We start from the raw sequence: 60,948 nt of genomic DNA, 5'->3' as shown, positions 1-60,948 counted from the left end.
TTCTTAAAGGCAACAATGAAAATTAACATTTCTTTCCAAAACTTTTCCGCCTTTTGTTTTTATTCTGCGGAAACATCAAATATTTTGAAAAATTTCTTTTTTTTTTTTTTTGTCCCCCAACTGAATTTTATTTAAGGGGCAAAAACAGTTAAAGTATTCTTAAAAATATATTATTTTGTGTTCCACAAAACAAAGAAAGTCATGCAGGTTTGGAACAACATGGGGGTGGGTAAATGAATCAGTGTTATTTTATGTATATATATATATAGTTATAGAATTTATTAATATTTTGAATTAGCATTTTATTGTTTCAGTTTTCAATCTAATTTTAGTTTAAGATTTAGTCCATTTTTACTATTTGTATTTAGCTTTTTTATTATATTTTAGTTTTAGTGCTTCAGTGTTTTTTTTAATGCTTAAACTTATTTTAATTCAGTTAATTATCAGGACAATATACATAATACTATATATGTAGAATCTATATATGTTTGTTTTTCATCTAATAATATGTATGTATATATATATATACAGTATATATATAGTGAAAAAATAGGCCTTTATATTGTTTTATTTTTTCATCTAATATTTAGATTTATTAGCTTTATTAGATTTATTTATCAGCTATTTCGATTTTGAATAGTTTTATTTGTAGTTTTAGTGAACAAAAACACTGGGCAGAATTATCTATTTAACCTTGTAAGTAAACAGCATCCTATTAACATTGAACCAACAAATGGGTTGTTTAATATAGCTTTACTATATATAAATATTAATTTGAAAAGCAATGCATATGAAAAACTGCATTTATAAATGTGTCAGAAAATCTGTTTTAGAGACGTAAAATGTGAGAGAAAAGCCAAACGGTTTGAGAGGAAGGAGCCACTCGTATGAAAGCGTGCTCTGGGTATTAGCGTGTTTATCAGTGTGTGTATTAATGTGCGGGAGTGAGATTAGGGGGGTGGGTAGCGAGCGTGCCAACGGGAGGCCACAGGTGTGTGTTTGCGCTTCACCCCGCTGAATTCTGGGTAATAACAGGCATTGGTGCACCTGCGTCCTGTGCCGCCCCCTCTCTCTCACCTCTAATGGCCCCTAATCACGGTGCCATCAGGCCCTAATACCCCAGCAGCAGTGCCCTGGCAGCTGCCCCCTCTCCCCTGGCAGAGAGCTGTCAATCTCAGTTCATCTGTTCTCTGTCCATCACCCTCCATTCTGTGTCTAACCGCTCAGTTCCCATCTAAGACACACAACATCAAAAGTCCATAAATCTCCAGAGCCGAACCGAGGCTAGATGTGTATTTGATGTCATGCAATCCCATAGTGTTGCAAACCATTGTTTTCCAGGATGTTTTTGTCACTTAATCAGGAAATACGAGTCCCTGACACAATTTAAAAAGCATTAACGAGGGCTGATACAACAAACAGAATCAAAGTATTTGTCAAAAAGGCCACACACAGACCTGCTCGCAGACACATTGATGTAAACACAAAGCAACACAGAGAAACCGCATACAGCCACGACCTCACAGCTCTCCGTCACATGGAGTGCGACATCTAAACCTTTCCCACAGAAACAATGATGCCTTTTATTGTGTCCGCTTAAAGCCCTTGGCCACATGGGCCCCTTGAGTTTCCTCACACGCACTTCTTCTGTGGTTTGATAATTACAAACAGACAGCACAGTGTTAGAAATTTTAGATGGTGCTTCGGCGGGCCAGTATTTATTCAGGGGTGCGTGCTTCACTCATGCCCAAGTGATGCCCACTTACCCAGAGACCCTGACCTGATTATCATATTCACCTGTCAAACCGAAGAACTTGCTGTGATTCCTCCAAACAGTGTTCATATGAGTGTTCTGTAGATGAGGTTTCATCTCAGTATTTTTCATTTGTTAAAGACATTTCATTGCTTGTCTATGTGGCTTCATCAGTTGCAGGATGTCATAGACCCTCGGGTATTAAACCTCATCGCTACTCTCAGCTTATTCTATCCAATAACCGTCTTCTTTGACAGGAAGAGACTGTTGGACAGACATGCAAAGTGACCACTCAAAGTGAGTTTTTTACGTTTTTGAAGATTATACCTTCCCTTATGAAAATTAACCATGGTTTTACTACAAATAAAACCAAAAAATCACGGTTACTATGGTTAAACCATGGTAACCACAAATTAACCATTGTTTTGCTACACTAACCATAGTTTAACCATGGTATTTGTAGTAAAACTGTGGTTATACAAATTGTAATCAGTACATCAAAAAAAATCATTGTTACTACACTTTTACTGTAATAAAACTATGGTTAATTTTCCTAAGGGTCAATGCAGTGAAAAAACAAAACAAAAAAAACAATTAATTCAGATTATGACACAGCAGTCTACAATTGTACAAAAATACCAAAATATAATGTATATTCTGCAGACATTATTTAGAGAACAAAGTGAAATACAATATACAGGTCTATAGAAAGTTTTTTTTTTTTTTTAATTTTTAAAAGACTACATAAATAACTAAAACATGTACATGTACAAAAATTGTATAATATATTTATCATAATAATAATACATTACAACGATACATACATCAAAGAATTTTTACATACCAATCACAAAAATATTACAATCAGAAAAACAAATAAGGGGGTGCATGCTGTATATCTTACTATTCAATGTGCCCAAATTTTATATCATTTTTCAAATAATAATAATAATAATAATAAATTTATTAAATTGTTAAGAGAGTCTGTAAATGTGAGGATGCACATGATGTGATATATTTAGGGCTTGATTCCCATAATGCCCCCCCCCCAAGTCTCTAATATGTGTAGCATTCTTTTGACTGAGGGATGTGGTATTTGAGGACTCCAATGTTCAAGCAAACATTCTCAAAGAGCAGGTGCTTGGGTTCATTTTTGCACATTTTCTTATATGACTTATCTGACACCTCCAAAGCTGCACTTTACATTCTTATCATTTGGCATTGGATGATATCCACACAGTTATAGAACCCTGTCCTATTGATATGTGATAAAGAGCGAACACAGACAGCCATTAAAATGTTTCGTACAGATTTTAGTTGACGTCAGAGAGGAAGATACAGAGAATGAATGAGCAGAGAAAGAGAGAGAGAGAGATCCAGGTCGTCAAAGCTATCAGCTGGGACTTAAACTCATCAGCCAGAAAACAAACTGGGCCACACATCCCTCTCTGGGTGGTCTGGCTCCACTGCACTCATAGAATGAGCGCTGACTCTCTTCCAGCGGATGCAACTGCAAATCCTGCCAGGGACCACGGGTTTATAGCTACACCCCTCCAGCTCCTGACGCTCTCGCTGCGACCGAAAAATCCTCTGGCTAATGACATACAGGCCCGGACCTGGAGGGGGAGAAAGGGTTAAAGCAAGCCAATTGAGCGAATAATAAGTTCAATTTAGGAGATTGGAGGGCTGGTGTGGAATGAAAACCAGAGGACACCACTGCAAGCTGTTCTAGAGAGAAGGGGAACCATGGAAAGGAGGGAAGCCTGGCAGGTGGCCAGAGAGAGGACTCTGAGTTCGGCGGTGGCTTTAGTACTGAGGGCTACGTGTGGTCAAGGGACTGATGGGGTTTCACATAATTAAAGCAATTCTTATCTTTGCACAGAATAATAAATGATAACAAAAATTGTCATATATGCTGAGGCAATTCAGCAGAGTTAACGCCAGTGGAAGTTTATCACTTGTATGCAAATGTGCATTTCATAACCCACAATAAGCCCAAGAGAGCACACAATGGAATGAATGCAAAGAAGCCTGCAGCAATCAGGTTGTAAAATGCAATAAGGCGTGGAATTATTGATGCAGGAAACTTTTCCTCAGTGTAGTTCTTGTTTATTGTGTTGAAATGAAAGTCAGGTCTGTTTTCAGTTGGGACAAAATGGATATTTTGAATAATGTCCGATTCTAAGGAATTTACTTATGCAAGTCTGATTTATAGAGACACTTCAGATAGACATTGAAGCAATATGCTCGAATATTTTTCATTACTCACCAGATTGCAGTATCAAGTGATTTATTTATTCAAATTCTCCTAAATGGATAAGCACGAAATGCTACATTGTCATTTCCAGTAACATTTTTTCCTATTATGGTTTGTTTGATTACTTTAATGTACAAGTGAAACTGTATTTTGTTTCTTTCCACTCATTTGTCTCCACTTCTAATCCCTCTGCTCAATACAACATAGCATTGTGCATTAGTCACCACTTTCTTTTAACTTCTGTGACCGTAATGTGGACTAAGGATAAAGCGATTTGACTTGCGGACCACCCAGTTTAGTCAACAGTCTGCAGGTAGAACAAACCCACACGCAATAGTTCCATTTCCTTGAATGCACTTTATTTAAACAACAGCATTTGAAAAACAAAATCAAAAAAACAAAACATTGTCATACAAACAAAGAAGCCAAATGATGCACATAAGTTAATTATCACTTAGTGATAATGACAATGCATTCGATTGACAAGGAAAGTACCAATTCAGGAGTGGCAATCCTGATTCACATTGTAGGCGTTTATGAGTACAAAAACGATGAAAACTGATGAAAATTATGAGATCGTCTAATTTTGTCATCTCCAAAGCAAAGAACTGGAGCATTGTGCTTAGTTCAGAGGCACTGTATGAAAAACAAAAGCATCAGCAAGACGAGCAAGAACATCTTTCCTCAGAAATTTATGGGCTATTGAAAATGATTATGATCCTTTTTTTGTTTCGTTTGGGACATTCTTGTGTACCTGAAAATTTCATATCAAAGCGATAAATTATAAACACTTGACGAGTCAAAGTTCAGATCGTCCCAATCGAATTGTCTAAACAGTGTGTGTAAATACAAGAAAGTGGCCTTGGAGGCCTTCAGTTTTTCCATTCAAATCTCTGAAATCAGCCTAATGTGATAGTGGCTTTGTAGACGACCAGATACCAAACAAATGAGTCAAACCAAGCCTTTGTCTTAACCGCAACACTTCTCAGACATGCCTCTCCAGGAGTCTGCTGCCTCTCAAGGAACTAGCCTCTCCACAAGGAGACATGATCACCTCCACTTAACCTCGACACCACAGCATGGGAGACAACGATTACTTTCCTGCCTGGTGAACGAGAAAATGAGGGAACAGAGAGGATGGTAGAGAGAACTGAAAAGACAGAATGAAAATGAAAGACATGGGTAATTGGGCAGTGACCTTGACCTAGTGCTCATCAGGGACTCTTGGAATCTTCTTTGTTTCTCCTCAGCGTCACTCGCCACTAACTCTGACAAAGACGGAGAGGAGGAGGTGATGGAGGAGAAGAAGTGCGTGGTTGTTCGCTCCCACTGAGTAGTAAGCCACCCCCATGGTAGCTTAAACACCAGTCTAGGACACACAGACACATGCGTGCACATGCTTTCATCATTTATGAGGGTAATTTGGGAGGTGTATAGGGATGGACTCATCAGAAGTGCTTGTCTCCAGCTGATCTAGACTCTGCGGGGTGGCGAGATTTGGAGGGGATGCTCAGAGTGTAACGAAAGGGGCGGTGCAGGCCTCCAAAAGTGGCAGATGATTGACAGGCTTAAGTAAGGTGTAGATCAAGCAGGCAATCACTACCATGTTATTAAAGACATTTTGCAAAACCTGCAGGTATTCAAGAATTCATAGTGGAGATGGCGAATCTTATCATTCAGTAGCTCTTTCCATTATCAAATGCAACATATGTTAAGCAACTTCTAACATTTAAAGATGATACGTAAATGTAACTAACCTTAAAGGTTTTAAATGAGTAGTAAGAGGGTGAAATAACCTAAAAGACTGTAGATTGTTCTCAGTGATCATGAAGAAAAATCACATAAATCACAGATTTTTAGGTTGTTTACAGTAATTTAAGATTTTTAGGGGAGCAACGATGAAAGACAGGGAGATACATCAAGTCATCAAATCGCCTATGATTGATCATAAAGTTCAGATTTGGGTAAATGCAGACCAGGGAGCAATCAAGCAAACAGCAAGAGTGAAATTGAAATGAGGCAATGATGCAGATGGGTGAATTGGACAGAAAATGGTTAGAAGAATTCAATCTCTCTAGAGAGGCGAACGGCAGAGAAGCACATCATAGTCTAAGGCTGTCTAAGTGTAAACAGTTACTACGTATGAAGCACACCAGGCTCTTTTGCCACCTGCACATCTTATTAGAGAGCCAGAGTCTGGTCTTAATTTGAATATTTGTGAGAAATGCAGCATGGCCACAGTGAAATCATAACCAGGTACAAATGATCAATGTACTAGAGAACAACTTCTCAAGGTTGTATACCTTGTGATTGGAATGCCATCTTCTATACCTTCTGAGAAAAATATGTGTATCCCCATTTTTAACTACTGTTCTGCTGGAATGCATTAGTCATAGGCATGTGCAGGTGTGGACACTGTGCCAATGTGAAAGAGTCAGGATGCTAAAAGGAATTGCAAAAACCACATCAGCATTTTGCACATTAAAGATTCTAAATAAAACATTTCCATTTGTAGTGGACAAAACATGGACATAGACCACAATTATCACTCGTTTGAAACAAAAATAGTTTAAGGGTTAGCATAAGGTTAACAACAATATTTTGTCTATTATCTGTGAAAGAGCAAGTAGCAGCTGATTCTCAAAAACAAATCAGAACCCTGGATCCAAGTGTTGCCACGGTGTCATGGATGATTTGCAACAGGTGGCCATGTTGCCTCAAGTTACGCTGATCAAAGTTTCAATCAGAATGCAGAGTTCATGCTTGCTGAGTTCTGATTGGCTCAAAAGAAGGATTGTCATCGTATGCACAAAAAGATCATATAAATTCCAATGATTCCTCTTATTTCTATTGTTTTAATATTCAACACCTCATCTGCCAAGTGCTGTTCTCTTTGGAAAAGTACATAATGCTGATAGAACTGGCAGTACATATCACATGATTCACTCAATAACTTCAGTAACTGCTTCCAATTCGTTCCTCTCTGTTTTGGCAGTGTTTTTTTCTTTCACAACGTCTCTCATTACCAAAACATCTGCTGCAAGCCAAAAGCTGATATTAGACCATGAAATAGAACTAAAAATAACAGCAAGAACAACCATAATAACAATAATAACAATAACAACAATAATAATTGAGGGTGAAGATAGCAATAAATAGTGCTGTGGAGTAGGGTGTGGGTAAGTGTGGTCAAATCAGGACATTGTGGGCATCAGTCAGTAAAAGAGAAAGCTGTGGGAGGTGACAGAAGAGAGAAGAACTACCGCACTTCCACGCAAGCGCAGCTGCTGGAAATGCTTCGCTTTTCTCCACTAGGCCAGAGGCAGATGCAGTTAGACTGCACCCTCACCAGTGTCCTTCTGTCCATAGCAGTCAGTCCTCCCGCCAATTATGTTTTATTCTCACTGTCTTTTAAGTGTAGAGAGAGCAAAACTGGAATGAAACCTACGGTCTAAACATATCTGTATAAAGCAAACCTTCAACCACTGGACAGGAGCGACGGATTGGGATTTTGTGCACAGTCTGTATTGGGTGTGCATGGGTGGTGGGGGTAAAGGAGTGATTTCTTGAACCGTGTGGGACTGCTTGGAATGACGCTTGTGGCTGGTTGTGGGAAGGATGGCGTGGTCTTCAAAAGCGCCACTGGGCTAACTGTGGACCTTTCAGCACACCACATGTGTTTATAGTAGGGTTCCTGGGCTGGGCTGATGTGTACACCCAAGATCTCATCTGTACCTCCAACCCAACCGACCGCTTTAGCAGTCAAGCACGGCCCTCAGTTGGCGACCGCCAGAATGCCCCATCATGGAGGGGAAGATGAGGACAGCCACAGCCGCCCACTAGGCTCCCTGATCGGACAGGAGTGAAGTTGTTGGTGTCCTATAGGAGATCATTGGCTCATCTAAAGCACTGTCCCTGCCATTTTAACCCTGTAGAGATAAAGAGGGGGCATGGATAGTGGTATTTTGCAAGAGACCCCCTGCTCTCAGATTAGAAATGAAACACTCGGTGAAAGACTGGCCTTCTTGACATTCTTAGCATGCAAGTTTGAATGCTTGTGACATGTTGGGGTTGAGGCAGCTATCTTGCCTTAATTGATGATTTACATCTAGAAAACGAATACTTCCCAGCCAACCAAATTCTTTCCTTGTAGCACACCATAGGGATTGCTTCTGTACCATGCCATCCCTGTAAGTAACTTGTGAGGTATGAGGCCAGGAGTAGATCACAACTCATCTTTCTACACCAGAACTTTACATTTCACCTTAATCAAAATGCAGATCTTGTCTGGTTTGGTTTGCCTTTTACAGGTCCTCAGAGGACACTGTGTCTTTGTCAGTAAGTTTCTAAGCTGTCTCTCCTCCACTACAGAATAGTTGTAAGTGCTCACTCCTTGCCTTTCCCCACCTACAGTATAGTCTTTGTTGAGACTGTTTTATCTCTGATATTCTGCTTGATCTCGGGGACTTGGGGATGAACCACATGGGGGCAGGGAGCTGGGTCTGGCTGATCCCAGAGGCAGGCCTTTGTCTTTATTCTCATCCAGGCCTGAAGAAACAGCTGGAGTTGAGACTGAGTTGGCTGCTCCAGCTGGTGTGCTTTCATGCCCACTGTAGATCTCCTCGTGGCCATCTTCACTGGATTCTGCATCCTCCGAACTGGACAGCAGCTCCTCATCGCGATATTCGGATACGTCTACCCCGCCGCCCTCAGATCCGAGCTCTTTCAGTCGACCATGATGCTTCACGTGATAACGTTGGTTCTGGAAGAACTTGACAATGGTGTGTTTGGGCAGATCTAATTGGGCTGAAAGGGTGTGGATTGCTTCCTGGTCAGGGTAAAGGCCCACATCTTGGATGAAGCTCTGTAAGATACCTAGAGCCTCCAGAGAGATCTTGGTGCGGGAGCGAGGTTTTTTTGTGACATTGCTAACCCCTCCGCTGTTGCCTGAACCTGCGTTAGCCTGGTGGTTCTCTTCAGCTCCAGAACTGGGAACAGGTTCTTCTCGGATGGGAGAGTGGTCCTTCAGTGGCTGCATGGGCTGTCTGTGAAGTGCCTGGTGGGAAAGTTGAAGAGTTATTAATTGGGCCAGAGTGATCTCTTACCTAAACTTATAAACAAGCGTCAGCAGTATGGAATAATTGAAAAACTGCTAAAAAGTTCAAAGTGTCCTTTCAATGAATGTCTCTTGGAGTTAATGTCCTCTGTGCACTTGAGTATGTCATCAACTCTGGTAAAAATCCAACCAGACTGCTCTGGGCTATGATTGTTTAACTATGTATATTGCACACATAATTCCACAAGATTAAATATCTTGTCATTGCATCATGTTTTGAGACCATCAAGGCAACTAACAGCATCTGAGCTGACATATCGACCGCATGAAATTCAACAGAGGAAGAAGCTGAACAAATACACACTAAAACCAAAATAAATTACATCAAAAGAATCTGTTATGAAGAGATGTGTTTTGAAACAACCATTTGAAGTATAGTGGCAAGTTGGTTTCATCTGTCATTTTGACAGGGATAAATTCCATCCCAGTTAGCACAGACTAGTGACTGCTAAATTTAACAGTAAAAGTAAAGCAAAAGCACAGACAGCAAGAAATGACACTTTTTACTTTGAGATGTGAGATTGTTTGCATATGCTATTGTCTTGTACAAACACAGTGTAATCATTAGTGTTTTCCAACAAGTTAGAAGACTAAAAGAGCTACATTATTGTTTTTACAGAGGTTCCCAGACCCTCCATATGTTTCTCAATAAATCTGCCATTTTTCTTCTAGTGTGCGCGCCAAAACAGGGAAGGGGGACTGGGGGGACAGAGTATAAAACAGTGGTAAAATAGGATTAGGAGTAAATAACAGATATTTAGTGAGGGGGAAAAAGAGGTATCTGGCGAGCTCTGATACAAGAGAAGGTGCAGTGTGTCACAGCTGAGCTATCGAAGTCTGTGGCGCTGTCCTGCTGAGTTTATGACCAGGGTGGGGTGCCCAGTGCCTCCACACTGGAATGCTAAGCTATAAATCTGCGGTGCATTAAAATTAAAGGACCTACATAAAGATAATAGTCATGCGCCTCTCTCTCTGTCTCTCTCCTGCTCTCTCTCTATTCCCTAAATAATAACAGGGTATTTTTTAAATAATACTGAGGGCAGGCCAGACCATGAAATTGCTCCGATTTCACTTGTGGGGGCTGTTTTGGGCTGGCGCTTTACAGGAAGTGTGTAGGTTTGTTCTTTTTCTTCTCTGTTTCTCTATAATGTATTACTTTCCATGTCTCAGAGAAACAAACAGAGGCCACAAAAAAGGACGAGAAAAAGAAATGTCAAAGAAGTTTGAAGATGGTGAATAATTAGATTGACCACAAGGCATAACAGCGCAAAATACCCGTTAGCTTAGCTAAAGAGACCACACACACATTCACAAACTCATTCATCCTGTATATGTTTGCTTGTTGTGTATATTATTTTATGAAATTCTGGGAACAATTTAGGTATGTTCCAAAGACATATATACAGTACACTCCAAAATGCACAACACAAACATTAAATAACGACATTGCGCATTTACATACCATTGCTTTGGCATCCTATCAGATATTTTCAAATTCAGAGACGAAGTGAGTCCTCCAGCAGCCCATTCAGAGTAAAGAGTCTAAGATGCCTGTTCCCGCGCTCTAATGGTGGACGTTAATGAAGAGCTTTTCTGCCAAGCCAGAGGAGTGACTCCATTTCAAAACCCTGCTTTAGCTATAAAGCCAACCTCCGATTTCCTCCACCATCCAATTCATTCACCTACTCAGTTCTTAAACAACGTCTTCTCAACCACAGGAGTCACATTTGGACACAGGGCCATTTTTCCCTGCACGCCTTTCTTTTTTCAATATTCATCTCTATCGCTTCCTTCTTTCCTAATTCCAAGCTGGGACGAGTCTGTGAGTTCATTGCATTAAGAAAAAGTATATTTTTTCCCCTTTAAACACAAATCAAGGCAAATTATGGTGAAGAAGTATGAAAGAATTATAGAATATAAAATATTTAGTTGATTCTTAATGAGGGCCAGCCCTCGCGGGGACAGAGGCAGGATTAAGGGGGGGCTGTGTTGCCACTGGAGACGCCATTAACAGGCAGATAAATATGTAATGATGAGAAAGACACTTTCCTGTTGGTTTGCTTGTGCATGACTTCACCTTCTCCAATTATCATGTGCATCATAATTTTTCTTCACCACACTGCAATACCTCAGGAATGGGTGAGTCATGTACATGTGTGTGTGTGTGTGTGTGTCTTCATATTTGTTTCAGAATGTGTAGTTTAGGCAATCCACAAAATTAAAAGAAATTTACTCACGCATTACTCACTATTCTTAGTATGGAAACATGTTAATGCCTCAGAAAAAAAAGTTCATTTAATTTGATCTCAAAATTGACATTTTTAGTAAATGTGACATCTCACAGTGTAACTTTAAATTGCACAGTTGTGACTTTATCTTTATCTTAAACTTTATCTTACAATTATTGTACTCCTTTTACCCCAGCACTCAATCGGGGTCCCAATCCACATGGCAGGGTCTAGAGGGCACTCCAGTGCACACTGCAGTATCCAATTTAGCAAAAACAAAGGAGAAATTATTCATAAGAAATGTCTTGCCAAATGAGCAAAGGGAGGCACTTAAGACCATACACATGCACTGCAGAAACAGCGTGAAGACGTCGTGGGACCGGGTCAGCCATCTAGAGTGCGTTAGTGTGAGTGTATCCCTAAGGTGGGGCGAGCTGCACCCAGGGACTCACATGGACATGTCACGGAGCGTTTAAAACCATTAGGATTAAAAAAAATAAATTCAAAAATTACTAAAAATTACACACGGCGGTGGCATGATTCATGATTTTAAAATAGGATCCGGAAATGTGTGTGGGGCGGAACTGCTATAAAACTGCTTTAGAACAATATTTATACTCATGATTTATGCTCTATATAAATAAACAAATTTTTCTTCAGATCTAAATCTGTTCTAAACGTGTAATAACAAGACTTAATACAAGATTTTGCTTTATTTTTTGACATGTCAAAGTTACAGGACTTGTGCTGGTTTTTTGAGTCAAGTTTGATGATCTTATAAGGGTCAAGTAAAACATCAGTGAATTCTGTTGGTCACACTGAGGTGGTATCGGCTTAAAAAAAAACTGTATACATGTATGTGCTGCATGTGTTCATTAATTAACATGCTCATGTCTGCATAAGCAGCTGGGATGCATGTGCTGTGGTGGCAGGCAGGCTGGAGCCGAAGGGGCTTCTGGGTATTTTGATTTGAGGAGGGTCCCTCATTAAATACTACTCAAAAAAAAAAAAAAAAAAGAACCCAAAAAACCCCAGCAAGGACACAAATGCACAAACAACCACATACATGCTCATGTATGGCATTTTCATGTTGACACAGCACAATATCTTGTAATTTATGCATTTTGTTGTATTTTTTATTATTTTTTAATTATGTTAGACATGTTATAGTATATAATATTTAATATAATATTTATGCAATGTATTTGTATTTATATAATATTTGATATATTTAATATGATATTTATATTATTTTAATATTATAACTAATGAATACAACAATGCTATATATGTGCTCAGTATGATATGTACAGAATCAAGGTGTATAAATAGAATAATTTTTTACATTTTTTATGTAATTGAGAATGAATATTCTCAATAAAAGTCTCAAAAAAAACACCAAAATTATACATCACATAAAAAACCCATACAATTAAAAAGAAAATATGTTATATTTATATTATAATGTAATATTTTAATATTACATAATTTTGTTTCAATTAAATATAACAATATGAATATGAATATGACATTGCTATATTTGTGCCATTTATGATATATACATAATAAAATTAAACAAACAACAGAAAATGTTCCTTGTACATAATTATATTAATTATATTATCATTTTTAGCAACATGTTGCTTTAGTAAATGCACTGACTATCCTCAACGTGTGGTTTTATGATCAATGTTGTGCAAGAGTTCATGGTCAAAGCCAGTGTAGAGTTACTAAAGAGACTTACTGTAGTGAAGTCTCTTGAGTCATTATGCGTGTGTGTGTATGTGCATATATGTGTGTCTGTGTGTGTGTTCCTTCTCTTCCCGTAATTATTAATATCAGGGCTGTGGTGGCACTGTCTGTCAGGGTGTGTCCTAATGGGGCATTTCCTTCTGCGCCCAAAACACATAAATGAGTATATTTACACACACACACACACACACACACACACACACACGCTGCCAACAGACTGTTTATTCCACTGACTTAAAAGAGAAAGCGAGCGAGAGAGAGAGAAAGAGACATAATGGGCTAAGACAGTAACAGAGAGCCACTCTGTCTCCATTTGTTAGTACTTAATCTTAATACGGCTTCTCAACTTAAGTTAATAAATGTTAATAAACAGCAATCATTGTGAGTGAATTAAACTGCAATGCTTTACTGGCAGGGTGAGAAAGAAGAGTAGGTTAAAAGAAGGTGGAAAGCATTGATCCAAGTGTTTGTAGATTTATGTGTATGCCGTTTGTGTGTGAATGTATTTACATATCAGTATTAGTGTTTAGGTGTGTGTGTGTGTACTGTGTATGAATGTATGGCTATGGTAAAAGTGTGTGTCCACAGACTTTACTATAATGACCCTGGCTGGCATAGGGGAAAGTCCATTTAATCAGTAGCGTGTTATTTGGAATTCTGTGTGTGTATGTGTGTGTCATTAAAGAGGTTGGGGTGTGCTGGGTTATTAGATGTTGGCAGGAATGCTGCATAAATGATGCTGATATTAAAACTGAAGCCTCAAAGAAGTGTACACAATGAACACATTTATATGATCTAAAGAGAATTATGCTGAAAACATTTACGCAGAACCCAAAATTGTTTTGTTTTTTTCCCCTTTCCTTTATGTCTTATTCACTTAGCAGTCAAATTATACATTTTGACTTTTAATGTTAATCAAGGTTTCTTGTCCAAATCACTTTACCTCTTAGAATTAAACAGATCTTTTTTAATTGACAAAAACAGAAATAGAAATGATTAAAATAAAATAAAATAAAATAGGTAAATGACATTTTACTGGACCATTCTTGATCAGGGTCAACCTTCTTTGTATTTTCAAGGGCCTTTTTTTGACGCTGTGCCTTTAAAGGGATTGTTCACCCCCCAAAAAATGAAAATTCTGTCATCATTTACTCACCCTCCACTTGTTCCAAACCCGTATGAATTTCTTTCTTCTGTTAAATACAAAAGAAGGTATTTTGAAGAATGTTGGTGACCAAACAGTTGATGGTAGCCATTGACTTCCATAATTTTTTTTTTTCTTTTCCATATTATGGATGTCAATGGCTTCCGTCAACTGTTTGGGCACCAACATTCTTCAAAATATCTTCTTTTGTATTCAACAGAAGAAACTCATACAGGTTGTTTCAACAAACTCTATGCAAATCCTGCTTTACACTTTGTTAGAATCAAAAAATATTCTGAAATATCAGGTTGTGATTGTTATAAATGAATTTTCTGAACACTGCTTTTGACATATAAATGTGGACTGTTGTGTTCATTTATGCATCTGCCTTCTAATTTATAGAAGGTAAAAATTAATATTTAATAATTGGTCTTTCTGGACTGGGAGGAATCAAGGAAAATTTAATTTCTCTTAATATGACAATCCTGCACTGCAAACATCACATTAAATTGCTTTCTTTCGCCACAAATATTTGTATGCAATATGAAGTATCCAATTGTTTCATAAACTCACCTGAGGGTCAGTGGGCAAGTGAAGTACAGTGTGCAGCCGTTCACTGTGGTGATGGCGGGACTCTTCCTCATACACCAGATCCCTGTCCGCCTGCGGAAGACTCAGAAACCTCCGGATAGTACACAGGTTCTCCCAGAGAGTCCTGTTCTCCGGGCTGGGACTCTCTTTCCAGCGAAGCAGCTCACACAGCCATCCCTTGTAGAATGGATAAGGGTTCATTACACATTTCGATTTGGTGAAGGAATTTTTCCAACAATATCAGTAAATAATAACAACATACGTCTTGCCTTCTTCGTGGATTACCCACTAAAGCACCACTATAGAGTCTTTTTCTCTTTTTGGGGCATTTATGCCAATTTAACAGGGGGACATTAGAAATAGGTAAGGAAATGATCGGCAGAATGGGATGTTAAACAACTCACTCCTTGAATATGTTTATTTTATGACTGTAAGGTTTACTTTACAGTAAACAAATAGCACCACAAAGCATCACAAGTGCACTGAGAGAGCGGAAAGTGTGTGAAAGAGAGAGTGAAATGCTGGGAGATTAGGAAGATTTGATTATCTCTGCTAGACTGGGCCAGTCTTTGACACCAGCTGTTGTGTGCAGCCAACCACTTCCAGCACACATTGTTAATGACCTGAGCATCTCTCTCTCTCTTTCCTTCTCCCTCGGCTCCTCCTGGCCAGCTGCAGCAGATGGGCGCGTTCAGCCGTGACCCCCCACCCGACCCCAGACCTGTGAGACCTAACCGCATCTGTCACACACACATTCATATATACACTCACCAGCAGAGCAGCACTTTGCTGACACATCTTATACGCGCAAACATGTGAAGACGCCCCTAACACATGCCTCTAGATGAGGTGGCCACACCTGCAAAGCCATGCCGCAATAACGCAGAGCTCCTCAGTAAAGCAAGCAGCAGAGACTGAAGCTCTCTCAGGCTATTACATGGTAAGAATTGGGCGCAGCTGGGAGTGGGATCATATTTGACTAAATCAATTAGCCCTCTTTCATCTAAATGAGACAGAGACAAACAAATGGTCCAAAGCTTTAAAAAAAAAAAAAAAAATCTTTATCAACAATCTGAAATTAATGCCATGCTTTTCTAGTTTGTGTTAAAGAATGGGATTGTTGTTGTCCTTCCCACCAACCAAATGTGGCCTGGGTCCAAAATGAACTTTTTTTCTATACCTGTGAATAGCAAGTGAATTGGGAAATTTTACCATCCATATACACATATATGGAAAAGAAAAGGGTTTCTCTTATTGAAAAGAAAAGGGTGCAAAAATGTATTATTTTTGTTATTATTATTTTTTGATTATTGTTATATCACACATATATAAAAATAATATCTATATCTATATCTATATCTATCTATCTATCTATCTATCTATCTATCTATCTATCTATCTATCTATCTATCTATCTATATATATATTTATATCTATCTATCTATCTTTCTATCTATCTAGATTAGATATATAGATATATATTCTGAAATATCATTACAATAAAAAATTCTATTATAATATATTTAAAGTAGTAATTTATTTCTGTGATGGCAAAGCTGAGTATTCTGCAGCCATTACTCCAGTCTATCATAAAATTATGAATTTGCTGATTAAGAAATTAATAATTTGGTGAATTGCAGTATATATATATATATAAAACAGAAACTGAAATTGCTTCAAACAATGCTACAACTGCAAAGCAAGTCCTTTTTATTTGCCTATTTAGCGTTTGCCAAGTGTTAATTTTAGACTCTGGATAACTTTATGAATATGCTTAAAGCTTATAAAATATTTCAAAAACCAAAAGTAGATTACTGTGATGTGCTTTTTATAACTGCTACTATGGCTGTTTACTTCAGTTAGAAAATGTTTGAGTTTTTCAAAGCCTCAAAAACATTGACTATTACACTTTTGTGACGTATACTTTTAGTCACAATATTATGCATTCTTTATATAGTTGCCTGGGAACAAGTGTCAATGTAAAAGGTATGAGGAAAGAAATCAGATCAATCTATGGATCACTGGAAGCAAGTCTGTATCACAACATAAGCCATGACTCGTGGGACGGGAGAGATTGACAAAGGCATTGAAAGAGAGTGAGATCCTTTGGCAGGATCTGGAATGGTAAGTCAGAGATGAATAAATAGAAGGCATTTATCAGGCTATCTGTTGATGTTGATGTTTTTGTTTATCAACTACAGAGACGCGCCAGAATCAGATATAACAGTCTGCACATATGGACACCGTTACTTCCCCTACACCGACTGAGGAAAGAATATGTAAGCTAAGTATAATCTTAACATCTTTTCAGAATAAAATAAATCACGATATATTTAAATATCCTATCCCTTAATATTTCCAGCACCTAAAAATATTTTTTAAATAATTTATAATAATTTATTTGTTTTTTATAATAAAAGGGTCTCTAAAGAAGCCATAAGAGCCATTTAAGCTGAAAAACCTGAAAGCAACACACATGAACAACCTTATTTTTAAATAAGAAATAAATAATTGAAATAAAATACAAACCCTGTATGCAATATGTACTTGAAAAGTAGAAGACACAATTATTAGGTTTTTCTGTGTATTTTCAGTGTAAAATAGTTTACATACTGTAGATTAGGCTAGTTTAGAATTTTTATTTTTGTAGTTTAGTTTTGGCTTTATGTTACGTGAAAGGATGGAAACATCCGGATTATTAACTTTAATGAAAAAATCAATTCTTACTTGGCTCTTGTTGGCTGCCACCTTGGCGAAAAGTGCCTGAGAAACTTTTGCCCGTTTCATCTCCTGCTGGATTTCGTCATAAATGGCTGAGGTGATGTTAACCAGCGGCTCCAGTTTCAGAGGAAGATCAGGGTTAGGACCAGAAGTTTTGGACTGAGTGGGTCCAGTGGTCAAAGGTAAAAGCAACAAATACATATTGGTTAGATAAATATTCATAATTGCTAGAGAGAGTACAATATGATATAACATTCATGGATGACATTTTAGACCCTTGTTTGTACCTGCAATGTGCTGAGATTTTAGCAGATAAATCATTAAAGCATCCCGTTAGTAAACTCTTTGTAGTACATGTTTGAAGTATGGTGTATTGATTTTAGAGTGGCGTGTTTTCTTATTCAATGTTTGAAGTTGCCCTGCAGGCACAGGCAAGTAATCTCACATTCCCCAGTAAAAACGATTGTGAGATAAACATATACAGACATAATAGTAATGATAATACACAACCACATTCCCTAAGGCCAAAGAATGAGAACTTTGTTCTCATATCAGAAAGATTTTTATTATCTGCATGGGTTCATTCACTATGGTCTTGAGGTTGAAAGCAGTCGTATTCATATGATTCCTACAAGCATTCTAGAAAGTCCACGCACCAGGTTCCAGGTCATTTAATATAAACATGCCATGACAAGAGCAAAACCATGCTTTTCTGCTTTTGTCATTTTAGAGAATCAGGAGCAAGAACTTGTGGACTCGATATTTTAATGGGTGTGCACCATTTAATGTCAAACATGTACAAACATGCATATGGTTGTAAATCTTCAATATAAACATTATAAATTTGACCTTCTGTCATAGCTTGGCTTTTATTTGTAAAATGAGAAAAGTTTTGTGCGCACAGTTGATCACTACAGATCTTGGAGGTCTCGGATGAGGTACACTCTATGAGGAAATGAAGTGAGTGTTGATGTAATCCTCACCGAGTTTGTGATTTTGGTCTTATTCTTCCAAATAGATGCCCACGCGTCAGGGGTTAACTGTTCATCGATGCTGCGCTCCCACACTTTCTGCATTGGGAGGTATGGCGTGAAGTTAGCAGTAAGAAGGTACCAATCAGATTTTAGCTTTGACCCTTAGAGGGAACTGTATTGAAAGGCAGTGTGATTGTTTTAGTGAGTTTTCTGTATCGTTGTTGTCAGTGCCAATATGTATTAATATTCAAAGAGATATCATCAAACAAGAATAATAGCATAACACTTTGTGTTTTAGCTAAAGATGACCTTTGTTGTCTGGCTTTAGGTTGGAAGACACTACATGACTTCTACCCAGATATTTTCCCCCAGTTTTACAATCTCGAAGAGTCAATGCTAATGCCAATTTTAGAATGCATTGTTTTCATTTGTCATGCATCTACTATCAGAGGCGCATGTCTCTGCGTGAGTTTGCTGGGTCCAGAATGACTTGAAAGTCTGGCAGTGTTTGATCCTCAGTTCTTTAGTGTATGTACCTATTTACAAAGTTGGCAAATTTGTGATGCCTAATGTTTTAAAATACGTTCAGATTTTAAAAGTCATGTAGCATATTCCAGCCTTTACTAAGCTTCAGTGTTTTTTTTAACTAAAGTTCTTTTAAGCTTTATAACAGCCTGATACAAAGAAAACAACAAAGTGTAAGCCAAACAAAACAAGTAAACAGATCACATAAATCCAGACAGAAACAAAAGCAATCTCATAGGCCTACAGATAAACAATTCAGAATCAGACACAACACAAGCTTTCAGGTATTTCTACACCCAGTCAAACATACAAACACAGACGCAACAGGGGAAAAGAGATGTGTAGGGGGCTGAACCTATTCAAGGGTGGGAAAGTGGGGTACCTGAGAAAGGCGGACGCCACCAGGGCTGGAGTTTGTGCTCGGGGGCAGACTCACAGGGGGGTTCATGCTGCGCTCTCGCTCTTCCTGGTAAATTCGGTCCCTCTCACTCTCAGGTAAGTTCAGGAAGTTCTGCATTGCTTTGAGGTTCACTAGCAGGGACTGAGAGGCTGAGCGTGGGTCCTCCTCTTTTCGCAAGATCTCCGATAACAGGCCCTGGTGTACATACATAAACACACACGTAAACACAGAGGAAGCAATTTGTGGAAGGCTCATTTTCTTGCAACACATCTATACTGTTACTTCACCTGCACCATGTAAGTCTCCACCCACTCTTTAACTGACTGTGCACTATGTTGGATGTAATTGGACATAATTTAGACCTGTGGTGACTGTGAATTCACCAGGTGTGTTTGCTGCTGAGAGGGTGTATGAGAGGATCCAACTTCTGGACACCAGAGTGATCACGCTGACATGCTTAAAGCGACTCGCAGACCTGAAACCTCTGACAGAACGGCATTGAAACCTTCATTATTCCCTTTTGTTTAGTTCAGTGCCAAGTTAAACTTGTTTAGTTCTGATTTGTATATTTGGTCTGTGTTTGTGATAGTTACTAAGGCTCGGCGATAAACCTTATAGATATTATGTTGTGATATTTTTCAGCATTTTGCTGACATTCGATATACTTCTCAACATATATGTACTTTGTATTTGGGCTTTAAAAAATCTTAAGTTTGGTTTTAAAAATTATGCATTATAATTGTATGACAAATTGAACTGAGTAATCTTTAAATTCAGTATGAATTGTAAATTCACCCTGTCTATTTCTCAATGCATGGTATTGATTTTATTGAACAATTATTAAACAATTCATCCATGTATGTTTTATTAAAAAAAAAAAAAAAAAAACTTTCAATTGATATTGGATGGAGCTTAATGCAAGCTTGCATCAAGCTCCATCCAATCAACAAGAAACGGAGAGAACCAACATTTTTCTTTTCTTTTTTTGATAAAACATTTCACTTGGATGTAAGTCACAATAAAGTAGAAAAGATCTGTCACTATTTCCGTTATATGACCATTTTAAATGGTATTACAAATTCAGAATAAATTAATAAAAAAAATACTATAAAATTGAAAACTATGTTTTAAAATTCATTAAAAAAAAATATGTATATAATAATAATAATATTTTTTGGTATTGGTATAATATTGTTTGGTAAATGGTAACGCCAATACATTCACACTTACCAAAGTTACCTTACCTTATATATTATTGTTGGCAGCATTTTTTTAGGTGTAACTTACAGAAACTTAATGGCCAAATAAAAAGTGCATTAAAATCACTGCAATATTCCCAGTATTACATAATTTATAAATATCATTACAAATACATCATGAATACTCAATACATCACCACGCCCTAGTGACTGGTATTTTCTGAAGAGGCTCTTTGCTACTATACATGGTGTATAGTGTCTCACTCCTTTCTCAAAATTTTACCTTGAACCTTTAAACCATTGAGTGAATAACATATTTTCCACCATGCAGTCTGTACTGTACCTGTGTACGGTTGAAGGCAACTCGAGCGAACACTGCCTGTGAGACACTGGCTCTTTTTAGCTCATCTCGCACCAGCTGGTAGATATCAGAGGAGACTTCTGCAGCCGAGGGGTTGGACCCGGGCTCTCCAGGACCACCGGACTTGCTAGGCCGTGGAATGGGTGGGTGATTGAGAAACTGCTGGTTAAGAGCCTGCGGGTGCTGATGCAGGAGGCGGCTGACGGCCAGCTGCTGGTTGATAAGATGAGCCATGGCTAACTGCTGCCTCACCAGCTGTGGACTGAGCTGTGGTGAGAGGAGTCCTCCGGGTGCCAAAAGAGGTTGCAGGGCGGCTGGCGGAGGTGGAGGAGGCACCTGAGCCCGTAGTGGAGGACTGTGATGGAGCTGTCCGTGAGATGATGGAGCTTGCGGCTGCCCTTGAGATGGAGTCTGAGACTGGGCTGAATTCTGAGGTTCTCCAGAGCCGCCTTTCACCAGAGAGCCACCACTGTTCAATGGACCGAGCTGCGCCAGACTGAGGTGAGGGGGCGGACGCTGGGCTAATACACAGAAGTCAGTGAGACTGTCCCTTTCAACTGCGGAGGGATGGAGATGTGTATGAGGCACTAGAACAAACTCTTTAGTGTTCTAGTTGACAAATCAAAGACAGTCCTTTACCCAAATAAACATCACAAAGTAGATGCCTACCCTTGATTTCCGAGCTCTCCCGCCCTTGCCACAAATAATCCCCTGAAACAGACACAAGGAACTGGTAAATGACAAAACAACAATGTTCTTTCATGAATAGAAAGTTTTACAACTTTAGTTTACAACTGTGTGACTGACACGTGAGTCATCCAATGGGGTCTCTCTGCACTGGCACACACATCTGGCAATGCGGGCTGTGTGTTTAGCTCTGGGAGGCAAGGAGCAGAACTAATGGAGGAGGCTTGGTGTAACTCAACACCACTTACTCTGTCAGCGTGCCGAGGATCGCTTTATTCTTTGTTGGCGCTCGCTCTCTCACTGCACTTGGGGTTTAGCCCCCACTTTGATCTGTCCTGCTGTGTAATTATTTCACTTTTTGAAGGGGCAACGAGAGGAGGAAAATTGTCACAGGCATTTGGATGCTAAGAGGCTTAAACAGCGGAGCTGTGGGATGACTCCTTGCAGAACCTGCCACTGGGAGACCCCCTGCAGCATTTTTGGGGAAGGAACAGTGGTTTCTATTAGGCCGCAAGGAGGCTTAAGTTACCTCATCCCATGTAAGAGGAGTCATTAAGAGATAATGTATAAAATGTAGCACAAAGCTCAAGACTTGCTCATGACCCTGAATACCTCACCACATGCTAGAAAAAACACATTCCCTGCATCCGAATATGCTTAGTTACCTGGTATATAGTAGATGAAAAAAGTATATCTGACTTCACAGTATTCATAAAACGGCTGATGACCTACTTCTGAAGTGTGCATTCAGTGGACACTTTACTATCCCTCAAGGCCACAGGAAAAGAGTTGGCAGTCACAGTGAAGCGACGCAATTTATGCCAAAAGTCACATGATAATGATAACATGGCAGATGTTATATGTCCGGATTTCATTGACATTACACACATTCATGCTGTACAGAACAAGTTCTTCATCAATTGTAATACCTACTCAGGACAGTATGCAAGTTTGATCACAGCTATGCTTTCCTGACCAGACTACTGTGATAATTTCAGGTTAGTATTTTAGTCTTTTTTCCACTTGATTTAATATGGCACCAAATAACTGATGAAGAATTTATTTGAGCTGGATTTTGGTTGAACAGAGTAAAAATATAACCAAAAAGACATCAGTACAAGCCTTACCTTTAATTTTTTTGTACTTCTTGTACCAACGACCAAACTCTTGGCACTTGGCAGTTGAGACGTTAGCATAGTAGGAGCTATTAACTATTGAGGAGATCATACTCTGGAAAAAGTCGAAGAAACGAGAGAGGTCAATAAAAAGGAAAAAAATGGGAATAATGACAGAGGATAACGGAAATAAACACACATGGTCAAGATCTTAAAATTGCAATGATAAATGGTCTATAAAACACATTACTGTGGAAAGCCACCCAGGAAAGGCGGATAGCGAACGCCACGACAAGCTTCGAGCCGCAGTGACACAAGTAGAGACGAAGAGCCACACACATATGCAAACAATTGATATGAGGATCAACACCCACACAGAGTTCCACTTAAACACAGCATGCACAGATACATAAATCTCCAAGATTGCTCGCTTACTTGGAAATGAGCACAGCAAGGATCGCGGATGCACACCCACATAGATACACACACACGCATACTCTCTCTCATGGTGAAGTAATTTCTGGGTTTTAGAAATGGCCCATGAATGTGGGGAATTTTTGAGTGAATTTCAAATTGATGAATGAAACATGCTAAGACAATTTAGGCTACATTAACCATGCACTGACACCATTGATTGGAACATCTGCAAGCATAATGCAATACTGAGCCCAACATTTTCATTTATGTTATACTGCTAAGTATTATGTTGTTAGTTTTGGAAGAGTTGCACCAGCAGTACATGTTTTACTTATCATCTTAAATGTCAAATGTATGCGTGTTGGATTTGAAAAAATCTGAGTGGGTAGCAGCTGTACCTGGGAGAGTGGACATTCTTTGGCCAGTGTGCTCTGGTTCATCTCTTTGAGCAGTTCTTTGAGGGCGTTGCGTACTGTAGCGTGATTCCACTGCTCTGATGGAAGGTCCTCCAGTTTAGCAAAGCTGTAAATCCCAAATCCCTCCATTACTCTGCAGTAACTATCTTCATTTCCTAATCAATAAACTCTGCAGCAGGCCAGGTCAACAATTATATCACCATGGAAACACAGGGAAACAAACCAGAATGGTACACGACTACACAAAGACTGCAATCTTCTCATTTGGACCCTATGTTTATCTCCTCAGCATTCAAGAGTAAACTGCAATCATTGGCATGAAAGAGCTCATTGAGAAGTGCAGATAAAAAGTTTACCCTGGCTCTTATGTATGCACAGGGCTTTAGAGGCTTGCTCAACTCTCTATCATTGACATAAGCAAAATAATCCCTTAATTATCTCGTCACTTGTCATGGAGCAAAATAAAAGGGAAACTTTTGTATGTATTTCCTCAATGCAAATAATAAATATTATTACTAGTTTTTATAATTATTTAATATTATATTTTGATGTATTTCAAAATATAAAAATCAATAGTTATTTATTAATAAATTACATTTTTATATAATTAACCAATATGTTATTTTCCCATAGTTTGTAGACAGAGGATAAAATATTTATCAATTACATTTTTAAAAATTTAAATGATTTCACTTAATGTCACAAACACTGTACCTGTCAGCAGAGAATAAAAAAAAAATCTATTAAATAAAATAAATGAAAATAAAAACATAATATGTATATGTAAATAAACTTAAATAATGTACTTTACACTTCACTCTTAAATAAATTACATTTTTCAATCATAAGGGTTTTACAATATGATACCACAAGATAACCTGTTCAAAATCTAACATTTATTTATTGATTATGTATTCATTCATGATAATAATCAGTTTTTGTCTGTGCTGGTTATTTAAACCTAAAATTGGACTTATAATTATTTTATTTAATTAAGTAATAATAACAATAATAATAATAATAATAGTTGTTGTTAAAAATATAAATATATGTTTTATATTATATATAATTTAGTTATTTTAAATGATCCACATAAAGCATATAAACCTTAAAGGTTATTGATATGCGGAGAATTCTCTTCTGAACCAAGAAACTACTGAAGTACCGTTATTTTTGACAATGCTCTGTGGTCTCTTACCTCTGTAGCTGGATGCGTAACGTGACCATGTGGTAAACGTCCAGCAACATATCAGCAACCGTTGCCTCTGGAGCATCTGTCAGGTAATGGATCGGCAGGGGGTTCCAGCGGCCCACCTTAATGATGCCTATGAAAAGGAAGTGGGGATAGTCGATTAACCCCACTTGATCTCATTGTGCCACAAATCTGTGTAGCATATTTCCATGACATCATCAGAGATGACCTCATGTCAATGATGGCTGTAATGAAATCCCAATACAAGAGTAAGTTAGGACGGGCTCCACTCCATTGAGTAGGCAGCTCCACCAAACCAGAACCAAACTTGGCACATTACATCACCACACCAGCACCCACTTACAGTAAAAATCAACATTAGAGGGCACACAAACATAATGATTGAAAGACAGTGAGACAATAACATTGTGTGATTGGAAAGAGGGGATTGAGGTAGGTGGCGGACCAACGTAATTTACAGCATATGGCGAAATACATAATTATACACATAGTTCTTAAGTGACAAGGAAGCGTAGTGGGAAATGAGTCATATATTTATCATTTACGAAATTATTTACACTACCTGTGGGTTATTGCATCAAACATTTCGGAAATCATACATTTTATTTCCTCACTACTCATTTTCTGCAATGCTTCATCTTGTGCTATAAAAGCAGACAGCAAGGAACAATAGCACAAATGATAAGGCTTTATCTATTAAATACTTATCAGGTCAGGAAGAAGCACCTAACACACATACTGACGGCCGCACCAATAACTGCGGGCCGCAGGGGCGCCTGTGGCTCTTTTACAGCCAAGGAATATATATAGAAAGCAGGCACTCGTCTAGCGCATCGCTGCCTCAGACAATTACATCCACCCCCAATCCCCCCCTCCATTAATGGGCCGTCATAAACACAGGTCAATGATTGTATCATTAACCCAAATTGACTGTTATAAATGCCTCTCGTTGTGCAAAGGAAGAGACGAGCATTTATGGCTGAGGAGTAATCTGTAATCGGGGTGTCACTGTGAGACAAAGCCATATTTCTGAACGAAGCCGTCCGATTGTTTTGTAAATACTCCAGGTAACTAAGGCCAGCCTGCACTGACTCAGGTGAAGGAGCGTGCATTGTTTGCTATTTAAAAGGGATAGTTCACCCAAATATCACAAGTCTGCTGTCATTTACTCATGTCATTCCAAATTGTGACCTTTTTTCTTCTGCAGAACATAAAAGCAGTATAATTTTTATGTAAATTGGTTAACAGTAAATTCTTTTCATATAAATGCTGAACTTGAATAAGCTTACAGATCAGGATAAAAGCTAAGCAGCAGTGGCATCTACTGAGGGTGCCATTATTTTTTTTTTTTTCCAAGAACCACACTGTGCTATTAAAAATGAATTAGCTGAATCTATTATGCCCTCCGCTCTATTTATTTCCAGATGTCGCAATCATTGTCAAGATGCGCCGTACATGTAAACCGGACCCTGTGCTCTTTGCATTATTAACCGTTTTCCAAACACTGCACACGTCCGTAAACACTTTTCAACACGCACTGCTCATGTGCATGTGCAGTTGATGTACATCCCTTACGCAAATGTATATATTCAACACATCCGACAACAGGAAGCGAACCTGACCAGAAACGAAGGGTGTGCCATGAAGAGATACAAAACACAAACTCTCACACAAAAGTATTTCCCATGGTCTTAGGAGGGACTGACTGAAGCTGTGAAAACTAAACAATGCTAATCACATTACTATCCACTAAATGAGACCCAGACGCTGCCCAGCTTCCCTCTCTCGCTCTCTTTCTCTCTCTTTTGTCTTTTTTTTTTGTGCTTTAGGCTGTTTGTGTCATCTGAAGAGCTCCAGCTGCACAATCACACACAGACATGCCGATGGATCACTTACCTCCATCCAGACACTGTACTGCCATGCCACTGCTGCCACTAAAGCCTGATTGAATGAGTTAGTTTTGGACAGAATCTGCTTTCACAAATTAGCTAGGGCTCCATTGTTTCTCTCAGTTCAGTGTTTGTGTTTTGACTAGAGAGAAGATAACAAGACATTCTGTGTGACCCGTTCCACGGTTTTCTTCCACTATTGGCTGATTGCTCCTTATGTGGGAGCTTATCAGTGTCAGAATCTAAACAAGGTCAGTGTGTTTTTGCGGAGCCTTAGGCCCCTAGATTACGAACATGGGCCTCATTGGTTTATAAAATAGTCTTAATATAAAATAATAGACAGAGCCAGTGCAACGTTGTTTCTTTTAGGTACATCGTACTATATATTACTGCGTGCTTCAGTCTAACAGATTCAGTGTAAATAAACAACAATTGCAAACAAAGAATAGCGTTGGCAAATTAGTTCAAGAAATATGGTCCAAAAATAAAGGTAATTAATTGAGGTAGAACTATGTAAAAAATGGATAAAGAAAAAGAAAAGAATGCAAAAAAAAAACAACGAAACAGAAATATGGTACAAAATAAAATAAAAAAAAGTCTAAATAAAACTAAAATTAAATAGGTCCTATAAAAAAAAAAATATATATATATATATATATATAAAAAACACCTCAATATATAAATCTAAAATAAATATATAAATAATAATTATAGACAAAAATATATTTAATAACTATATACAAAGTAGATAGAGTAAATTTATATAGATTTGTCCTACTTCTTGTACTTCTCATCAGCGGTGCCTGAATTTCTTCCCTATATTATTCTTGAGAAAGCGTGACAAAAATTATGCTTTAACAGATGCTGTTTTTGCCATGCAAAAGTGCTTTAAGCATTAAACGGTCAGCTAAAACAGCCTCAGTGTATGATTTTTTTCATTTTCTTTTTCTGTCAAATGTAAGCAAATTGTAAGGTCTTTGCTACTTTTATGTTATCAGGAGAATTTAATGATTACATGGGGAAAGGTCCAAGTTTGTCACTAGTGCTCCCTTGTGTCAGAACTTATAATTTATTTATAATAAATTACTTTGTGCACCCCCCCAGTACGCCGGGGTCCCAGACAACCACTACAAGAGAGGCCGACCCTGCTGGTGATCCTTGAAACTACAGTGAACTTCTATCCTCTGATATACAGGCCTCTTGTCTTTGTTCTAAAGGTATTTGTGGCGATGTATTCTCCAGACAGTGAGTTAAAGGGGAGAGGCAAGTCAGACAGATGAAGACAATTTGTGTGATTGTGCCACGCCCCCCTTTAGATCTGTCCTCCTTTTTCAAGTCTGTGTTTATATTACTGGTTTTGCTTTGATTTTTGAGGGACATTGCTGTTTTGTCTCATTGTGCAATGCTGAATGTATGCCCACCACAGACTTCTTGAGTATTCCCACTTTGAGCAGTAGCATCAATTAAGACTGAACTGAGGCGCTATTAATGCACTTTAAGTTAAGCAGTGATTCATTCAATTGCTGTAAGAGTTGAATGTCAGCGAGGTTACCCAATTCACGTTCAGTGTTAGACAGCGCACTATAACCAATCTGAAAAAAAAAAAAAAAAGCAATGAGCTCTGTTCTAATAAAAAGCGGTTAAATGTATTCCTATTTACAGTATGAGCTAGCATCATACAGAGCCTGTGGTAATGTCATTAATGAATCATTTTTAACTTGGAAAGACTCTGTTCCTTGTCATTTTCCTCCCCCAGTACAAACCATTGTTCCCATTGCCACATTAAAATTCCTCCTCCCAGTGCTGGGCTTTCATGTGGTCGGCTGGTGGCTTGGCTAAAGCTTATGTGTATCCATCCATACACACTCACACACACACACACACACACACACACAAACGCAACCTCACACACAGTCTAAAAATGTTCCCTAGCACACATACGCTATTCTGCAGAGCTGGTTTGGATAGATGCACTGAACTCCGAATGTTTGCTGTTCTGAAGGGTTTTACTATAATATCATAAGATAAGCATCTTATATATTTTATGATATCAGTATTTTGGTGGAAATACTATAGATTCATAAATGACCTTTTTGGGGGCCCATGATGAAAAAGTGTGTTAAAGGGATCGTTAACCCAACAATTGCGTAATCATTTACTCACCTTAATGTCATTACAAACATATATAACTTTCTTTTCTTGTGAAACATTTTGAAAAAATGTCAATACTTGGTTCTCGTCCATACAGTAAAAGTCAATGGAGTCCAATGTTGTTAATAAAAATAATACAGGTTTAAAACAACAAGAAGGTGTGTAAATGTTGTCAGAATTTTCATTTTTGGGCAAACTATCCCATTAACTATAACCAGCAAGTCTACCTTGATCAGCCATAAAGACTATGTGCTATGATGATCCACCAGCTAGAGAAACAACATATCAACATAAATCAAACAATCCTGGTCTTGCATGGCTGTTTTTTTTTTTTTTTTTTCGTAACAGGTGAGTGAATCTACTACTACTTTTATTAAAAGTAAGGCAGTTGAAGTCACAATTTCTAAATTTGGAATTAAAAGCATTGGAAATTATATCAGCATACCAAGACTTTTATGAAATAATACTCATAACAAGCTTTTATATTGAAATAATACATAGGCCTAAACTATGCTCCAGATTATAGATTTATGGATTGTACAGATTCATTTTATTTTGAAGTTTAACCGTAATATAAAAGTTTGTATGGGAAAGACCTGCCTGTCATAAATGACCAAACAAGACAGAGCATTGAAGACCCCTGGCAATAAAAGTGACAAAACTGACTTGCTTCTGATTGGCTGCCAGGTGTGTCAGATGGCAGATGGAAAGCTAACGAGCTTTGGTCATAAATCTAAAGGTTTTGTTGAGGACAGAGGTAGTTTTTAAATTGCATTTTATACCAAAATAGTAAAAAATCGGTCATTATTTACAATGAACAGTCATTGTATGAAAAGTAGCAGTGTGAATATTCTTTTAAAACTCTCCTGTGATTTTTAACAGAAGAAAAGCATACAGGTTTGGAACCACATGAGGTAAATGATGTCAGAATCTTCATTTTTGGGTGATTTATCCCTTTAAGTATAAGGCAGATGATCATTACATCATCTGCACATGTTGCTACTCATATATGTTCCCACTACAGGTTGGAATTAGTTACCTGTCATTGCTCAAATTATGTGAAGGGACTCTATCAGGCAGCGGAGCGTATTTTCATCAACCTGCCCCAGTTCGACCCGCCGTGGCTCCATGTCAAACGTGGCAACACAACAATGCACTCGTGCTGTAATCCGTCACCACTGTTAATTGTCTGAAGCCTTAAAGTACAGGTCTGTCCATACGATTCTATAAAAGTACTCAGACCCTTATAATTGAAATAAACAATATCTCCCAGTTAATTACTGGTCAGGCTAATTAAAGAAAGGCAGCGGTGCTGGGAGAGGAGCTTAAATATACCACTATGAGAGAGCTATGCAGGACACAATTCAAACAGGGAGAAAATAGATGGGACTCTGTGTAATTTTGGTTGTGAACCGCAGAGGAAAAAATGTATAATTTAAGCCAGAAATTATTCATTTAACATAAACGCTTGCTTTAAAAACAAAAAGTATTCATTTGAGAGGAGAGTTCTCTCTCTCTCATTCTATCGCTCATTCTCTGCTCATTTTAGGAATAAACTGAAGTCAGTGCAGAGAATCCTGCTAGTATGTGTGAGCGAGTGTGGGAGCATCATTTTAGCCGTATCCCTCTGCTTTTGTTTTATCTGGCCTCATCTGAACTGATCACTGTGAGGGTGTGTGGGTTATATTGAGCCTAAACGGTTTGTTTTCCACTGCTGTCCTGTCCTTCTCTGTGTCCTTTTGATATTGTTTTACGACAGTACAGAGGTGACCGGTTGTGTTTCTGTGTTTAGGGGAGTAGCGTCTGGGACTTCCTCACAGATGTGGCGCCATTGTGTGGGCCAGACAGGACTATTTTGCCTTTCCAATCATAATGCCGCTTCTATCAATTTGCATACTTGTTTAATTTTACAGCACAGAACAGTATTTTTGGAGGTTACGCAAATGGCTCGAGTCGCTGTGTGGGTAACATATTGATCTGTTTTTGGCTCTTCAAAGGAATCTCTAAAGGGCGCTTCGAGTGAATTTAAAGACATGCTGTTGACCTACGAGTGACTCATGCTTTTTCTGTTTTTGTTACTACGTATATTTAGTTGTCAAAAAAGAGAAAGATGCTTATTTAACATTATTTTTGATGAATAACAAGCTGCAGCCACACACAAACACAACCACGCAGCATTTAATTTTAAAAACTACAATCACTACAAAAACGTAGCAGACATTTCATCAGCCTGACTTAAATGATCATTTAATTAAAGGTTGAAATGTGGCCTTCAATTTTCGCTCTCTGTTTTCTGACAATACTTCCAATAAACTGCAGCACCATCAAATCGCACAACAAACTCTATTCTAGTCAGACGTACAGAGCGTGAACTGTGACTACAAACACTCCAAAAAAACGCCAAATGCTCAACCTATGAAGTAAATCGTGATGTCTTTTGTTACCGCGGATCAACATGAAGTAATGACTGTTTTAAATTTTCTTCATACTTCACAGAATACAAGTAAACTCTCAATCTTCTGGGAGATGACAATCATGTGTACAACAATAAAGTAAAGCATTATATTGCTTCTTTGGCCCACACACTCATAAACATTCTCCATATACACACACAAACACACACACACACACAGAAAATGAACGTGTACTATGCGAGCACAAAGACCTCGAGCAGACACAAACATGCATTCCCACAAAGTTACCACATATGCACAAATACAGTTCTCACGCATCTTTTGGTGACGTGAAAGTACCGCATTCTTTGCCTCGCCATTTCCTTTGTTCTTGTTTAATGAGATTTTCAGACTGTCTGTGATTTAGTTATGTTGAACAAATGTCCTTCCTCCTCAGTGTTCTCAGACACATTAGCCCAAAACAGTATATCGTCCTGTCAACATCTCAACAGCCGGACCTCCTCTCTGCACTCCATGCCACTCTAATCTCTGAACTGTAAAGGAATTGAGTACTAGCGTATTGCTTACTGCATACTGTGCAATATATACAGTGCACTGCTTAACATACTGCCTGAAATATAACCGAAAGAGTATGTATTATGTAATGATTACTAAGATTAATTGCACGGCATCCAGTTATATCAGAAATAAATAAGATTCTTTTGCATTTTTCATAAGTTTAATTTCATTAACATTAATTAATGCATTAGGTATCGCAAACTATAGCAATGGACAAATTTTACAGCATTCTGGATTCATTTTAATTTCTAAACACTGGGATTTCAAGTAGAATACATTGTTATGAGCTATATGAATGAAATTTGTGAAAAGATGCAAATTTTAGTATACTTTAAATAATATAATTTAAAAGAATATACTTAAGTGGGAAATAAATGTAATGTTTTGGATACTTAATTGCATTTTATTGCTATTTAAATTGATATTTTGCAAATTAAACTGAAGTAGATTTTATATGTAATTTTACAAATGTACTGACAAGCATTTATGATAAGCTACAATATACTTCAATATAATGTCTATTGAATGCAATTTAGCGCATTTAAAAACTATACATTTTAAATGTAACATCAAATAAAACACTACAGATAAAATAAACAAATAATAATTATATCATAATCAAGCACTTTGCTTCATTATGTTAACACAAAAGATTATTAAAACAATGATGTAAAATTAACTTTACTTGTAAATGTACTTTAAAGTAAATGTTTTAATTTGACATCATTACAAAGTGCACTATTTTAAAAGTGTACTTAAGTGTGTTGGGAAAAAGTCATGAAAGTGTACTCTCTTTAAATACACTTAAGGTATACACTCAAGAGGCCTTTTGTTCCTTAAGATTATATTGCAGTTTGTTCTTTTTTATACTTTTAAGTTTTAAATTACACTACTAAGTGCACATTCAATACAATTTAGCACAATTCTCTGTTAAAAAAAGGGACTTTTATTAGAAATATTTGGCAGCTTCTATAGTAAATCAAGATAAAATGTTGAAATACCTGATATTGTTCTCATTTGTCACACTGGAAATGGAAGGTCAATATTTTTATTTATTTTATTAACTTTAATTGAATATGTAAATTCATCAACTGGTCCAATGTTGAACTCACCATGTGCCTGGGCTGCAGAACTGTGGGAGTATCCAAGGGCGAGAAGTGCAGTCTCAACCAGCTGAGTGAAGAGGATGTCTTTCCTGACCAGCACGAACTCGGCATGTTCCTCCCGGCTCTCTCCATCTGATATCATCCCTCCATCCACTTGCTCCACCACGCAGAAGACTGGAATCATCAGACCTGCAATACAGGAGAGCAGCACGGCATCGAAAACATTAGAGAAATGGCTGTCGAGTGAGAAGAGCTGAATTACTGAATTAATATTTGTTAAAAATAAAGTCCAGCGACTGAGCTGATATTCTACAAACGGAAATCAGACTCATTTCCATGCAATTTGTAAAAAAATATTCCTGTATAAATCTCATTCGTAACTAAATTGTGGCATTATTTTGAATTGCTGTCACGTGCTGTTCACAAGAAAAGTGTTTTCATTAGAAATCATTAATGATTAATAGGTTCATTACTTGCATTTGAATAAGGTGGCCAGGGTCAAACGCTTGTCTCAGGTTTCCCAGCCCAATGCAAATAGTCAACATGAAGAAGCCGTTCAGATTGTGTATCAAACCAACCATCAAACCAGCTCCATTATGCTTGATTAAAGTTATCATTTTTTTATGGTACCTCCCTTCACTTTGTCAGGGCAGCTGAGCTGATATCTCCTCAAGTCAACGGACTGCATGCTAACGGCAGGGTCACTTAATAAAATTAGTTGCATGAGCCTACAACGGATATGCAAACCTTTCTGCCTTCAGTGTTTGAGGTTACGGCTCACTGCGCTGTAACCTAACACATTATTTTAGTAGTGTTGACTTTGTTAACATTTTAGTTAAAAACATTTATGATTAACCTGTAAAATATGTTGGCAAGTGATTTGGTGGGTACAGAGTCCCGTCTTTTAATGGGATGTCGAGATGCATAGTCATTCACGGCTTGTTGAGAAATAGTACGCGGTACCTAATGATGCCTGAAAAACACACATCCCACCCAAGTTTCCTCTGGTTAATCTAGGCCTAACCTATGTGCTGTTTTTTTTTCAATTTCGCTGAAGTGCTCAAAAGCTTTCTGACTATTAATTAATACCCCTTAGAAATTATAGGCTGAAAGCATTAGGCAAAATCCCAGATGTACTAATAAGAGCAGAGCAGTACAAAACTCTCTCCTAATTTATCCACACACACACTTCCATGCAAATACATATACATTCACGCACCGTTCCCTAAGCCCCTTGGTTTAATCAGTCAATTCCTATATTTCTATTTCCTTTCCATTAATCACCCTGGCTTCCAGTTCAGAATGCTCTTATGGAGTGAATTACAGGCCAGGGGCCAGTGCCAATTCAAGTAAGTGAATTTCCCCCAACAGGGAAATATAACTGTCAACACACAGCAGCTCCCAGCAGTCCCCCTCTCTCTTTCTCGCTCTCTTTCTTCCGCTAGCTCCCATGGGCTCATCCCTGTACCCTGTATGAGCACGGTTTCATCATAAGATAACAGCATGTGTGTGAAGCCTGAGTCTGATTCACTGAGTGTTTCATTTTTGTGCAACGCTCACTCTGAGTAAGTCTTTGAGTCTATTTAATTATTTGTTTTAATGCGCGTTAATGCCTGAACATTTTATTTAGAGTTATGCATCAATTTTGAAGGGTGTCATTTGTTAGAGTTATAGACTTGTAATCACTCATTTGCTTTAAACTTTATTTAAAGGTGTGACACTGCAGTTGACTAAAGCAACATTATTAAATATTTTGAAATATAGCAGTAAAGAACATACTGCAAGCAACAACAACAAAAAGTGAAATGAAAAGAAAAAATAATGAAATTTTTGTCTAGATTCCCATTAAGAAAGCTAAACAGCCTTAAAATAAGATACACTTAATGCATTAGATAAAAATAATAATAGTATAAAAAAAGAAAGTAACATTTTTGAATTAACATTATTACATAAAGATTATTCCATTGGCAAATTGTTTTCAAATAATTTGCTGACGGGGGAAAATACAAACTTAATTAAAGCTATATTTTCTGAACACCAGTTTTAATGCCTTTTCTTGTTTTAGATACTTTACAATTTTTCAAATGATTTTTAGCATTGCAGGCATGTGTCTGAGTGATTTTGAATCCATGTCTGTTTCGTGTGTGGCCCACTCTTTAGTGTTCCATTGTGGTTTGGAGAAGACTGTTTCAAGACAACCTCTGATTAAAACTAACCATTTTGCCTATCTGCCAGTGCTCAGGAAGAGAGAGCCCCACTACTTTCCTCTTCTAACTATTCCAGAACATTTTAAAGAAAGGTTTGACTAAGATATTGTGTCAAGTCAAATCAAATCTGCCTCAGAGGTGTGCAGGCAGATACTCACACATACACAATCACGAACAAACACACAGTATGTGTTGTTAGCATTTTGGCCTCTAAAAATATCTAATCTATATCTGATATGTGGCTTTATGATTGGCTACACACATTGTTCACTGTCAAGGTGAATTACAGCTTAACCTTGTTGACATTTTGGCCCAGTGTGAGACATATAACACTTTTACTGAGGCTGTGTGTTATGTATATGTATAACTGCTTTATTGTCAGGACTACATCATGTAAACTGTAAGTGGGTAATTTACATATTTGAAGCAGTAACAGCAGTATCCTGCAGTATGCTATACATCTAAAACTATGCTTACACACACACACACACACACACACACACACACACACACACACACACACACACACACATACACTACCATTGGGGTATAGTTATATAATTATTCAATTTAATTACTGAAAGAGGTCTCTTATGCTCACCAAAGCTGCATTTATTTGATCAAAATACAGTAACATCATTAATATTTTGAAATATTATTACAATTTAACAGAATTTGTTTCTATTTTAATATATTTTAAAATCTAATTTATTCAGCAGCTATTAGTCCAGTCACATGACCCTTCATTCATTGTTTAAATATATATATATATATATACACACACATACATGCATATATGTGACCCTGGACCACAATACCAGTCATAAGGGTCAATTTTTCGAAATTGAGATTTATACATCATCTGAAAACTGAATAAATAAGCTTTCCATTTATGTATGGTTTGTTAGGACAATAGGACAAAAGGACAATATTTGGCTGAGATACAACTATTTGAAAATCGCCTTTAAAGTTGTCCAAATGAAGTTCTTAGCAATGCATATCACTAATCAAAAATTAAGTTTTGATATATTTACAGTAGGAAATTTACTAAATATCTTCATGGAACATGATCTTTACTTAATGTCCTAATGATTTTTGCATATAAGAAAAAAATCTATAATTTTGACCCATACAATGTATTTTTGGCTATTGCTACAAATATACCCCAGCGACTTAAGACGTACATACACATACATACATACATACATACATACACACACACACACACACATATATATATATATACATATATATATATATATATATATATATATATATATATATATATATTAGTGCTGTCAAATGATTAATTGCGATTAATTGCATCCAAAATAAAGTTTTGTTTACATAATATGTGTGTGTGTCTATTGTGTAAATGTAATATGTATATATAAATACACACACATACAGCATACATTTGAAATATTTACATTTATATATTTATATTCATATAATTTATATCATATATAAACATATCTAATATATAAACGTAACATATTTTTCTTGAATATATACATGCATGTGTGTGTATTTATATAAGCATAATAAATATAAACAGCACACACATATATTATGTAAACAAAAACTTTTATTTTGGATGCGATTAATCACAGCACTAATATATATATATATATATATATATAGATATATATATACACACACACACACACATATATATATATATATATATATATATACACATTTTTTTTTTTTTTTATGAAAACCTTGATGCTGAATTAAAAAAGCTCATGTCCATGTTATGTGTCAACTACCCAAGTGTAAAAACACATTTAAAGCCATTCAATAATCACAGCTGCAACCACACCACTGTATGTGGCAATTCGTTGGGGTCACTGTAATCAATATGACCCCCCTTCTGACACACACTACTGTTGCAGTCAATAACTGGCCAAGGGGAATAAATCAGGTCTATATGCTGCTACTTAATTCACTGAGCTTATAGTGGCCACAACACTCCTCTGAGCAGAACTACAGTGGAGTATAGGATTGATTAAATCTTGCACTATTGGCAGCTCTTTTAATAATGTCAGATAAAATTAAGCACCAGGCTAAATGCATAGCTAGATGTGCAGTTTTGATTTTTCTTCTTTTTTTTTGTTTTAAATTTTTAAGCTTTGACAATTATATCACTAATTAAAAAACAATATATTTGTTGAGGCAGTGGTGTAGTGGTTAGAATTTGTGTTCTAGGCACATTAAGCTGCGGTGCTAGTGTGTGGTTTTTCTCCACCATACAACTAATGAAAGAGGAAAAAAACATATATATAATATAAATGTAGGGACGGTAAAGATTGTGAGTGTCTTACCGCTGAGAGGTCTCTGTGGGGCCCCATTGTGGCGACTGCGGTGACCTGTGGGACTGCCGTTGAGCTCCAGACGGCCCATCTTTGGTGGGGGGCCGCCGATATCAGGACTGCTGCTCCCACGTCGCTCAGGGCTCTCCCGTAAACGAGGGCTCTCTCCTCCGCCACGCTCCATCCCCCTCCACACTACAGGGGGAATACCAGCCAGAGGATAAGGACCTAAGACAAAGAGAGGGGGAGACAGAGACCTAATGAAATCTCAGCAAATATCAATGCATATACTTTCATATGAACATCATTACTTATGAATAAAAATAATGAGTTGGAAAAACTGTGGGAGGCTTAATTATATCACGACATAATACATAACAGTACATTGTTTTTAAATATCATGTTATAGTTTAAAAAATCCTATAAAAAATAAATTAATGCATATCTCTAAAATCTGGCCTGTCTAAATCATAACCCCCCACCCCAAAAAAAAAATGTATGTTCTCACCATAAAAATGATAATTCATATTTGGGATCCAATAAACCCTAAAGCAAGTAAATTGAGATAAAATCAACAATCTTAAAAGAAAATTAACAAAGGTCCAAATAACAAATTCAATTCTATTAGCATTTTTCTTCTGAATGTTTTGATCAGGAAACTCTCAAATCAAAGGTTCCCTGTTGTTGACTCTCACACAAACCGAACAACTAGGTCTAACAGACAACAACACAATGACATCAAACTCTACACTCTCAGAAAAAAAGGTACAAAAGCTGTCACTAGGGCGGTACCTTTTCAAAAGGTACATGTTTGTACCTAAAGGGTCCATTTTGGTACCTTGAAGGTACATATTAGTACTTAAAGTGTACATATTTGAACCTAATCGGTACAAAAGTGTACCTTTTGAAAAAGGTACTGCCCCAGTGACAGCTTTTGTACCTTTATTTCTGAGAGTGTATGTCCTAAAATACAGAGAATTGTTTAAGAGGACGCTGGTATCTTAACAACACTATCAGCAAACAAAAAAGCAGAGTCCCAGTGTCTCGTTCTGCTCCAGTGTCTGGGGAATGTAAACTGTTACCTCAAGGCAAATATGAAAGCAAAGATGCTCAAGTTACTTTAAGTTGTTCAAATGATATCTGTGTGTGCAAGCGTGTAAATATATTATTTCTGAATGCACATAGCACTCCATGGGGACAACTTTTAGGGGTCTTTGTTTTTCAGCCAAACCTTTAATATTGGTAATGTCCATCAGAGTCAGTGCCAGGCTGTATTGAGCCTATGCCAAATGTTAAAGACTAGGAACAAACTCCCTACTGGAGTGCTTTAATTTGCATATTACTTCCTAAACACAGAGGAATTCTGGTGAATTGATGAATGGATAGATAGATGGAGAGATAGAGAGACAGACAGATAGACAGATAGATTTCAGTGTCCACCCTCTCTGCTATTCTTTTCGCAATGGTTATGCAGAAAACATTATTCTTTTCTCTGGCCCTGACGAGAAAAACATCATCATGGAACATAAAAAAGTCCAAAGAGAATTACAAGCTGGATCTAAATTTTCAAAATGAATAATAAATTAAAAACATTAGCCTCTGCGTGATTAAAAACCTAATGCGGGTCCAGAAATCAAGTGTCTGAATTTTTCAGTTTAATAAGCGGGTGGGAGGAAAAACACTTTAAGAGCAATTGAATGGAAAGAAATGTGTTAGTGTGCTGCTGAGGGAACAAGAACTGATGGTCCACACTGTACTTACACACACACACACACACACACACACACACACGGGGGAAAGAGATTTACAGAGCCTATGAGACAGTTTAATAGAGCTCAAGTGTGAACAATACACTACAACAATGGACATGCATGCTTATGAAAACACACTCGCATGTATATACAAAATTAATAGCACCCATTAAACACAGCTTTCCAATTAAAACTGATATTCCCTCAGTGAACATGCAGCTATTATTTCTCATTTCTCTTGTGCTCGTCATGTCAAAGTTTTCAAAATGGATCAAAGTTTGAAAATACTGCACTTCAGTAACAATAAGAGGATAAGGTCCTAAAATATAACAGATTCAACCCACTGCTATGTGTAAAATCACTGTGATCCAGTTTAACTGTATGAGGCGAACAGATCTGCTTTTAATTAACAGCTCGTCTACGATGCGGGCTTGCCCATTAGACTTGCAGTCCCAGGGGTAAAATAAAATCTCTTCACAAAAAGTGTCTTGAGATGTTTCAGATACTTGCACAGAACTGAGCGAGAAATCTGACGGATGAAACCGCAAACGGACACAATGGCCATTGTACTTGATGCGTTCATTGCCATCAGTGACGCTGAGAGATTTTCATGTTTGCATGCAAGTCGCACTGTATTACCACCCCTTAAAGTCTTTTATCGGTGTTAGTTCATCTGGCACTGATGAGTTGTCTTTGTTCCCTCCTTCACTGGGCTTCACAGGTTCAAACCTGCCTGATTTTAATGAGTCTTCCGATCCCAATCAAGACCTTGTCTGAATCGCTTCTCCCATCTCTCTGCCAATCTCTCTCTCTCTCTATCTTTCTGATCCTCCTCCGCCCCAGCAAATATTTGATGGGGAGATAAAACCAGCTCCAGTGTGTCTGCCCATCACTCACGTATGGAGATGGCAGTGGCTACGCAAAGACGGTGTTGTAAAAGTTTCTTCTGGTCAATACACACCTGCTGTAACAAATCAATACAAGCCTATGGAAGAGGTACATTTAAGAGTTATGATACACTATTTTGGATACTTTTGCAACAAACTACTGTGATTCAAGGTTTTGGAATTCATGAACTCAAATGCGAGGTGAAAGAGATTGTGTGATTGTGCTGGTAAAAGCTCTGTAATTCAGCACCACAAGATCTCATCCAGATTTTGCTGAGCTAATGGCGAGTCGGCTTCATCAAAGCTTTATCAACAGAGAGTGTATTCCTCTATTTCATCAACAGACTCGAAAAAAAAAAAGACTAATTAATTTATTTCTAAATTAAAATGAACCATTAGAAGATTATAAAGCAGAAATGGGACAGTTATTAATAAAATAACTCACTGTAATTTGAATTTGGTTATTAAAGGGAGAGTTCGCCCAAAAATGAACATATTGTCATCGTTTATTTACCCGCTTTTTGTGTAGAACACAAAAGAAGGTATATTAAATATTTTTTATTCTCCACAGAAGGAAAAAAAGTCATGCAAGTTTGGAACAACATGAAGGTAGCTTAATTTAATTTACAGTCATCATAAAAGTGTGATTTGACTTGTTTAATCCCTGTCCTTCCAGCTGTTCAACATCAATTAGAAATAGAGATAAATGTCTAATCAGTGCAAGTTATCAAGAATAATCAACAAAGATTATGAATATAAAGAAAATGAAAGCAAGATCTTGATTCAAGATTGAGAAATTGCTTACAGTAAGGCGATTAACAGCAGGAAGAAAAATGAAATACAGGTTACAGCATTTAAAATAGTACAGCTATTTTATAGCTATGCTAATAAAAAGCATACATACTAACCAGCCCACTTGACAAATGACATGCGACATGGAACTGAAAGATACACAGCACCTTACATTTGACTGTTGTACCAATAGGTATTCACAACCAGATACACGGTTCCATTTTTATTTGTAATGCTTGCAGCCACACATTACAAACATAACTAATGACTGTTATGTTTAGGGGTAGATGAGAGAAGCCAGACGAGGGAGTGGAACAGAACTCCGATCCCATGAGACTCAAATTTCCAAACTACGACGACCACACTGCAGAGACTCTCTCCTAAGCATGCGATATACGTTTTCTGCTAACCCTCCTCTCCCCTCCACCACTTGCACTCTTTTCTTTGGCAATGAGAGTGGCCTCTGCCAGTTGTACCACACACAGGAAACTGAGGGCAGTAAACGACACACTGCTGATCTGACTATACTCACACTGTCAGTCAGTATACACAGAGAAGAGAACGATATTGTGAGACGTTGGGAAAAGAGAAGGAGAAATGTTGACTACAAAGATGACATAAAAAGAATTTTCACAAATTAGGTATGGAAAAGACTGTTCGGCAGGACAAGAGTGTCCAATTTCTTGCTAGTTTCCAACTCAGAGTAATAAAAGCCCTTTACCCGACAACAGTTAATAACAACTAATAGGGACACGCATGCAAATGAGCGATGAGATAAAGCCGTGTGTTGTTCAGAACCTGGTGGTATCGTGGTATCTTTGTGTTGACAACATGTTAAGGCGTTAACCTTATTGACCAGGGAATAGGGCTGTGATACTCATTTATTGCAGGGTTATTAAAGCATCGGCTCAGTCAGGGTACAGATAAAGCAGGTGAAGATGGTTGAGGGATTCGTATTGAAGGCCCCTCGGTGTCTCACAGGTGTGTGCGTTGGGAAGGGAATAATACATAGATAGCAGCTTATCACCCATGAATTTGATGGCAGATCAAACTGTAACCAAGACAGATGATTGCACTGGAAATATACATAGTAAGACGAGCTCGATACTGCGACTTCCTTGGATGTATGTGTAAATACATACACACATTAAATATATATATATATATATATATATATATCTCCAATGATTATATGAAACTAAATAAACACTTGACATTAAGGCAATGAGACATATACATTAGCAATAAAGTCATGTCATTTTAAATTGAAGGTAATAAGTGTTCATAAGATATTACAGAATTGAGAAAAAGTGAGAAATATAGTTGCCATAATGTGGGTGTTTGCAAATTTACTGGACATGTGTGGAGAATATGTCGATTCGGATACGAAGAGAGGGTTCGACAGATCTTCCGGGAAGCACGTTTAGTTTGCTAATAAACATCTTAGACAGTAAAAGATAAAGAGTGAGCAGCAGTTTATTATGTTCTCCCCAAATCCCTTGCTCTCTGACTCGCACATAGACAAAAACGGACAAACACAAGTGTACACAAACACTCAACACACAGAAACCACAGAGCAGGCTCGCTGCTCTGACACTTCCAGGGACCACACATTGACTCACAAAAATCACACATGGTAGACTACACTGAGCAGGGCTATAAAACACACATGAACACACACACACAGAGTCGGTGACTGCGGTCTGGATTTAGGTATGTAGTGTTAAATGGTTTGATAATATATATAAATATATATATAGGGGCTAGCTGTCACACAGGAAAGTTGCCACAGGGATTAAATCTCAGTAAGGTTTTGAGTCAAAAAAAAAAAAAAAAAACGGTTACAAAGATGTGTGACTTTTCTAGCAGTGGTTTTATAAGGTTTTAAACACCTAGTTCAGAACCCATCTAAATTAGAATATTTTTGGGCATTCCATCCTCCAAAATAAACTTTCAAATAGCTTTTGATACCGATAATACCACGCTCGCATATTCAAGTAAGAGTCAACTAGCCTACATAATGACAGATTTTATGTGAAAGGCTGAACTGTGCCCTCAGGACTACAAGGCTGTAATAAATTTCAAGTTGTCATAATGTTTAAAAAATAATAAAAACAAAAAATGTTCTTACAATATTAAACAATATTTGTTGGCCAAAACAATAACTTGATATTTGTACAATGTAGGCCTACATTTGACACATTTGCTGTTTTGAGAATTGTTTGTTTTTTTATTATGGTTTTACTGTTTGAATTTTACTAAAAAATGTACTGTTTATTAAACTAAAAAGTTAGCTAATAGGGTGCTTAATATCAGCTTTAACTGTAACAATTTAGCCACTTAATGAGAAATGAACTGCATGAACAGTATCTTTCCATGTGCAATAATGATCGAAATAATAGCTTTCGCCTTAGACAAGAGTTGATGTAACCTATGCAATCCAGGAACAGACTGAAAAATAAATCTACTCTGAGAAGAAAAAAAAAAGCCTACTGAAGAGAAAAAGGTGTAGTTATTTATTTAATTAATGATAATAATAATAGTGTTAAAAATAATAAATTTGCCAAATTCTAATGTCACCAAATTCGAAGGAATCGCGTTCAAATCCAAGTTAGTAGGCCTTGACGAGCTATTTGCGGCGAATTAATATAAGGCCTATTTTACTAAACGAATATTTCTGGTCGGCCGGTATAGTGTTCCAATCCTGCTAAGACACATAATATAAAAACAGCAAGGACACAAACACCTGTTAACCTCACAAATGTGCATCTGTGAATCACTGTTCGGAACCCATAGGCCGGTTTAATCTGTCAGGGACTGTATCTTCCAGCGGAAGAATGACGTTTCAAGTATTTGCATAATAAACAGGCTAATGCTTCACTGAAATTTCGTCAAATATCAGTATTATGAAGTAGCCTGTTTATAAAAGCAACCAGCCTGCTATATTGAAATAGGCTCATGGGGTTTCTCGCTGCGTGAAGGTTATTATTTATTTTTTATTTTGCCATTTCTAGGCACCTAAAACTGTACCCGCCTTCCATACAGATATAACGACAAAATAATGAACAGGTATTGTAAGTATAGACTAAAGTAAAAAGGATCTGGCCTTGAACTCTCCCTGAAGGTAGGGCTGGAGAAAACATGCCGTGAAAAAAAATGCTGGATTTGATCCATTTTGATGGGCTCCCCAAAGCGCGAGATTAAAGTATCCTCAGAGGCTTCCATCTATTGCAAAATTACTGAGACGTATAGAGCCTCTCTGTTACGGAGACTAATTAACGTTTTGTTTTTCCTTTTGGTCCTGGTTAAGAAAACGTCTCCGCTGGCTATGGGGGCCAAGTTTGTGCAAATGAATAATGGATACATCAATGAAACTTTAAAAAGAAACAGAATGATCTCTACCGCTGATGGCAGCTATATAGCAACCATACCTCCCTCTTGCACAGGCATGATTTTGTGAGTGACTCTTCAAATGCATTGCTGTAAAGTTTTAAAGTTATGTATACATAACTCAGAGTTTGAACTGACAGGGGAAAAAAATATCGCATGTAATATAATAACAAATCATGTGCACTCGGCATGTGTTTTTTAGTTTTTTTAATTTAACTATTTACTTCAGAGTTCAGAGTCTAATAAGAGTACAACTGTTATTGAGGTTCCATTTCCATGTAATGTGTATTGTTTTCGACAACAGGGGGATAGCGATTTCATTTCATAGTGTTTTCTTTTCTTTTTCTTTTTTTTGGCTTCAAGCTAAGACGATTTAGTTAACCTCCATCATCCTTATATTAAAGAGAAATCCACGGGTTCCGTAAGGAAAGGGGCTCACTCTCTTTCACTTCAAAGATTTGTACTCTTGAAGAGGAATATTGTGCGTTCTGGAAAAACAGTGACATGAAGTCTTTGACTTTTACCGAGTACTTCTGCGCCCAAATGATTCAGACTACCTGCTACTTAAGCAGACGCAGATCACAGGTTTATTTCGTCGCATTGCAATTATGTCTAATTTAGGAAATTTAAATATCTTGAACTTTCAGATGCTTATAAAAATGCATTGTCTGGTTATCTTATTCTGATTTATTATGTTCTGCATGCCTGTGTAATCTGTGTTAGATTTTACTCCTAAATTACTTTATAGAGTTTCCAGTCTCACTTAAAATAATAATAATTAAATAAATGCTAAATGTAATTGAATCGAATTTAATCTGTTTTAATTTCATCGAAACAGAAGAGTGTAACAGAAATTCTCGTTAAATGAAACGATCATAATAATATCATGCCCGATCTTTTTCTTCAGGTTCCCCTTTTAAAGGCTGCTTCTCCTCATAAAAAAAAAATAAAAACTCAATCAGCAGTTGTTTAACAACTTGAGGTAGCCTACTTAAAACAAAAAGTAGCCCACGGGGTTTTACAAAACATAAACCATTAAATATTGTCTAGCTAGCCTACTTTTAATGTGTACTACCACATGTGACAACCTTCTTAAACAACAGAAAAAAACAGAAATGCAATAACAATATTGTTAAACGAAAAAAAAAAAAAGGTTGTGGGTAAACAAACCATGAGCGTCAATTTCTCAAGGCTGAATTTTTTTTTGACACACTGAACAGTATACTAGCTTTGTTTTTGGTGTTCTTTATTTAATTTACAAATTATACAACAAATGTAACATTTTCGAAATTAAGTCTCAGATTCCTCTCATAGAAAAATTAGGCTCTCAAAAAAAATAAAAATAAAAAAAAGTCATAAAATGCCAATTTCTATCTCACACACACACACACACACACACACACACACACACACACACACACACGCACACACACACGACTTGAGGGCGAAGAGACCACAGACATAAAAGTCACACACGTGTGAAGCTAAACTTGAGGCCTAATCGTGTTGGGGCTGGAGTAAAAACAGAATTTCCCCTTAAAAATGCTTTCAGAACGTCTAATAATTTTACAATATTTCGCTAGCTTTTTTATTTGTAAAAAAATGTAATTAGAAAAAAAGCTTAAAATCTTTTTTCTTAAACCATCACCTCAAGGGCTCAAAACGCTTTAAACACTCTCGTCAGTAAAAAAGTATTAATTCATCAGACAATCTCGACAGGTTGATTAAATTAATGGTTTAACTTTAACTGAATATACAAATTATGTTATATTCTTCAAAGAAAAGGTCATTGTTAAATATTCCACACGACCGACAATGCACAAGGTGCATGACTCTGGTGCTCTTGTTCTGAACTTAATTAAGGAAACATAATTGCACGATGCTATTATTCGTGTATTGCAATTATTTTTCATATTAAACTAATACAGAAACCCATCTTAAATTATTAGGCCTATTATTAGGCTGTTTAATAAAAGCATGAATATTCTGGTGAATAGCCTATCAAAAAATCGAAACGTTCCATTGACAAAAGTCTTCCTCTCGTCTGCTGCGTTCTACTCCTTCAACGTCAGTCACTATCAAAGCTAAGTTTTATAACTTTAAGCAACATTATTTACTTTTTTTAAAAAGGCGCTACATGTGTCTTAAAGAGAAGTAAGCTGTAAGTGGTAATATGTAAAACATCCATGGCCTTCTACACTGCTTAATGGGACTATATTTATTTTCTTTATAAAGGCCTCAACGAATTTACCTCTTATCTTCAAACACAACATTTATGTTCATCTGTATTCAGAATAGTTAGGTCGGTTTGAAATGCTACTTAGTTCCAAAAGGAGCCTGCTGTTAGTAGCAGTTAACATGAATGTGGGAAGCATCGGATGAAAGAAGACTAAAGTTATTTTCTGTGGCACTTACTGCTTATGGCGTGTCGGTACCTCGGTTGGCCGTTGAGAGGGCTCTGTCCATTGATTAAAAGTATTGAATCCAGGGCTGGGCTTCTCGCTGCCTCGCGGAGGACTGAATACGGTCGGATTCGGTGTTGGACACTTGGGCTCCGTGCACTGTGCGCTGTGACTGCGCCACTGGAACTGAGAGACTCCGAGCTGAGGGGTACAGGTAGCAGGAGATAGACAGCATGAAGAGAGAGAGAGCGCGCGAGAGAGAAAGAGAGAGAGGACAGTGCACGAGACTGAACACAGCACAGAGATCCGAGAAGTTCCGAGAAGCGACCGACGGCGATCTCTCCGGCAGTACAGAATCTTGCTCACCGTTTAACGCGAGTTTGAGTCACGAGTGTCCGTGGCAGAACTGAAAACCTCAGCAGCGGGCGCAAAGAGAGCATCAAAATCTGAAAACGTCCATCTATGTTGCTGCATGCACACAAAGAGAACCCAAGCTAAAACAGACGTCAAGTATCTGCTTTGTGCGATGCGGACATTACCTATTACAGCGGCGTAAAATCTCAAGAGCAACAATGTGAGTGTGTCACTTTCAATCTCTCCCTTGCGCGGCGCGCGGACTGACGGAGAGCCGAGAGAGGAGTGGGGAGTGGGAGGGGAGGAGGACTGGAGAGCAAACGTGGAAGTGTGACAGGCAGGGAGGGAGGGAGGCAGGGAGGGAGGGACTGGGCTGTCCAAGGTAAGTAATTAATGCATTCCATGTATAAGTTATCAATACAGCGATTTAACCGAACTTCTGTTTAGCTTCTTAGTTTGACTTCTGTTTTTAACAATTATTTTTTTAAATACTTTTTTTTTTTTTTTTTTGGTGCGGTCTGTGTTGGCATCCGTTTCAAAAGATATAGCTACAATTTTACTTCAATCACTAGCTTGCATTTCTATTGAATATCTGTTTCAGATCAACTGCACACTGGCATCTCTTTTCAATGCATTTTACGCGATCTGAATGCATCGCTGTCTTGTAAATGTTCACTTGTTAACCCAATGAAGTGACAGACATGATGACTGCTCTACACTACAGGACGTTAAAGATAAGAACATAAAGTAAAAAGTATGCAACGTGCAATCTTGTGGAGGGGAAAAACTACACGGCTGGATTTGTGGGTTAATGTTAAAACGGATAATGGAAAAATCTTGTTTGGAAATGATGGATGAGGCACTTTCACGTGAACACCGACTACATAAAATGCAGCTAATTTAGTTTCTGTGTCGATAGCGGAGTTGCTATTGTTTTAACGGAATCACCTTCTAATGGTTGATTTCTCTATCGTAGCACATTGGAAGTGACAGACTCTTCTTTGGTGGTCCTAAGTCGAGAGGACAACTCACAACAGGTCGTAAGCTATAAAGACTGAAAATCTTCTAGACTGTGAAACGGTTTGTAATGTGCACTGGAAGCGGTGGTGTCCAAGAGAAACGAGCAATACTAGAACACAGGGAAACAATCCCAATGTTTTAGGGTCTCCCTGTCTTCAAATGCTTTCACCACATTCAAGCTGTCAAATTTGAACCTGAACACTCGTTCTCGACATTACAGTTCCTAAACAGATCCTTCACAACCGTTTGTTCATTTCTACAACTATGGCCTTAGTCTTTATAGCCACATATAAACTGCATCACATGAAGATTAAAATGCATACAGACATTCAGATTTACAGGCATTATTCATACGTTTGTACAAAAAAACAAAAAAACCTTACCTTTGTGATGGTTTAATGAGAACTCATTAACTGCACAATGGTGTGTGCTGTTGGCTGCTCTGCTGCTTTGAGACACTCTGGGGTGTGTGAGCGAACGCTGGCTGATTCTCCAACCTCATTCGTCACTATTATAATACAAGATAATGATCACGATGGTGATGGTGTTGCAGCGTTGCGTGACAGGTAACATGCAAAATGGAATTGTGTTGTTAATACGGACTAAATAATGCAGCCGACCTATAGGCTAGATGCGGAACTTGAAATTCTGGTGTCCGCTGGTCTGAATGAAGCCACACAAAACACATTCAAATATTAGTTGGATGTCACTTCTTAAACTGTGCTCCTCGTTGAATTTGACAAAGCAGTTATAAATCAAATATGAAGTACAGCATGATGCCTGTTAATTTCGTGTAAACTTTGATGTATAGTGGCATACAAGTTGGTGGTCACTGAAAACATCTACAAGAATGTTCCCAAGTTGTGCTTGTTTCAACAACATGCTCTTTTACTTTCACAACTAATCAAATGTAACATTATGGTAAAAATATACGAATAATTCGTTAGATAACATGTCTTTATATTAGCCTACATAGGAAAACAGAAAACAAAAGTTAAACATCATTAATAATAATAATGTAATTATCCATGTCTCGTTCCTTTTTGAAAAACCGCACATTTTAAGCCTTTGCAATATGGAGATAAATAACGATCCAATCATAATTATTAACAAAACTATAATTTAAATATAATTATTAGATCGTTGTTCGTTATATCTTACATGTTCAGTAAAAATCATAAACATCTTATAGCCTACCCTGAAATCACAGAGCGCGCAATGTCTCTTGCTTTCTCTGTAGGTGAATATACTTTCTGTTGGTATTTGAATGCAAATTGAAACTGCTGTGTTCCGTAAATATGACTTCCGCGAGAAATTTGATATTTTATCGCATGGGCCACATAACTGCAGATTTGCAGATGAGTAAATAAACTAGTGCATGAACTGAATGATAGATAGATAGATAGATAGATAGATAGATAGATAGATAGATAGATAGATAGATAGATAGATAGATAGATAGAATACTATGAAGGCGTAATAGGATATACAAAACTGTCACTATGCTAGAAAATATAATTACCTATTATCTGACCCATATATAAACTTAGTACAGTTTCAGTGTTTCTGTTTTAAATTGTATTATATTATATTTGTATATTACATTATATTGGTTAAAATATCTAAATAATTTAACAAGATCAATTATGCTCTGTAAATATTCATATTCATTTTATTTTGTATAAATATTACAAAAACAATAATAAATTGCTATGACATTGCTTCCCATAGAAGAACATGGACACACTCTTTAACCAAATGTGAATGAACATTACTGTTGTATATTTGTCGTAGAAAATGTTTCTCTAATTAATGTTAACTTCTTGCACGCAAAAGCTTGGTGTCTTGAGCACAACTAAATTATTGAGCTCTGGTTTTGGAACCCTTTTTGAGCATCTTTCTTACGGTCCCCATGAGTTCTCTCTTTTCCATTTCTTGGGTAACTTGGGGTCTAAAATTAGCTGACTACTTGGAGTCAAAACAACATTCAAGCAGAAAGAGTCAAACCGTGAAACAATTAAAAATATATATGCCCGAGACTTCAGAAACAAGAAAACAATTCAGTTTGAGAAAGTAAATAATTGAAAAGATGCCATTTTCCCGGCGAATCTGTAAAAAACAAAACAAAAACAGGCAATAATTACGTGGCGGTTTGCAACGCGCTGGGCTACTGTCTCAAAGTAAATTACTAAAATCTATTGAATGCACGTTCGATCAAAGATTTAACAATTTTTTATTTTTTTATTTTTTTAAATACGGGCTCATTAATGAGAAATGTCTGATAGGCTATACCATTTTCGTCCTAATAACGTCCCAGTAATATAATTAATCAAAACGACTGGGGAAGCCGTAAAATATACAAAGGTTTATGGCTAGTTAATGCAGATCGACAGTGAAAGTCTCATTCAAAATCAATGAAGAAAATAACTGGAAAAATGAACAAAAATAAATAAATAAAGTAGTCTATCAGTTTTCGCAAATCACCCTGTATGAAAATGTGAATTTACACAGGATTTACACAAACTTCACCTGACAAAAGCTAACATCAGCATAATCTCAAATCACAAATGTTAGTCGTTTTGTATGAGTTATGTCTGTGTTGAAAAGTGGATCGTGCCTCCAGGTCAATGCTGTGATTACACCGACTGATCTAGAAGTAGTAAATGTGGAAATAGCATCGTCTAGTGGCCAGAATCAAAACTACACCTCCAATTACGGTGATTCCAGTGCAAGTGTAGTTGTATTGAATCGTATTGTATTGAGTGAGATCTTTTATGCTTATACACAGCAGTGAGGTGAAGAGGAGGTGTTGGGAGATTCAAATTATAAATGAATGCTGAATTTATACAGCTAATAAATATATGCACAAACGGATAATCCACCTGAATAGTGTAGATGGAAACTCAGGTGAACTACAATCCTCAAAGGTGACGATGATCAACCCATATGGAAGAAAGAACACAAGTTTTATTAACATAACGTTCAAACACATTTTGCGAAATTTTTGTAGTAAACGAATTTTTATGAAGAGCATTTGTTTAACCCATTATACAGATTCTGATCAATTGTTTTCAGACAATAGGCTACTAGTAAAATAAGAAGTCAATATACAGACAATCTGCAAAATAATTGTGCTTATACTATTCGTTTCACTACACGGTTTCTTTGATAGCCTAAATATTATTTTTGTAGCCTATGTAAATCAACCAACTGTTCAACCAACTGTTCAACCAACTATAGGCTACTGCTTACATTAAACATTACACTACATAAAAGCATATTTTATCCGTTAATATTCCACATTTATTCCTCCTCAATACTACTACTATTACTGTTAGCCTACTAATAGCCTAAATCAAGAATGCATAGTCTCATTTAAACATTTAAAACTTAATAGTTTTGCTTTCAGCGAACAAGACTACAATTGATGCAAGATTAAAAATTGATGCATGTTGATTATTGCAAAGAAAATGTGCACTATTTTCGAGAATCGCTGCATCGCCTTTACAATGATATTCCGCAGTCTGTGCATGCCACGTGACAGGCCTGAATTAAGGGAGAACTTTGTATGTTTCTTTGCATCTTGCTTAATGGCAGTCGCGACAGTGTTATTATGCAGCCCTTTCATTAGTTGAGCACTAAGATTTATAAAATCTGTATTATGCCTTACCAAACACAATTATTTCATATTCAGTAATAGCCTATTTCATAGTCTGAATTTCAGAAATAACCATATTTGCCCTTATTATAACTCCAAATCTATCTTCTAACGTGCAATATATATTGTTTTAGGAAACAGGCGTTACTCCAATCGTAAAACGTCCGACAAAAGTTAAGTTGATTTTAAAAGTGTGATTTCCAACATTACGCAGCAGATATAAACGCAATAAAATAGCCTACAAAGGAAGCCATCGCTAAAAAAAATAAAAGACATTTTCCCTAATAATCTCATTCCTAGTCTTTAATTGGCTTCTTTTCGTTATAATAGCTATTTGGCCTGAACGAAAATAAAAGTAATGATCTCATGTCATTTTATTAATATCGCTATAGCCTATTATAGGCAATGCTAAAACAAAACAACCCCTCAAATATATGTTAAACCCATTTGTTTTATAAACGAAACTCCAATAGGAAGGGCACTAATTACTTCCACTCAGAGGTCACGATCCCCCCCGTATTTTCCCCTTCTAATGGTTCCACCATCATGTCTGCATCTTTCACAAGATTTTAGGAGAAAAACATTCAGCAGGCTAGTAGTAATAGGTTATTATTATTATTATTATTATTATAGCCTAAATTAACCGTAAAATTAATAACATTTATTAAATAATTAATAAATTATTATTTTTTTTAAAATGCAGACGATCATGTGACGAAAAATGTCATGTTTTAAAGGACGTGGACCTCTAGGGGATTTATATAGGCTATTCTGCTTGTCCAACAAATTTGTAATCTTTTACGACAACGTTTCGCACGAACACGAAACAGACTATTTGAAAGCACTGGGATCTAGGATGAAGTTCTGCAATCTTAAAACCCCGTAAAACACCCTCAAAAAGTAGAAGCTACGCATTCTGCAGGTCCTCGCATTAGTATTTACCTGTAATGAAATCCGCCTGACCTGAGACATTCATGCAGGGGTTTGGAAAGCAAACGCGAGTTGTTAAGCGTGAGCACTCTGCACTATGTCATTGGGCAAAAGTATTTGACAGTTGGAATGATCTGTAAATACTTCATTAGACTGTGTATGAGTTCCCCCTTGTGCCTCATGGTCCAGTTCTGGTAAGATTTACAAATGATAACATAAACAGAGTAAAAAAAAATTGACCCCGCGTTTGAAAGCGGAGGAGGGGCCCTTAAGAATGTGATCTGCCCACTTAACATGAAAAGCAGGACGTCTGTTGGGCGAGATGAGTTTTTGACCCACCGCATAACTCGCGTAGTGCTGTTCCTAATGAATTTATTCAAGTTCAGCTGATAAAGAACCTCGTCAAGGGACGTCGCAGGTCTGTGCTGAAGGTAAGAATCACAGCACAGTTACTGGACTAGGGGAACATAAAGTCAAGGGCTGTAGCCGTGGGTGTGCAATGTGGATGTTTTTTTTTGTTTTTGTTTTTTGTCGATCTAACAACCCTTGCTCAAAAAGGAAATGTTTTATGAAGTAGATATTAAATACTGATGCTTTTTTGAGTTTGATAAATGCCACGTGCGTATTTGTATTTAAATTATACACGTTTTATATGAATATTAACAAGTAGTCTATTGAAAAGTCAGTATATTTCATTCTTCCGAATTTTATTGATACTTGTGCCATTTGCTAATGCCATTTTTGTTGCAACTAACTTAATAGGGAATGCAGATGAAAATTAGCCTGTATGGCTAAATCTGGCACATTTACATGATGTGGACGTGCTTATGTCAATAAATGTGCATTGTCCCTTTAAAAATAAAATGAAAATAATAATAATTGTATTTGTAAATAATTGTAAATAATAAATAAGTGGCCCAAAAAAAACAAACAAACAAAAAAAAAACATTGAGCAATATATTTAATAAAATTACATTCCAATTGAAAACACAATAATCAAAATTATAACCAACATTACAATGAAATATAACTTGGAATTTTACTGACAAAATCAATTTATTTATTTGATTTTCAATGTATATTACAAAGGCTTAATCAGTGCAACAATATTCTCTATGATATTCTTTGCTGATAGGGATGGATTTATTTATGTATTTATGTGTGTGTGTGTGTGTGTGTGTGTGTGTGTGTGTGTGTGTGTGTTTGTGTGTGTGTGTGTCTGAATGAATGAATGAATGAATGAATGAATACATGAGCACATTGTCTATGAAAAAGCTGTGATCAACACTTGAAGCAGCTTAAAACGGATCCCACCAAATTCTACAAGATTTAGCAATGATTTCATTTCAATGGCCCATCCATCCTTTCCCCCTCCCTGACAGTATCCTTTACACCCCAACAATTCAACCTGAGAGTCATCTTAAGACAAGTGGATCATTTCTCTGCATCTCTAGGAAAACCACAGGGAGCACGAGAACAGGCAAGCCAGTAGATGTCTAGACAAAGGATCAACATTTACACAGACACATTCACCACACTCAAGGAGAATGAGCTCTTATCAAAGGTTCGTCTCAGGGACTTAGGTGATGGAAAGGACGGATGGGAGTAGTCTACAGCTACTGATGCTGATGCCATTTGTGTCGTCACTAACTTAATAGGGACCAAAGTCCACTTTCTTATAGTGACCATGACAATAAACAAATTCCTAAGGAATGAGGCCCACAAACACAATCAGTCACACATCTCAAACACACCCTTGAGTTCACAACAGTACACTGCTGCATCGATCAGCAAATCCCACTTGTAAATTTGGGCTTTACAATTAATGCAATGGTGAGTGCTTCCGAAACATTTAACCAGATATCCTCAGGCAAACATGCAAACTGATAGACATCAAATGAAATGGTCTTACCCTTTTTACTCACCAACCAGAACGTAAAGGCAGATGACTCTGGACACTCTTCATCAGGCCATCTGGCTTTTCTGACTCTCACAGCCTTCGCCGACAGCAGTTTGGCAGAAGAACGGCCTAGTCAATCAATGAAAGCAAGCGGCCTGCACAAGTTTGGTTTCACGAATGGGCGGAACTATAACACTTAGTGTGAATCATTTACTGCCACTCACCAATGAAGAACTGAGCCATTGCCAGCTAATGTCTTTGATTGGCTTGTCGCCTGTCAAAGAGACTGATTTACAGTTTGCTTTCGGTAGCGAACTGATGGTTTATTCTTGACAAACTTCAATAAAATGAAGAGTTAAGCCAAAGGAGGTCAGACTCAGATGAACCGAGTTTTTTTGTCGAACGCGACCACGGCGTGAGCTGATGTGTTTGTTAAAGTAGGGAGGGTTATAGAAGTGAGCGCTATTACACATCAATGATCCACCTTCTCAGTTCTAAATCGTCACTGGCTCTGTGACGTTTCCCAAAGCTGGAATAGATTTGTGTGTTTCTGATGCACTAAAACACTGAGTGAAAGGACAGAGAAAATACAAAGAGAAAGAGAGAGAGAAAAACGGGGACTGGAGCCAGGTCATATTACTCTTACTTATTAAAACCTCAATCAGGTCTGAGAGCTCTGGACTAGCAGTCAGTCAGACTCGGCTCAGAGCAGCACCACAGAATTTGATCCTCCTCTTTCTCTGTGACATGTTTGTAGTCTACATTTCAGTTCATTTACAATTATGACTCAGAGGCATGCACAAGAGACATGTTTTAATGCTAAGTATCACAGATTTGAAGAAAACAGCTACAGTATTTGGCTGCAAACCACACAGTATCCTTCATTTTGCATTATTTTGAAAGTCAAAAAGGATATGTAGCATTAGTCAATGTTTAGCGTTACTAAAGAGACCTTTTCCACCACTGTCCTAAAACAGTAATTTAAGATTAAAAATTGAAAAGGATGGCTATGTTCGCATGAAATCAACAAATGATTTAAGCAAATTATATTTCATAAAAAATATTCAAAACTGGTTATTATATGCTTATTATGATGAAAATAAAACAATATATAAAAATACTTCCTAGTGTGTGACAACCTCTTTCCTCCTGTCTTGTTTGGGTCTTTGAAGCAGTTTCTGTTGATAATAATCTATGTGGTGTTGGGCAAGGGCTGTGAGGTCAGGGGTCACACTGGTTCTGTGATCCTGTGTTTGTTATTGCTATGCTGCCCTTGGTCAGGTTAACACAGCGCCGTCATCTCAGACGTCTCACTGTGTGCCACAGAGGGGGGAGGTGGAGGTCACCCTCTTAAATGTGTTGATGGGACCTGGGGTGGCTAATCTAAAGTGGTGAAATGTTATCCCACTAAAGAGGGGGAAATTAAATTTCAAAGCATACTTACCACTATTGCACCTACTTCCCTTGTCAGAAAGACTGCTCGCCAAGTCGTTGCACTGTTGAACAGGATAACTGACAGCTGGAGGGAGCTCTCACACTTCAGTGGCCAACTGTAGTATTCAAAGTCTGCTGTAAAATTGTGAGTAAAACTAAGCTGAAATAAACAAGGACTATATAGACCATCTTAAAATGTTATGTATTACGTTTGTGACCCTTAATATTTCAACAATCATTATGCATTACTTTAAAGAAAACATGTCAGGAGCTCCTTTTCCACTTTATTTTATAATAATAATAATAATAATTATTATTATTATTATGATGCATGGTAGAATGTAGGCTACATAAATACTAATTTGGAGTGTTTATACAATACACAAAGTCTTTTACATTAAAATTCATTTAATACTGATAGGCAGATAATTACGCAATTATGTTATGGCATAAAGCCAATAAATGACAGATAATTAATTAAATTCCATACTATTCCATCTAAATAAATTACAAATAAATCACCATAATGATATATAGTGATATATCACTATAAATCACTATATATTTTTAATGATTCAAGTGAAAAGGCATCATCACATTTTAATGTACAGTTAGAAATGCTATTATGTTTAACAAGGTGTGTTAACATTAAGTTAAAAAAAATGTATTGACAAAAAAAAATGGCAGCTGGGTTGTTGATACACAGTGCAAAAAGTGACTGACATAAACAGAGCAGTTAGAGCGAATGTACATGTATTTTCATCTAAAAATATCAGACTTCTGTAATTAATGAGTTTACTTAGGGTGACATATTTATGACTGTTTATGACATAAGTATATCTCTGCCATGTTTCCTTTGAATCAAGGCACAGTTTAGGTCTGCTCAAATGATTATTAAAAGATGCTCTCTTTCATTGAGAGCTTCCTCCAGCTCATGGGACCAGTCGCCCCGCATTCCCAATCCTCTTCAGTAATACTAATGCAGAACACATTTAGGGCCGCAGCACTCAGACCCAGGCAGCGGTAAATTGGGCTAAGAGAGCTGGCGCAGCCACTTAATCAGCCATTATTTATGGGGCTCAGTGGTTTAAATCAACAAGAGCAGGAACTGGGGCCAGGCCTTATGGGTTTATAACTGCTGTCAAAATAATCACATACAGATATATTCATCAGAGAGCAAACCAGATCAGTTTAGCACCCTCCCCCCTGATGTTAACCCCCCTTTCCTTGCTTAGCCTCTCACATTCTTGACACTTTCCTCTTCTTCGATACTCCATCTCATGGACCACATGAGATAACTTCACTTCCTAGTAGTGCCCTCTTGCCATGTATTGGCTTGTCCCCATGTCAGTTTCGCTCCCAACACATTTTACACTCAGCTCTTGGACAATAACAGCATACCCACAGTTCATTAGAGAAAAAGATGTTGGCAGGATTGAGCAGCAAGAGGAGGGAAGGTGGAGCCAGAGTCATATTTAAAAGGAATGGAATCTCTGAATGAGTAATACTTGACCATTGGATCTGCCTGGATTGAGAACAGAGGTATTTAGGGTACTGGACTTGTCTGAAGAACTGAGAAAAGGAAAAAAAAAAAAAAAAATAGAGTATACAGAAAACAATGGGATGAAAACTTGCATGAGACTGAGATTCTGGGTGATCCTCATTCTCCATGTGCCATTAATTAACTTAATAGCCTTCAAGCTATTTAGAGGATAAAGACTCTCAGATGAAGGGTGGGGTCCAACAGCAAGTACATTAATGGTTATGCAAACTGCTTGACTTCAGTTCAGCACAATCTATCTAATGAAATGAATTATCTGAGTGATGGCACTGAATAATAGCTTGGATTTTTATACTCTGTAACACAAGTATTGTCAAAGGAAAATGTAATGGTTTCTTATGCAAGACATGCAGAATTAAGCATTTGGAAGTGTCAAAAACTTGGTTACGTTCCAGTAAATGACAAATATAATCTCAGAGTGGCAATAAGGAAAAGTAATGAGCATGAATCTGGCTCCAGTTTTTGGCCAGTGTCGTGCAACTACAAGCTTTTAACTAACCATATCTGACAATTCACCTTCTTCATTTGTTCAGTCATCTGTTGATATATTTGTCCATTCTCACTGAAACAGTATCAATTAACAATATGGCATGTAGTTTGAAAAAAAAAAAATTGGTTCAACTAACTGCCAAATTTGTAATCAACTACACTGTATTTTTCAGACTTTGCATGTGAAAACCTGTCACAATCATTTATGGAGACAGTGTTCACTAGTTACAATAAATGTAGCGCATACAGTTCATAAATAACATGCACAACAACTCAAGTGACAAAGATGTTGTTGGTTGCTAAGTAGATTCTGAAAAAAACATTTTAGATTAGGGAACACATTTACTATTACCTATTTGCATTTTACTAGCATATTATCTGTTTATTAGTGCTTATAAAGCACATATTAATACTTTATTCAGCATGACCATATTCTAGATCCCTTAACTCTACCCAATATCTAAACATAACTACAACAACTACCTCACTTAATATCAATAAGCAGTAATTAAGAGTTTATTGAGAGGAAACCAAAAGTGTTACCAAAAATGTTACCAAATGTTAAAATTGGGGGTAACGCAAAGTTAACAGAAAACAATCCAGAGTAAAGGTCATTGCACACTGAGTCAGAATTTTTTTTTATGATGGACGAAAGTTTCGGAGGCAGTGTGTAAACATGATTAACACAACGCGAGGTCGTATTTATTTTTTAACGTGCAAAAATTTCAGACTCAGTGTGCAATGACCTTTAGTCTGGACAAACATGAAACATATTAACTTTGCATTTTGATTTCTAGTTGCAAAATGTATCCATATGCCATTTTTATGCTGGCTATTCAACAGACAAAACATCATGTCCTCATAACCTGGAGTTGTCGTAAATAATTGCCTATTCGATAAACCCAGCTGAACCTTTTCCACATTCTAATTTGCACTGTGCAATTTTGACGTCTCTGAAGTGACTTACAAATAAAGCCTGTCGGTTTGAAACTGGAAAGCAAGAAGTTGAAAAATCAAGTGGAAAGGTGATAGTGCAAATGATCCAAGTAGTGGGAAATGGCGTACCAGTTCCAGGGGTGAAAGGAGAAGAACAGCCAACACTATTTCAGCCTCTGCAGCACCTGGTTTCTTTCAGGAAGAGTGTGTGGGGAGAGGAGAAGGGAATGGTGGTGAGCTCAGGGGTCTTGTCAGGGACAAGGCCAAAGCTGTCTCTGCTTTGTGCAGGTCTAGGTGGAATCAGAGCTGCAAGGTGGCTTGTGTTTGCAGGCTTGGGGGTCTGGCTAGAAGCAGTGTTTGGGGCTTTCTAACTGATTGGGATCTAATTTGTTGGCCTGACTGCAGGGAACTTTTTCCAGGCTCCACCCAAGGGAGTCTGATACAGGAGCCCTGGAGCACGCTGACTGACAGCCTATGCAGCAGTAACCAATGAAGAGATCTGGGAAAAGGGGCTGCGGAAAGGTGTGGAAGGGATCAATGAGCTATGATCGACGAGACAAAAATTTTGCACTTTTCTTAGACCCATGAAATGGCAATCCAAAAGCTATTTAGGGAACACTTGCTCAATCACATATTTTTACTCATGCTAAATTCTATATTTGAAAAAGCAACATACTACTGTGTTATTGTTGTGACTGTCAATGTGCTTCCCAAACCTAAGCAACTGTACAGATAATGTCTAGCTTTTTTCAATACAAAGAATTCACCTTGTTATCTGTATCAGGATCAGATGCTATTAGGAATGGGACCGAGCAAACAGCTGAAGGCCGGGTACCCCTGTCTATATGTGTCTTTATCTAATCTACACACTTGAGGATGAGCTGGACTTTGAACCCCCAACAGACAGTGTATGTATAGCTTGCTTTGTTTGACTACAAAATAAAAGCCATTTGAGTCCGATTTTCCTCATCGGGAGGTCCTTGTAAATATCGGCCAAAGTATCAGCTCACACTGCTGAGAGACACAATAGAACGGTTAGTTAGCATTTTGCATGTTATGCCATTGTCTGCTTTTTCTGATTGCTTTAAAATACAGGTATTGCACTGTAAAATAAATAAATAAGAATAAAAAACTAAAAACATACGCTTAAATAACTACATAGCAAAACAATATTGCACAAAACACCCCAATGTAATATTAAAAACAAAACTATTTAATTTTTTTACAGTTAAACAATTTACTATAAAACATTTTCCTGTTGAGTATTATATAGATTTAAACTGTAAATTATTTGGTAACCCATACATTTTACAGTACTTTATAGCCAAATTACATATCCTATTTTCACTGTATCATCCAATAAGGTTTTCACGTACTGGTAAGGTAATATTAAGGTAAATCATTTAACATATTTTTATTGTAGCATTTATATATATATATATATATTTTTTTTTTTTAGAGTTTTGGACACTGCTTTGACTCACTATTCATATTTGTATCATAATGTTGTAAAACAATCAGTAACTGTAGCCTGCTCCAGAAAATGCAAAATGCTAGCATACAAATTAATAACAGTCGTCAAAATCTCCTATAAAAGCATCCTAAACTCAAAAAAAAATTGACCTACAGAATCATCTCAGCACCTTCACATGCAAGTTATTTCTCATCTGCTTTAAAGTCAAGATACCGGTGTATACATGGGCATACACACACACACACACACACACGCATGCACGCTCAATCGGCCAGAGGAAGCTCTGTTCGTAGGTCCTGCCTGCCCAGCATCAGGCTAAGTGCTCTTGACAGCCAACCACACAGTTATTAACTGTGATCCGCCACCACAGGGCCCGGGCACCGCGGCTGCGGGGAGGGTGTAGGATGGACTCCACACCCACACAAAGACTGCTTTCAGCACTCCGATCCTCAAGCATCTCT

General features: G+C 37.3%; 1 protein-coding gene across 3 annotated transcripts; it reads right to left on the bottom strand.

Moving 5' to 3' along the window:
• Positions 1 to 2,697: 2,697 nt before the first annotated feature.
• Positions 2,698 to 48,613, bottom strand: satb2 (SATB homeobox 2). Of its 3 annotated transcripts, XM_058787950.1 has the most exons (14): positions 48,489 to 48,613; positions 46,745 to 46,932; positions 37,522 to 37,737; positions 32,994 to 33,176; positions 24,855 to 24,981; positions 23,639 to 23,762; positions 22,836 to 22,938; positions 21,691 to 21,732; positions 21,004 to 21,578; positions 19,444 to 19,656; positions 18,546 to 18,632; positions 17,569 to 17,721; positions 14,824 to 15,018; positions 2,698 to 9,066 (listed from the first exon to the last, which is right to left on the bottom strand). In XM_058787950.1, exons 3-14 carry the CDS (start codon positions 37,691 to 37,693, stop codon positions 8,446 to 8,448), a joined length of 2,595 nt encoding a protein of 864 aa, XP_058643933.1. In that variant the 5' UTR covers positions 37,694 to 37,737; positions 46,745 to 46,932; positions 48,489 to 48,613; the 3' UTR covers positions 2,698 to 8,445. The 3 variants fall into 3 exon arrangements, with proteins under 3 accessions (XP_058643933.1, XP_058643934.1, XP_058643935.1); XM_058787951.1 differs by lacking the exon at positions 46,745 to 46,932 and having other exon boundaries at positions 48,489 to 48,582; XM_058787952.1 differs by lacking the exon at positions 48,489 to 48,613 and having other exon boundaries at positions 46,745 to 47,071.
• Between the last annotated feature and the right edge of the window lie 12,335 nt (positions 48,614 to 60,948).

The sequence above is a fragment of the Onychostoma macrolepis genome, chromosome 09 (genome assembly GCF_012432095.1).
Source record: "Onychostoma macrolepis isolate SWU-2019 chromosome 09, ASM1243209v1, whole genome shotgun sequence".
Classification (NCBI taxonomy): Eukaryota; Metazoa; Chordata; class Actinopteri; order Cypriniformes; family Cyprinidae; genus Onychostoma; species Onychostoma macrolepis.
Note: the sequence above shows the minus strand (reverse complement) of the source record. Positions and strands in the feature narration are given on the sequence as shown.

What these genes read in the sequence shown, in the direction of transcription:
- satb2 (XM_058787950.1), bottom strand. Translation starts at nt 37,693, where the DNA reads ATGGAGCGTGGCGGAGGAGAGAGCCCTCGTTTACGGGAGAGCCCTGAG. An exon ending in GAAGTACAAAAAAATTAAAG is followed by an intron (nt 21,733 to 22,835) that starts GTAAGGCTTGTA and finishes TGTCTGTTTCAG; the next exon opens with GGGATTATTTGTGGCAAGGG. An exon ending in TTGCCTTCAACCGTACACAG is followed by an intron (nt 19,657 to 21,003) that starts GTACAGTACAGA and finishes TATGTACACCAG; the next exon opens with GGCCTGTTATCGGAGATCTT.